General features: G+C 36.7%; 1 protein-coding gene across 1 annotated transcript; it reads right to left on the minus strand.

The window, feature by feature from the left end:
* Positions 1 to 23,647: 23,647 nt before the first annotated feature.
* LOC138905069 (zinc finger BED domain-containing protein RICESLEEPER 2-like) lies at positions 23,648 to 50,352 on the minus strand. The gene is made up of 3 exons (XM_070193570.1): positions 49,780 to 50,352; positions 48,670 to 49,602; positions 23,648 to 23,848 (listed from the first exon to the last, which is right to left on the minus strand). Exons 1-3 carry the CDS (start codon positions 50,350 to 50,352, stop codon positions 23,648 to 23,650), a joined length of 1,707 nt encoding a protein of 568 aa, XP_070049671.1.
* Between the last annotated feature and the right edge of the window lie 21,737 nt (positions 50,353 to 72,089).

Raw genomic sequence — 72,089 nt, forward strand, 5'->3', positions numbered from 1 at the left:
ATTCTTTTCTTGAGGTCGGAACGGGTCCTTATTCACATCAAGTGATCGAATAACCATCGGAGTACTTAATGGATGTGCTCCATCCATGTAAAACCGTTTCAATACCTTTTCTATGTAGGCAGATTGATGAACAAAAATCATGTTTACCAAATGTTCAATTTGTAAACCGAGATATAATTTTGTCTTTCCGAGATCTTTCATCTTGAATTCCTTTTTTAAATAATCAATTGCCTTTTGGAGTTCTGTAGGAGTTCTAATAAGGTTTATGTCATCAACATATACGGCAAGTACAACAAACTCCGATGTTGTTTTCTTTATAAAAACACATGGACAAATGGCATCATTTATATAACCTTCCTTTAATAAATATTCACTAAGGTGGTTATACCACATTCTTCCTGATTGCTTTAGACCATATAAAGCTCTTTGCAATTTGATTGAAAATATTTCCCTGGACTTTGAATTATGTGCGTCAGGCATTTTAAATCCATCAGGATTTTTCATGTATATCTCATTATCAAGTGAGCCGTAAAGGTAGGCTGTAACCACATCCATTAAATGCATGTCAAGCTTTTCATGGACAGCAAGACTAATGAGATAACGGAACGTTATAGCATCCACAACAGGAGAATACGTCTCTTCATAATCGACACCATGCCTTTGTGAAAATTCTTGTGCAACAAGACGTGCCTTATATCTTTGTACCTCATTTTTCTCATTCCTTTTACGTACAAAGACCCATTTATAGCCAACGAGTTTAACATAATTAGGTGTTTCGACTACAGACCCAAAAACTTCACGTTTCGCAAGTGAATCCAACTCAGATTGGATTGCTTCTTACCATTTTGGCCAATCACGTCTTTGTCGACATTCTCCAACGGATTGAGGTTCAAGATCCTCATTATCTTGCATAATGCTAGATGCAACATTATATGCAAATACATAATCCACAACTATATTCAATCGATTTAAATTTGTCTCAATATCGATTGGGTTTATTGATAGTTCCTTATTTTCTTGAGTCTCAGGCTCATCGATATCCTCATGAATTTAAGGATTGGTTAAATCATAGGTTTCTTTATGAGGCTCTTTCGTAGTGTCATCTTGATCATTTATTTTCCTTTTTCTAGGATTTCGATCCTTAGAACCCAATGGTCTGCCACGCTTTAGGCGTTCTTTTGACTCATTAGCTATGACACTAGAAGATTTTCCAACAGGGACATCAATACGGATTGGAACATTCTCTGCAGGGATATGTGATTTCGTTATCCTTTTCAGATCCGTAAATGCATCTGGCATTTGATTTGCTATTTTCTATAAATGGATAATCTTTTGCACATCTTTTTCACAAATAGAGGCACGTGGATCAAGATGAGATAATGATGGATTTTTTCATGAAATTTCCCGTTTGATTTCACCAATTTCTCTCCCTAATTTTGGGAAATATGCCTCATCGAATCGACAATCTGTAAATCGAGCAGTGAACAAATCTCCCATTAATGTTTCAAGGTAGCGAATAATAGAGGGCAATTCAAATCCAACATATATTCCTAACCTTTTTTGGGGACCCATCTTGGTGCGATATGGCGGTGCTACAGGCACATATATAGCTCATCCAAAAATTCTTAGATGGGATATATTAGGTTCATGACCCAAAACTAATTGCAACAGGGAATATTTATGATAATTTGTCGGTCTGAGACGAATAAGCATTGCTGCATGCAAAATGGCATGACCCCAAACAGAAGTGGGTAATTTCATTTTCATGAGTAACGGTCTTGCTATCAATTGTAGACGTTTAATCAAAGACTCTGCAAGGCCATTTTGAGTGTGAACATGAGCTACAGGATGTTCCACTTTTATCCTAATTGATAAGCAATAATCATTAAATGCTTGGGATAAAAACTCAGCAGCATTATCAAGTCGAATAGACTTAATTGGATTATCAGGAAACTGTGCTCGTAATCGAATTATTTGTGCCATTAATTTTGCAAACGCCAGGTTGCGAGATGACAATAGGCACACATGAGACCATCTAGAAGATGCATCTATTAAGACCATAAAATATCTAAACGACCCACTAGGTAGGTGAATAGGTCCATAAATATCCTCTTGTATACGTTCCAAAAAAGTAGAGGACTCAATCCCAACCTTTGTTGGTGATGGTCTAATAATCAACTTGCCTTGATAACAAGAAGTGCAAGAAAACTCATTATTTAAAAGAATCTTTAAATTCTTTAATGGATGCCCATTTGAGTTCTCTATAATTCGTCTCATCATAATTGATCCAGGATGTCCCAATCGATCATGCCAAAGTACAAAAGTATTGGAATTAGAAACCTTTTGGTTTACGATGGAATGTGCCTCAATTGAACTAATTCTTGTCCAATACAAGCCACAAGATAAAGATGTGAACTTCTCAATAACCTTTTTCTGGTCAGAGACATTCTTGGTAACGATGAGATATTCGAGATTATTCTCATCTATTGTCTCAATATGAAATCCATTTCGACGGATATCTTTAAAACTCAACAAGTTCCTCTTGGACTTGGAGGAAAATATTGCATTCTCTATGATAAGTATTGTTCCCTTAGACAGAGTTATATTAGCTCTTCCAGATCCTTCAATTAGATTATTACTACCAAAAATTGTAGTAACATCTGCCTTACACATACTTAAATGAGAGAAATATTTCTTCTCTTTGAATATTGTATGTGTTGTACATGAATCAATTAAGCAAATATTTTTACAATTGAACTTTGATCCAAGTTTGCTTTGAAAGATATCCATATTTGCTTAGTCTTCTCAAAGAGCTTCTTGAGATGGTAGAGTCTCGTGCTGATAACGTGTTATGAAATATAACTTAAAATAACAATATAGAATAAGAAAAAACAAGCTAAGAGATAAAGAGAGAAAGAGAGGAGAGATTATTATTTCTTCTTCAATTGTATGTATTTTTCTATCTATTACAAGGCCTTTATATATGCATGAAAAGTGAAGAAAATGTGTCATTGAATATATCATTAAACATAGAAAATATATCATTGAATATGTCATTAAGCATTTGAGATGAAGATCATGGAGGAACAGTAGACATCCACCATAATTTGATATTTCTTATAACAGTTTATTGAATTAAGAACGAATATTGACCAAACCTAACTTATTAGTCTCTTAAGTGCTTAAGAGTAAATACTTTCCTAATAAGTCATTGTTACAAGCCCAAGTTAGTAATTCTGGCTCTTGGATATGAAAAAGTATAGTATGGGGTCGTGATCTTTTGTGCAAAGGAGTTAGGTGGTGTGTTTCAGATGGAACAGATGTAAATGTGTGGCGAGACCCATGGTTGGCTAAAGAAAGTTCTTTTTATCCTTCTAGGTTGATAGAGGGAGTGTCTTGTGAGATGAAAGTTTTTGAACTAATAGATAGAGATCTAAATTGCTGGAATATTTAGACTCTAAATTCACTCTTCAATCAAGATGATGTGCTTGCTATTTTATCAATTCCTCCTTCAGTTGTTGGGGGAAAGAATAAACTCATTTGGCATTATACTAGTTCAGGCAACTATGAAGTGAAACCTGGGTACCATCTTGCTAAGTTGATATTAATGAATGATAGGCCTTCTAAAAGTACTCCAGTGTTGGCCCAAGAAAGAGAATAGTTTTGAAAATTGACAAAGGAACTCCGATATGAACTAGGTCTATCACTGGCAGACATAGACACCGGCAGAGTCAAGGCACGTGAGGTGCACATGCAGGAGATAAGCGTATTCTGGTAGAATGAGATATCTCCTGATCAAAAAGATTGTAAAAACGATAAGGAGAAGGACTCCTTATTCAGTAAGAACAGTATCTAAGATAAGGAAGGATTTAGGAGTTGAGTTTAACTAGAACTCTTCCACCAAGGAAGAGTAGCATTAGGATTCTAGTTAATTCTCTATCTACTAACTCCTATATATTGCAGAATGTTCTTATTGTACAGTGACGCACAAAAGCAGAAGTTAAGCAAGAATTGAGAGCAAAATAGCGAGGCAATTTTGCAAGCAGTTCGAGTAATATTTGAGTGTGCGAATCTGACGCTACTTGAACCAGCTAGAAGAACCAGTTCCAACTGTTGTCTTTTAGTCTAGTTATTTGTAGTAGGTGGTTTTAACTTGTACCTTTTTAGCTTTATTTAGAAGCGTCTGTAATAGGTATGTTGTGTTTCAAGTTAGAGTTAACTTGAAGTTTATCGCAAATAGCTAGAGGTTAGTTTGCTACAAAGGGTTAGAGGTAATCCTAGGTTTACAAAAGAGTTTTTGTAAATGCTGTTTTTGGCTCACTGATTTAGTAAAGAGTTTTGAAAAAATCCTACTAGGAAGTAGATCGTATTTTTTTCACCTTTTGAGCCAGGTATTTTCCACGTAAAAATCTCTATGCTCTTTATTTTCTGTACTTATTATTCCGCAACAGTAGTAGTTGGAACACATAGAAGAACCAGGTCCTTCTATAATCTGTGCACGTAAAAAATTGGACACCACACAAATCACCCTCCCCCATGTGTGGTATTGACGTATAAAACATTAATTGGTATCAGAGTAGGTTATCCTTGAAGAGGCTAACACCTTAGGAAAACATCAAGATGAGTGCACCACCTAGAAACTGGAAAGGGCAATCCACTGCTAGGCCACCACTCTTCAATGGCCAGTACTACTCCTGGTGGAAAACCAGAATGAGAGACCACATCATAGGAGAAGACTATGAACTATGGGACATTGTCACAGATGGTCCATTGGCTACCATAAAGATAAATGACGAAGGAGAAGAGGTGCCAAAAATAAGAGTTGACTGCACTGCTGACGACTTGAGGAAATGGGAGAAGAATGCTAAGGCCAAGAAATGGTTTGTGTGTGGACTTGGTCCTGACGAGTACAACAGAATTCAAAGTTGTACTACTGCTAAGGAAATTTGGGACACCTTGCAAGTGGCTCATAAAGGAACTGCTCAGGTGAAGAGGTCCAGAGGTACTTTACTATATTCTCAATATGAGAATTTCTCTATGAAGGAAGGAGAGACTATCCAAGAGATGTATACAAAGTTCACCACACTGACTAATAAACTGAAGTCTCTTAGAAGGACTCTTCTTGAAGAAGACAAAGTTGAGAAGATTCTGACTAGGGTTCTACCAGTTTCTTTGGAAAGCAAAATCACTGCAATTCAGGAATCTAAGAACATTGCAACTCTTAGGTTGGATGAGCTAATTGGAAATCTCACTGCTTATGAACTTAGAAGGCAGACCATGAAGATGGATGTGCCCAAGAAGGAAAAGAGCCTGGCACTCAGAATCACTGAAGGTGCTGATCTGGAGAAAGATGAAATGCATATGATCACCAAAGACTTCAAGAAATACCTCATGAGAGGAAAAGGTTCTTCAAGAGGTGGAAATTACAACAAAGCAAGGGTTCCTGAAAAAACGACCAATGAGGGCTGCTACAAATGTGGGAAGACTTATCATCACATCAAGAACTGCCCTCAATGGAAAGTTGAATGGAAGAAGGAAAGCTCTGAACGAAGGAACAAGAAGAAGGAACATGTTCATCCCAAGAAGAACACAGGATCAACAAAGGCTATGGTTGCAGCTTGGGGATGGAGATGAACAAGCCCTTATGGCAATTGGAGAATCAGATGAGGAATCTGAGGTAAGTATAATTCATCTCAAAGACAAGATTAAGTTTTTTTCTAAAGAAAAACTCTCTGAATTATTGCTAGATTTCATTGATGAATCTGAGGGTAATAAATAAAGAAAAAGAATAGTTATCTAAGGATTGTGTGATTTTAAAAGCAAAGTGTAAGAACCTGGAGCTCAGAGTTAGTGAGACTGTGAGTGAAAATACTGCTCTGAAGAACCAGGTTCATATATTTGAAGCAAATGTTCTTGAGTTAAAATCTGAAAATCTAAAACTTAAACTAAGAACCAGTAAGAAGACAGCTGATTGCACACAACTCACTTTAGAAGAAAATGTAGGCAAACTGAAAGATGAGTTGTATAGGAAGGATGATCAGGTAAGAGTGCTAAAGGAGTATCTAGGCAATGTCAAGCATGAACGAGACAGAACTAGTAAATAGAACAGGTCCTCCGATGCTTTGTCATGGCTACAGGAACATCACAGTAGCAATAGAAGAGGACTTGACTTTGAGAATCAACTACCTAAGTGGGATCCTAAAAACAAGTACCTCACTCTTCCTGAGAACAAGATTTGTACTCACTGTGGTAAGACTGGTCACTATAAAAGTGAAGGTAACGCAAAAGAAAGGGCCAGTCAAAAGAACAAAAATTTTGTTCAAGGGAAAAATTGGTTACCAAGTTGGGCTAAAAAGAATTTAATTCATCCGTTTGTTTATAGAAAGGGACCCAAACTAGTTTGGGTTCCTAAGACTAACCCTTGATTTCCTTTTGTAGGTTCAAGTAAAGGGGAGTAACCAAATATGGTACATGGGCAGTGGCTGCTTAAAGCATATGACAGGAAGCAAGGACCGGTTCCTTTCACTTGAGGACCTCAAAGGAGAAAATGTCTCCTTTGGAAATGGAAAAAAATGTGAAATCATTGGGGTTGGTAAGGTAGGTAAGGATGACTCTCATTCTATTGAGAATGTCTACTTGATAGATGACTTGAAGTATAGCCTAATCAGTATGTCACAATTGTATGATAGAGGTAACTTGGTAGCATTCACCTCTACTAAATATTTTGTGATAAATTTTATCACTGGCAAGATTGTTTTGCAGGGTAAAAGAGTGAATAATATATATATATTATAGATCTGTCCACACTCTCAGAGAATGAACTAACTTGCTTAAGTGTGCTGGATAGTGATCCCCTCCTTTGGCATAAGAGGCTTGGACATGCAAGTCTAAGTCAACTCAATAAATTAGTCTCCAAGGACTTGGTGATAGGACTGCCTAACATTAAGTTCAAGGAAGACAAAGTTTGTGAGGCTTGTGCAGGGGGGAAGCAGGTAAGATCCTCTTTTAAATGCAAGAAAGTGGTAAGTACCACCAGAACGATAGAACTGGTTCATATGGATCTCTATGGTCCAATGAGAACATTAAGAAGAGGTGGTAAGAGATATGTGATGGTGCTTGTTGATGATTATTCTAGGTTTACCTGGACACTGTTTTTAACATCTAAAGATGAAACATTTGACATATTCACTTCCTTTGTTAGAAAAACTCAGAAACAATTAGGAAATCAACTTGCATCAATTAGGTCTGATCATGGTACTGAATTTAAAAATGCTAAATTTGCTGAATTTTGTGATGTGCATGGCATAGATCATAATTTTTCTGCCCCTAGAACTCCACAACAAAATGGAGTAGCTGAAAGAAAGAATAGGACTCTTGAAGATATGGCTAGGACTATGCTTCTTTCTAGTAAGCTGCCCCATAGCTTCTGGGCAGAAGCTGTAAATACTGCATGCTATATCATAAATAGGTGCATGACAAGACCTCTAGTAGAGAATACTCCATATGAGTTACTTAAAGGGAGAAAACCAAATATATCTCATCTTAGGGCATTTGGATGCAAGTGCTTTGTGCACAACAATGGTAAAGACTCCCTAAGGAAGTTTGATCCCAGAAGTGATGAGGGAGTATTCTTGGGATATTCTTCACATAGTAAAGCATATAAGGTATATAACAAAAGAACTATGTGTGTTGAAGAAAGTGTTCATGTGGTTTTTGATGAAACTAACATTCTTCCTGAGAGACAGGAACATGATGATGAAGCAATTGGGCTGGTAAGAAACTTAAATGAAACCACAGCCCAGATTGAAGCTGCACTGGAAGAAGGAACATGTGATGGAACAGGTCCTTCTACCCAGGGCAACCTGATATGGGGAATAGAATAAAGAGGAAATGATTCTCAAACCTCGAGGGAACCTGTCCATGAACCTGTTCCACAGCAACAAAAGCATTGAAAGAACATCAAGGGGAAACCAGTTGGTTGTGAAACCTTACAAGTATCAAAGTTCTCATCCCATTGAGAACATAATTACTGATCCAACCTCTGGAATCAAAACCAGATCTTCATTAAAGAATCTTTGTGCTTTTGATGCTTTCTTATCTCTTATTAAACCTAAAAATGTTGCTGAGGTTTTGCAGGATGCATGCTGGGTAAATACAATGCAAGATGAACTCAACCAATTTGAAATGAGTCAAGTTTGGCATATGGTGTCAAGACCCTTGGACAGATTAGTAATTGGCACAAAATGGGTCTTCAGAAACAAACTTGATGAAGATGGAACTGTTACAAGGAACAAGGCAAGATTGGTGGTTCAAGGATATAGCCAAGAGGAGGGCATATACTATGATGAAACCTTTGCTCTAGTTGCAAGGTTGGAAGCAATAAGACTCCTCATAGCCTTTACTGCTTATATGGAATTCACCCTCCACCAGATAGATGTCAAGAGTTCCTTCCTCAATGGCTATTTAAAGGAAGAAGTGTTTGTCAAGCAACCTTCGGGGTTTGAAAGCAAGGAGAGTCCTGATCATGCGTACAAGCTTGACAAAGCACTTTATGGGCTCAAGCAGGCACCAAGAGCATGGTATGAAATATTATCAAAGTTTTTGCTTGAGCATGACTACAAGAGAGGTAAAATTGACAATACTTTGTTCTTGAAAGAAAAAGGTAAAGATCTCTTGGTAGTTCATATATATGTTGATGATATAATCTTTGGAGCAACTACTGATAAGTTAAGTAAAGATTTTGCTAAACTAATGAGGAGTGAATTTGAAATGAGTATGATGGGTGAGCTTAATTTTTTTTAGGCTTACAAATTAAATAAAATTCAAATGGAACTATGATCCATCACCATAAGTATGTAAAAGAGTTGCTTAAAAGGTTTAAAATAGAAGATTCCAAAGAAATTGACACTCCTATTGCAACAACTACAAAGTTGGATATGGATGAACCTGGTTCATCTGTCGATCAGAAGTTGTATAGGGGAATGATTGGCTCATTGTTGTATCTCACTGCTAGTAGACCTGACATTGTTTTCAGTGTAGGCCTTTGTGCAAGATTTCAGGCAAATCCGAAGGAGTCTCACTTGACTGTTGTCAAAAGAATTTTGAAATATCTAAAAGGCACTACTGATCTTTGTCTTTGGTATCCAAAAGGTAGTAATTTCAATCTTGTGGGATATGCTGATATTGATTATGCAGGTTTTCTTGTGGATAGAAAGAGCACCTCAGGTATGGCACACTTTCTTGGCTCATGTCTTGTGTCTTGGGCCACCAAAAAGCAAAATTTAGTGGCCCTATCTATTGCTGAGGCTGAGTATGTGGCTGCAGCCTCATGTTGTGCTCAACTATTGTGGATTAAACAACAATTGAGGGATTTTGTAATCGATGTTGGAGGTATCCCTATCTTTTGTGATAACACTAGTGCTATTAGTATGACAAAGAACCCCGTTCATCATAAAAGAACAAAGCACATAGATGTTAGACATCACTTTTTAAGGGACAATTATGAGAAGGGATTGATCACTATAGAGTTTTGTGCTACTGATAAACAGATTGCTGACATCTTTACAAAAGCACTAAGTAGAGAGCACTTTGAAAGGAACATGTTAGAATTAAGGATGAATAAGATCACCTAAGTGAACCAGTTCAGATTGTACATAAAAAAAGGAATTTTTTTTTTGGTTAGAAAATCTGGAATTTGTGTAAATAACCAGATTAATTGTTTCTCAGTCTCATACTATAAATAGTATACTCCTATGCCATGTTTTAATATGAATCACTGGTCTCTAATGAAATTTTCTCTATTTTTGCAAATTGAGACATGGATGAGAGGTTTCTTCATGAAGAACCTGGTTCATCAGTGCTGGTTCATCTGAAAAATGAGGTATGTGTTCTACACTCTGCATATTTTGAAATACTAATATTTAAATCATGAGCAGAACTCTACCCCAGTCTAAAATCTTCCAAAGCCTATCCAATAATTATTTGAACTAGTTCCGTTTCAACTAAAGAATCCTCACCGAATTAAAACACCTAGATTCTAGGGGAGCTGTAACAGTCACTCCAAACTGAAAATTGTAGAGTGATTAGACTTCTAATTGACCATAAAAAGCTGCCGTTGTGTATTAATTACACTTCTCCTTTAAATCCCTCATCATCAACTCTGCAAATTCTTCATTATTTCTGGAAAAAAAACCGTCGAAACCCTTTCTTCTCTCCTTGCCTTCGAATTCAATACAATTCTTTTCCTTTATCACAAAACCATAACCAAAATGTCTAACCCCTGGAATAACCCTGGTACTCCTCCACCCCTACTCCTTCCTCTTCCTATACAAACCCTCAACCTAGTTCTACCCCCCAACCTAGAAAAAAGAGAGTCAAAATGCTTGCTAGAAAAACAGTGGCCAGCGGTGCTTTATCTCGAAAATTAAATGCCCAGCTTCAAGCAAGCCAAGCCCAAAACTTACAAAATTCGAGTGATTCATTTAAATCAGCGACTGAGGGGGAAGAAACTGAGTCTTTTGATTCTGAACAGGTATCTTCTGTCCTCAAAACTTTCATCTGAGGTTATTTATGAGATTGCTAAAAATTTAGAAACTAGGTTCATCCTGGTTGGGTCTGTGATAGATATGGAAATGCCTGAGACAAGAAGGAGAGGTGGTAAAAACAAAATTTAAAAAGAAAAAGAGAGAGAGGGAGTACAGAGTGAAGAGAAGGGAAAAGGGAAAGAAGTGGTTGATTCTTCACCCACCTCTGAATCTATTAGAACAATTATTTGTAGAGCTGAGCCAGAGAAAGAGGAAGAAGGTGGCAGGCACACAGGGGGAAGTGGATCAGGAGAAGTCGTTGAAGGGCTAGTAAATCTTGGAAAGCAAGCAGACGAACCTGGTTCATCTGTAGAGGAAACCCTGACTGATCTCTTGAAAAAGTTAAGTGACAGTTACCAACCCAAGAAGAAAGGAACTCCTAAAGCTACAACCTCTGGGACAGCAAGAGCCAACAAGAAACGAAAAGCTGCTCCTTCTGAGACCTCTGATATTCCTCTTCCAAGAGGAAGAACTACAAGGAGCAAGCTAAAGCAGAGTGAGGAGGAGTTCCAGAGAGCTTTAGAGGAGAGTAAGAAGAAAAGAGTGGATAAAGGGAAAGAAAAGGTGGTTGAGCCTGTTGAGGTTGTTGAGGTAGATGAGATGGACCTGGTCCATCAAAGTGAAAAAGTGGCAGAGGTAGAGGTTCAAACCCCTAAGCTAAAGAAAGCCAAGACTTTCTCAAAGAAGTCTTCATTTGTTTCTAAGTCTGCTGAACCATCTATCTTGGCTAAGCGAACCAGGTCTGCAGTGAAAGCCAAGCAAGTGAAAATTACTGAAGAAGATGATTGGAGTGGTGAAGAGGAGGATGGTTCTGATGGTGAGAAGGACAAGCTGACAAAGTTTGGTAAAAGAACAATTCTGAAGGGGAGATTGTTGAAGGACTTGGTAGAAGAAGGAATAATTTTGCTGCTGGAGAAGCTTGAGATACAGGGGTGGAAGGACATGGTCCTTCAGTTGGATGGGAGACTGGCTAGGTATGAGATTGTGGAATTCATGGTCAATACTGAGGTCAAGGAAAGCAGAGTCACCAGCCTAGTAAAAGGAGTCCAAATCTCTTTTGATGCTAAAGAACTGGGTGAAATCCTTGGCATACCCTCTGAAGGATATGATAACTATACTAGGCAGAAATGGCCTAGCCTGGATTCTCTTCCAACTGCTCTGGCTATCACAAGGAATTTTTGTGATAATGAAGAAGAGAGTGAGCCCAGGGCAGTCTATAAGAGTGAAATGAAGCCACCCCACAAGGTGATCTTTGAATTTATCAACAAGTGCGTGTTGCCAAGGCAGGAAAAGAGGCATATTGCAAATTACATGGACTTGGTATTGATGGAGTGTATGGACAACGGGAGGCAGATAAACTGTCCTGGGTTCATCATTCAGCTTTTGGACATAGTTGTCAATGGCTCCAAAGCCCATGCCATTCCTTATGGTTTCATCCTCACTTCTGTTCTTACTCATTATAAGGTGCCATTGAAGAAGGCGGAAATGGCCACAAGCAAAGACCATTTTGGGATCAATACTCTTCTTGCTTGTGATTATGAGATCCATGTCGTCCCCAATGAACCTGGTTCATCAAAAAGGACACCTGTAAACAGCAAGGTAAGAGCCCTAGTGCAGGAGAGCGGGGCAAAGGATGCTGAGATAGCAAGGCTGAAGACTCATTTGGCTGAGGTTGAATCTGAGAGGGATGTTCTCAAAGTTGAGCTTACAAAGGAAAGGGAGAAGAATGGGGGAATTCTTCACGATATGTTGAATCTTCTCCAAGCCAAAACCCAAGCCCCTAGTTCTTCCAAGCCTTAGTTGCCTAGCCTGCCTAAATATTCAGTGACCCAGATTCGGGACTTTTTCTTTTTTGTTGCTCATGCTTTAAATGTTTTTGTTTCATTTTGTGGATTGTGGAAGAACCGTACTTTCTATCAATGAAATTTGCTGCTCTTGTTCTTATGCACTGTCTCTATTTCTTTGATAGCTTGAATTCTTAGTTGATTACTGATGATTGATCCATGAATGCATTTGCAGTTATCCCAGTGGCCATGAGTAATTTTTATAAAATCTGGGACTCACACATCTTTTTGCAACTTTTCGATGATGCCAAAAAGGGGAAGATGTACTCTGAACAAGTGATATTTATAACCTAAATAACCCTGGTTCTTTATGATAAATGCCTAATACTCTAATATGTGTCAATGTTGGATTAAGTTGAAACAGGCCTAAGCTTATGGACGTACAAAGTTTGTCATCATCAAAAAGGGGGAATTTGTTGGCCCAAGAAAGAGAATAGTTTTGAAGATTGACAAAGGAACTCTGATATGAACAGCGTATTCTGGTAGAATGAGATAGCTACTGATCAAAAAGATTGCAAAAACGATAAGGAGAAGGACTCCTTATTCAGTAAGAACAGTATCTAAGATAAGGAAGGATTTAGGAATTGAGTTTAACTAGAACTCTTCCACCAAGGAAGAGTAGCATTAGGATTCTAGTTAATTCTCTATCTACTAACTCCTATATATTGCAGAATGTTCTTATTGTACAGTGACGCACAAAATCAGAAGTTAAGCAAGAATTGAGAGCAAAATAGCGAGGTAATTTTGTAAGCAGTTTGAGTAATATTTGAGTGTGCGAATCTGACGCTACTTGAGCCAGCTAGAAGAACCAGTTCCAACTGTTATCTTTTAGTCTAGTTATTTGTAGTAGGTGGTTTTAACTTGTACCTTTTTAACTTTATCTAGAAGCGTCTGTAATAGGTACGTTGTGTTTCAAGTTAGAATTAACTTGAAGTTTGTCGCAAATAGCTAGAGGCTAGTTTGCTACAAAGGGTTAGAGGTAATCCTAGGTTTACAAAAGAGTTCTTGTAAATGCTGTTTTGGCTCACTAATTTAGTAAAGAGTTTTGGAAAAATCCTATTGAGAAGTAAGTCGTGGTTTTTTCACTTTTTGAGCCAGGTGTTTTCCACGTAAAAATCTATGTGTTCTTTATTTTCTGTACTTATTATTCCGCAAAAGTAGTAGTTGCAACACATAGAAGAATCAGGTCCTTCTATAATCTGTGCACGTAAAAAATTGGACACCACACAAATCACCCCCTCTTGTGTGGTATTGACACATAAAACATCATCCAGATTGTAGCTCTCATGTTTTTCCTAAATCATTTTGGAATCATTTGTGGTCCTTAAAGATTAAAAATAAGCTGAAACACTTTTTAAGAAAGTGTATCTTGAATACTTTGCCTGTTAAAAGTGTTATTGCTAAAAGAATTCATTCCATGGATCCAATCTGTCCAGTTTCGTGGTATAGAGCATGGAACCTTGGAACACATGTTTTTTCGATATTTAAGATCCGTTAATGTATGGAAAATGAGTCCAGTTCTTTGGCCTAATGTTCAGTTTATTACTGATTTTTCAAAATGGTGGTTTGGCTTGTACTTGAATACTAATGAATACCCAGAATCTAACAGATTACTAGAATTTTCTGTATCCATTTTCTAGATGATTTGGAAGGCTAGAAATGACTGGACTTTCAACTCTATGCTATGGAATTAAACTGAGCTCTTGTCAAGAGCAATGTATGATTTTAATGAATTCTCTGATGTAGTTCAATGTTCTAAGACACCTCCACCTAGCGAATCGAACTCAATGGCTCTAACTCGGTCGCGGAAAAATATACTGCTTTTTGTTGATGCAGGGTTGGATCAAAAGACTCGGAAAGCAAGCATTGGGATGGTAGCCTTGAAGGCTGACGGTGCTGTGCTTCATGCCCATGGTAGTCCCGCTCAGTTTGTTGGGAAGGCTGTGATAGCTGAAGCGTTGACAATATATTAGAAAAGCTTTGCAGATTGCTATCAACTGTGGATGGAGGAAAATTACTATTTTATCGGACTCTCAAAGGTTGGTTCATATACTTAATAGAAGGATAGGTTACCTCATGGAATGTAAATATAGTTTGTGAAGATGTGTGGCACCTTAGACATCACCTAGATGATGTCATTTTTGTGTATATAAGTAGGAAGTACAATACTTGTAGTCACAAGTTAGCTAAATTTAGTATGACTTTAGGTAACGAGGTCTCATGGTATGTAAACTTCCTTGTTTGGGTTGTCAATGAAGCCCCTACTTCTTATGTAATGTTGACTGATATTGTGGGTTAATAGAAGCTACCCAGTTCTGTTGAAAAAAAAAAAATTAAGAATGAGATATATTGTGTATAATACAAAATTTTATAATTTTACAATTGTTATTAACCTAAATAAAAATTCAAAGATGAAATCAAAGTTATACTGATCTTTTAGGTACTTTATACTCCTCGAGTTTATCCACATATAAGGTATTCTATGTTGGATTTGGACGATCGTCGGATAATATTGAAATTGTAATATAAAATTATATTTGTACTGCTTATATCGATTACAAAATGCCAACTAAATTTAGCATAAAATAATATACTAAATATTGTATCGGAGTATTTTTCTTGTCTTGATAATCAAACGATCTCTTAGAATAGTAGAGAAAAATTTATCTCTTTTTGAGCCATGAATCAGTAACAAGGTAGATTTGGAAAATTTTAAGTAACATGATTAAGGTGATTTGGATTGCAAAAAACGGTCAACTTAATCTTTAGGAAAAATTGTCTAGGAAGCTATTTTGGTCTGAGGATGGTGTAGTAGTAGCCCAATTGGATCAAAATGAGGGAGAAAGTTTGGAGTTAACCTTTTTTTTTTTTTTTTTTGGAGAATTGTGTTATCTAGCTTTCTCATTTTTGTTCAATTTATTTGGTTTGCCAATAACACCTTTCAATTTGTAATTTGAAGACGGATGACCTATTCAAGTTGGTTGATTACTTGATTTTAAGTTGATAGTGATAAATTAATAGTTGAAGGGAAGTATAGCTTGTCAATATAAGTATTCAGGGTGAAATTCAAAAATAATCAGATTTACAAGTTGTAATTGAAAAATAGCCACAATTTTAAAAGTAATCGAATTTTAATCGATTTTTATGTAAAGATAAATCTGAACGAAAACACTGTTCAAAATCCGAAAAATATTCCAGCATAATATAATGGTCCAACATAACATGCTGGAAATTCATACACAGGTGCTCCAATCTCCTGCATATTATGCTGGAAGTTTCCGTGTGTTGGAGTTCCAGCATAATATGATGGAAGTACATACACAGGTGCACCAATCTCCGGTATATTATACTGGAACTTTCCGTGCTGTAGCAAAATAGTGCTATTTTTCATTGACTTTGCAAATACCGACTATTTTTTAATTGCCAGTCCGAAAATTGGCTAGAAAGTACTATTTTCACAGTATCCAAAGACCTCCCTGCCATGTATATACGGGGCCTTTTTTGCTTTATTGGGCTGCACATTTATGGGCCTTTATTAATTTCTCAGTCCTCCCCAAAACGAGATAGCTTTAGGTAGAGGGAAGGCAGAATAGGATACTTTTGTGCACTATTCATTTTTGGGAAACTACCGGCTATGTTCATTTATATGTAGCTCATTATAAAAATTGGTCAATTCATAAAATATTACTAATATTAGCTAAATATTATTAATATTAGCCAAATATTACTAATATTAGTCGATTAGCTATTTGTAACAAAAACAAAGGTCAAATTTTTGCTTTCTTTTTTATTAGAATAGATTGGGTACATCTTAAGAAGCTTGAATCTTAGTTGTGGGATGATTTGGTGAAGTTTTGAGGTGGTTTGAATAAAAAATTCGAAGTAAAAACTAAACATGAAAAAAATGATATGTGTATCACACTGTGTATCATTTGTGTATCACATATGTATCATATTTATATCAATTGTGTATCACGTGTATATTCATGTATACATGTGTGTGAGATACATGCGTGATACATGTTTGATACATGTGTCGCAGAAGAATTTTTTGAATTCGATTTAATTACGAATTTTGATACAAAACCAGTCCAAATCACCTTCAATCTTCCTCAATTTTTGTATATTGACACATCTATATGTTTTCAATGAATTTCAACTATACCCATTAAAAAAGTTCATTTTTTGCTTAGATTTTTGGAATATTGTATATATATATATACTATTTTTTTATTTTTTTTTGTATTTCATCACCTTATTTTCTACCTCATCCATGAAATTTCCTTTCCGTCTTGTATCTAATGTTGCTAATCACACTTTAAAATATAGAAGAAGATTTTTGCATGTGATTCTTTGAAAGAAAGAACCTTATTTATTTAATTTTTTAATTTTTATATGTGTTTGACTAGCTTTGGTAAGTCTATGACTAATGGCTAGAGGTTGGTAAGTTGAGACTTATTTGGGACATTTGTGTAAGTTTTCCTTCATTTTTTGCCCTCGTTAAGAGTAGTAAGGTAAAATAACATTCATCAAAAATTTGGGAAGCGCTCCTGATAAAGTGATAATCGCCAGAAATTTTTGAAATAGTGATTCTCAGGATTTGTAACAAAAATATAGCAAAAGCCAAAAAAATTCATATGCTGATCGCCAGAATTTGCCAAAAAATATGATAATCACCAAAACTGTTTATATGGTAATTATCATGATTTAAAAAATGTGACAATTGACAGAAGATTTTTATAACGATCCGGCCGGTCGTTTTAAATATTACAACCCCGTTCTTCCATTTACTGCTTATTCCGTATTCAATTATAATTATATCACTTGTCAGGGAGGTTTCAGGATGAATGGAATACTTAGTTCTAATATTTAAAGTTTAAGTTGAAATAATTGACCGGATGATGAATTATGTGTAAACGACCACGAAATAGAATTTTGATGATTCCAATAACTCCGTACGGTGATTTCGGACTTAGCAGTGTATCCGGATATTTATTTTGAGGTCCGTAGTTAAATTAGGCTTGAAATGACAAAAATAAGAAATTTAAGTTTGGAAGTTTGACCAGGGAGTTGACTTTTTGATATCGGGGTCAAAATCCGAATCTGAAAATTGAAATAGTTCTGTTATGTGCATTTATGACTTATCTGCAAAATTTGAGGTCAATCAGACTTGATTTGATAGATTTCGACATCGAATGCAGAAGTTGGAATTTCTTAGTTTCATTAAGCTTGAATTGAGGTGTGATTCGTGATTTTAGCATTGTTTGATGTAATTTGAAATCTCGAGTAGGTCTGTGTTATGTTACGAGACTTGTTGGTATATTCGGGCGGAGTCCTAAGTATCCCGAGCGTGATTCAGATCGAAATTGGATCAATTTTTGGACTTAGGCAAATTCTGAAATTTGCAGTTTCTGTTGTCATCGCACCTACGGAGGGACTGTTCGCAGGTGCGGACTCGCACAAGCGAGTTGTGGTTCACAGAAGCGAAATGGGTAGGGCTAGGCAGTGGTCACAAGTGCGAAGAATTTCCCACACCTGCGCGATCGCAAAAGCGGACAACGAAGGCGTAAAAGCGGAGGACTTCGCAGGTGCGCTGCCTGAGTCGCAGAAGCGACACCGCAGGTGCGGGTGTTCTTCTCGCAGGTGCGAAACCTGGTCTGTTGAGTGGTCACCATAGGTACGGAATTTTTCTTGCAGAAGCGAGCTCGCAGGCGCGCCAAACTGTCCACAAGTGCGAAAGCACTGGGGCAGAAAAAGGGTCTATTCGTGGGTTCAATGTTCATTCTTCAATTTTTCGATTTTGGGAGCTCGAGTGAAGCGATTTTTAGGAGATTTTCAAGGAAAACATTGGGGTAAGAATTTCTAACTCAATTTTGGTTAAAGTACCGAAATCTTTGGTTTTTTTTAACATTTAATTGGTATTTTAACTTGAAAAATTATGAAAATCCTATTGGTTAGATTTGAGGATTTGGAGGCCGAGTTGTTATCAAAATTTAGTAATTTTGGTATGGTTAGACTCGTCGTTGAATAAGAGTTCATATTCCGTAACTTTTGTCGGGATCCGAGACATGAGCCCCATTATTAATTTTTGAGTTAAATTTCGGATTTTATTTGAATTTTTTGTATTTTCATATGAAATTGATTCCTATAATTTGTGTTGATTGTATCAAATTATTTTGACTAGATTCGAGCCATTTGGAGTTAGATAATCGAGAAAAGGACCTACTAGTGGATTGAATTAACGCAAGTCGAGGTAAGTATTGTCTAACCTTATGTGGGAGAAATTTCCCTAGGATTTGGTACTGTTATGATTACTGCAATATGTGAAGGCCGTGTACGCGAGGTGACGAGTACATACACGAGATATATGTTGGAAAAATCCAGTTTTTGCTAAATAGTTTTCCTTTGATTGCTTTAATTGAGTTTCTATAGCATGTATAATCATCATGTTTAGCCTAATTTCACATGTTTACGTGCCTTATCTCTTAATTGTGCCTTATCTCTTAATTGCAACTTGTACAACATGCTTAATTGAATTACCTGTTTACTTGATTTTGTACTCATTATTTAACCGTAGGACTATTTGCTTGAAATTGCTATCCTTGAAGTATCATTGTTCAATCGTCCTGTTTTAATTTTCGCGACATATTTACTTTCGGGACTATGAGGCGGTACCTCGGGAACTCCCCCTGTCTTGCATATTTACTTTTGGGACTACAAGACAGTACTTCGGGAGCCTCCCCTGTCTTGCATATTTACTTTTGGGACTACGAGGCGATACCTCAGGAGCTCCCCCTGTCTTGCATATTTACTTTTGGGACTACGAGGCGGTACCTCGGGAGCTCCCTTGTCTTGCATTTATTTTTGGGACTATGAGGCGGTACCTCGGGAGTGCCCCTGTTGTTTACTCCTATGTGTTGTGTTGTTACCTTCCTGAAATTTCTCATTGTTAAATTTTCAGTCTTTTTATTATGTTATTACATCTTCTGTCTTGTTTCTTATTATTTCAGTAGGGCCCTGACCTGACCTCGTCACTACTCTACCAAGGTTAGGCTTGACACTTACTGGGTACCGCTGTGGTGTACTCTTGCTACGCTTCTGCACATCTTTTTGTGCAGATCCAGGTACTCCCTACCAACTCAGGTATCAATGAGCTAGATCGTACGTGGAGACTTCAAGGTATATCTGCCAGCGTCCGCAGACCTCGGAGTCCCCCTCTATCTTATCATGTCGTCTTTCCTATTCACATTAAACTCTGATGTATAGAGATATTTGGTATTTCTTCTTTAGAGCTTGTGACTTGTAATTTACTGGGTTTTGAAAATTTCTATATGTACTGGGTTGTTGAGTTTTAAGAGTATTTATTATTATCTTAATTATTTCGCATGTTGATAAGTTTATCTAATCTTAGAGACTAGGTACCGTCACGATATCCTACGGAGGGACATTTAGGTCGTGACAGTTTCAAACGAGTGATCATCGCAATTTGCAAAAATATAATAATCCCCATAAATATTCAAATGGTGATCACCAAGATTTACCACAAAACATGGCAATCGTCACACTTTTTTTCATATGGAAAAATTCTGCCTGCATGCTTTATGATTCTGGCATCAATTCTTGTGGTCAAAATATAAATGGTGATTCTAAAAAAGTAAGTATTTTTCTGCCTTGGATATGCTGGGGGATTTGCATAAACGGTATCATTTATCGCCATTGTTTATATTTCCCATCGTTTTAAGGAAGAAGTGTAAAAATACCATCGATGTTACTTATTTTACCTATTTTGTCGGGTGCGGGTACAATCTTTATTTTACCTATTTTATTAAATTATTCATAAACCTTCCCAAAATGACAATTCTTGCCTTGTTCACAAGTTTGGTTGCGTGAGGTACAACTTTGATACAATTTTCATTTCATCTATTTTGTTAAATTGTTCACAATTTATCGAATTGGCAAATCTTACATCTTGTTCGTCGGTTATGCCAATGAGGCATAAACTTGGTACTACAATCTTTATTAATCCTACTTTATATTATATTGTTAAGCGCGTTGAGGGCAATAATGAAGTCCAAAAAAGTTCTCTTTATTTTTGTTCACGCCAAGTAGACGATAAAAATTTACCCGCATCGAATATTTTTACACAAGACAAATAAATAAATGACACTTGTCACTATATTTAACTACAATTGTTAGTACTTAACTATGGTTAGCTACCTTTTATTTTTTTACATGATCTTAAATAATAATATAAAATTATACTTGATCACCTTGCTATTCCTTTGTGCTCTTAACGGCAAGTTGAATAAAAATAGTAAATCATTTTATCAATTCTTGTGGCCAAAATATTCCAATAATTCTTATGAAGTGATAAGAAGTCGAGAATTATTTCTTTATTGCCATTTACAAATTCCCCTTTCCATAATACAATCATTTATTTCTCGTGGCCAAGATTTTTCAATAATTATCTGCTCAAACTAAGTGCCGGCCAACCATTGTAATGGAATACATATTTAAAATAAAAGTTAGAAGAAGCAAAGCTCTATTCCACCAAAAGGACTCTTGGTACCAATCTCAAGAAATTAGATCCCTCTCACACTATTTTTCTAGCTTTAGATGTCACAGGTTTTGGAGGTTTAATTACTTTACGAAGAAGGGTGAACAAATTTCTTTTGGTTGTAGATGATTGAGGTAGTAATATACCTTACATTTGATAAACTAAATCTTTCAATAAGATTGACAGAACTATAACAAAGATATAAACGGAGCCCTAAAACTTTTTTATTATGGCTCTATTATCATTTTAAAAAAAATTATTTATTGATAAAAGACAACTAATAAACTTTAGTTTTCCTTCTTTGATTAACTTAACTAAAATTAGTGTAAACACCAGATAAATAAGTTTTTACCCAAGTGGACCTCATATCTTTATACAAGCTAGATTACTTGCTATCAAGGACTTAAACCACGTGAGACTCCAAAAGTGAACACCGTGACATTATTGTCCCGCACGACAATATACCGTAAAGCTAGCAGCAGACAGCAAGAACATTTATATTATTATGTATCAAAAGCCAACAAAGATGCTAAATATCATTCTGCAAAAAAAGATTGGATTAGACATCACTTAGCAAAGGCAATTATGTACAAAGAGGAATGTGTGGAAGAGAAGAGAAGAGATTATCAAAAGGAGGATCTTACAAGCCACAATGCCCATTTTAGGACCACAAATATTTCTCGGTAAGTGGTTATATATAGCTTTTCATTTTCAAAAGAACCCAGACAATTCTTTTCCCTACTGGCTACTGCAGCCTGGGAATTAAATGAATGATGTCTCATTACGCGACAGAATTATGACAAGATAAAAGTTAATTAATCCTTATCCTAACGACTAATTAGTATTCCAGTTTAGATTATACATTTCCAGAATTAATTTGTGGGTGAAAATGTTTGTTAGCTAGTATCAGTAAGTGATTTGAGAATCGTCCACATTGTTTTGGAACGTAAAAAGATGGAAGTGCTTGACATTTACTTCATAACATGCCCTTCTTCTTTCTTTTACAGTAGGATTATGGAACCTAATATATATGACTCGGTAGACACTTAAACATTAGTGAATTGAGACTATAATATTTGAGTTAATTCCTAAATACAAGAATTGATCTGAATCACTACTAACTATTTTAATCTAATAAATAAAATTACTTAAGAGCCCACTTTTGATTGGATTAAAACGTCGATTTGAGTTTCACGTAATAAGTCCATACTCTATTATTTTCAACATCCGTCCTTCTATAGCAAAGGTATAACCCTATTTATTATAAACCAAAACCATTTAAAAATATTGTGAGTACCTAATTTTTACCACACTCGAGTTTTCTATATTTTTGTATTTAATATTTTCTAGGTTTAATTTTGATATTTTAACAATTATGTTATTTTTATTAGTAGGCTTTATTAGAGAATAATAATATTTTTAACAAAGTCTATTACATAGAGGAACGAATGATTTATTTTAATCACGGACCAAATTTAATAAAATTACTTCCTACCTTCCCTACACTATTTCTTTGTCTCATTACTTACCTACTACACTATTCACTTATCACATCACATCCCCTTCACTATTTCCTTGTCCCATCACTATCTTCCTACACTCTTCCTCTCTTCTTTTTTTATTACATATACACCCAAAAACCTCGTTAAGAGCCCGTTTGGATTAGCTTAAAAAAAGTGAGTTTTAAGCAAAAGTGCTTAAAAGCACATTTTTAGTGCTGGAGCTTATTTTCTAAATAAGTTGTTATGCGTTTGGATAAAAGTGCTGAAGTTGAAAAAAGGTTGTTGAAGTTTTTGGTAAACAAGTACAAATAAGTATTTTTTCTGTTAAAATGACCGAAATATCCTTAAAGCTGTTAATACTGAAAATAAACTTATTACTACAATATCCTTAATGTAAAATTAACTCAAATACAGACTAATTTATGTCTTAATTAATTCTAAATTAAATTAATTAGATAAGATTATTTTTAATAAATATAATCTGAATGCCAATAGAATTGTAACATGCTTTTGCTCTGAATATTCAACTACTAAATAAAATTATTTGTTTCTAGAGTGAAATGAAAAGAATATAATAGAAGTATAAATTAATGTCAATAAAACTAATACCTCGGTCTTTGCATCGTTTCTTTTCTCCTCTGCTAGTTCTCACATTTATCTAATGTCAGGTAATTAAGGGTCTTATTAATTACTTATCACAGAAAAAATAAAACTACTTATTTATTATAATAATGTGAAGAAAGATACCTGCAACGTCAAAATGGAAGATGGGAAAAAAAATGATGTTATGACTTTACTAAGGGTATTTTGTAATTTATAAAAAAAAGAGGGATAATAAGGTCAATTACTTGGTCAAACATAAAAAGCTTTTAAGCCAACAAGCAATAAGTTGGTCATCAGCTTGTGGCTTTTGGCTTAATTCAGCTTAAAAGTACTTAGCTTAAAAGATCTTTTAAGATTTGCCAAACACTCAAATAAGGTAAAATGTACTTTTAAGCTGGTTTGACCAGCTTTTAAGCCAATTCAAACACCTTCTAAAAAGGCAAGCCAGAAAACACCTTCTTCCTTCTCCAAAACACCATTGTTTTCAGCCCCAAAATGCAGCCAAACCCAGTTGCGAAACAGTTCCAAAACGACCTCCGAGACAACCTTAAACTACCCTTAAATTCCAGCACCAAACCCAGCTGAAGACAACCCCCAAAATACCACCCAAACACCATGTAGAGCATCATCTTTAGCAAAACAGTTGCAAAACCTACCTTCATTAACGCCAATTTTCAGCTCCAAAGCTGCTGCAAAAACACAACGATTCTCCCTCCACAAACCAGCTTGCAAACACCACAAAACAGCCACCTCTATTCCCTAAAAATCAGCAACGAAAAAACCCAACAAAAATACTTTAAAACAGTCCCTTTTTATACTCCGAACAGTGGAGTCAATAGTCGAGATCGAGGATTCCGTTAGAGCTCCGTTCGCTAGCTTTGTTGTTCTTCTTCGCTTATGCTTGTTCGAGATTCATCTAAGTTATTGTATCTGTTCTTGGAGACTCATTTAATTGAAAATTTTGCGTTAAAGATTTATTCTTTCCTTTGTTCTTTTTATCTTATTTCATGTGAGTCCGTGTGATTATTTATTTGCATTTCATGTTTTAAAATAATATTTTTGTGAATGGTTTGCAAATTCATTTTTATGTCTATTTGAGTTAGGTTGGATAAGAAGGCAGTTAAGGTTAATTTTGATTATATTTATTTGTCTTTAAACTTTATAAATAATAATATAAATTAGTCCTTAAATGTTATATACTTAATCATATTTCTTGAAATATGGTATTCAAACTTGATTTAAAGTTATGAAGATTTGGACCCTAATAAGTTTGAGCTTCAGTTGTTGGGTTGTAGGGTGTTGGTATATGATGACTTATTTATTCAAATATCTAAAATCATACACTTTTTTCACAAGTAATTTCATAAAATCACGGCCTCACAACAATCCCAAATGTAGCAAAGAAATAACTCACAAATCGCTAGTGTGCTTTAGGTGCATACTAATCAAACTATCGTGATTATGTATACGTTCGCGTGACATAATTATAATTCCAAAATAAATCAAGGTACGCGTTTACGCGACTTTGGCCAAACAATCTTAATAAATAATGAAGTGTTATTAATCTGTACGTACACGTGACATGATTTTACAACACTAAATAAAACGGATTACACACACGTGGTTCGTTTCAAGATAGTTTTCATAAATCTAATCAAGCAATAAAATAGAACATAGGTAAAACATGAGAACCAATAAATAATAATTTGTCCAAAATTAATTCAAGTCAAGTTGTAGTCAATAAAACGATCGTACTAGAATCACGGGACTCGGGGAATGCCTTACACCTTCTCCCCAGTCAACAGAATTTCTTACTCGAACTTTGTTTTCACATACCAATAATAATATAGTCAAACCTTCCTTTGATTAGGGATTCAAATAAAAGGTGACCTGCAACACCCAAAAATCAATTTCAAGTAGCGACTAAGTAAATAAAATAATCCCTACTCAAGTTTGTCATTTTAATTGAAAAAAATCTTTAACCCACAATCTACAATCCATAATATATATATCTTTTAGGGTAAAAAAGGGTATGACAGCTCTGGCGACTCTGCTGGGGAATTCAAGAATTCGAACTTGTACATTGACTTTATTTGGCTTTATTAATTTTTGTATATGCTGTGATTTATTTGGGCCTAATGTGCTACTTGTCCACTGTTTACTACTTTGATATTGTTTAACTGTACATATAAACTGTCTTCTCATGAACCCCCTCAGAGTCTTCTGAATATAACCTCGGGAATCGCGGATATGTGCCCCATTATTTTTTGAGATAAAGCCGATGGGCCTAGACTCCCGGTTAAGGATTATTAGTCACTCATGTTTAAGAACGGGCAACATAGTGGGTCGCCACCAGAAGCGACGACCAACCATGTAGACTTTTGATTGCCACAAATACTATTCTTTTTGAGCTAAATTACCTTATTTTATTTTAATTCAAGACATATCTATTTGCTTTAGATTTTCATTACATCAAAAATCAAACTCAATGAATATTTATTTTTGAGTTCCTTGAAATCATAGATCGCATATGTATTATCTATAAATCACTTTTATATATATTATTTGTGACTACCTCCTGGTTGACTGCTTATTAGTTATTACGATGATTATTTTTTCTAAAGGTGGAGATGCTGGTGAAATCATAGATTGTCTATGGTGTTATCTACAAATCACTCATGTATTATTTATGATTGCTTAGGTAATCTCCAGTTGATTGATTATTAGTTATTAGTAAAATTATTTTCTTATAAAAAGATATTGGTGAAATCATAGATCGCCTATGTATTATCTAGAAATTACCTATGTATTACTCATGGTTGCCTAAATTATCTCCAGTTGATCGTATATTAGTTATTACCAAGATTGATTTTATAAAGTGGGATATCCTGGTGAAATCATAGATCGCCTATAGTGTTGCTTAAAAATTGCCTATATAATATTTATAATCACCTAATTGATCTCCGGTTGATTGATTAATAGTTATTATAAGAATCATATTTTTATAAAGTGGGAGATATTGATGAAATCATTAATCGTCTATGTGTTATCTAAAAATCATGCATGTATTATTTACTATCGCCTCAGTGATCTCCGGTTGATCGCTTGTTACTTTTTCAATGAACGCTTTTATAAAATAGGAGACCTTGGTGAAATTATAGATCGCATATGTGTTATCTTTAAATTATTCCGTGAACTATTTATGATCACCTAAATGTTCTCCAATTGATCACTTATTAGTTATTATGTGATTTTTATGAAGTGTGAGATCCTCATGAAATCATAGATCGCCCATGCATCATTTATGATCGCCTAAGCGATCTCCGGTTGATCGCTTATTAGTTATTATCAAGATTATTTTTATAAAGCGGGAGATACTGATAAAATCATAGATCGCCTATGTGATATCTAGAAATCATCCATATATTATTTATGATTGACTAAGCGATCTCCGGTTGAGTTATTACGAGGATTATTGTTTATAAAGTGCGAGATATAATTAGTGAAATCATAGATCGACTATGTATTATCTAGAAATCGCCCATTTATTATTTATGATCGCCTAAGTGATCTCCTTTTGATCGCTTATTTTCAGGATTATTTTTTTTATAAAGTATCAGATCTCGGTGAACTAATAGATTACCTATGTGTTATCTAGAAATGGCCCATATTATTTATGATCGCCTATATAATCTTCGGTTGGTCTCTTTTTAGTTATTACCATAATCTTTTTTTTTATAAAGTGGGAGATCCTAATGAAATCATATATCGTTTATGTGTTATTTCGAAATGGCTCATGTATTATTGATGACTGCCTAAGTCATCTCCGGTTGATTACTTATTAGTTATTACTAGGATTATTTTTAAAAAAAATAAAATGGGAGATTCTGGTGAAATCATAGATCACATATATGTTACCAATAAATCGTCCACGTATATAGTCACCTAAGTGAGATGTGGTTGAATACTTATTAGTTATTATAAGGATTTTTTTTAAGTGGATCGCATATGTGTTACCTAGAAATCGCCTATATATTATTTATGATTGCCTAAGTGATATTTGGTTAAAAGCTTATTAGTTATTATCAGGATTATTTTTTATTAAGTGAGAGATCTTGGTGAGATCATAATCAAAATTAAGTGACGACTAGAGTTGCTAAAAACACAAAAAATTACGCGTAAAAAAAATTTATTTTTGATAGATCGCCAAAAAATAATTACATTAATAGCGACCTATTCGACTTTTGTGGCGACTATAATTGCTATAAAATGGCAGGACTAATGCGACTAAAGTCGACATAAAGTTAAGGCTACTATGACGAAAAGAGTTGCATTTTAAAAAAGGACAAATTCTTTTTGTGGACATAAGTCGCCACCGAGAGTCATAAAAGGTCGCCACTAATATGGGTCGCCAGGGCGACCAACCATATGGACTTTTGGTGCTCCTGTTTACTTTTAGTGGCGAATGCAGTCGTCGCCAAAACACTTTATCCTTTTAAAAATCAAGTCCCTTGGCCGCAATTACCTTGACATTATGCCGACTTTAATTGTCATAAATACTATTCTTTTTTAGATAAATTACCTTATTTTATTTTAGTACAAGTCATATTTTATTTGCTTTAGATTTTCATTACATTAAAAATCAAATTCAATGAAAATTTATTTTTGAGTTCCTCGAAAAGATTAATCTTGCGCGCCTATCTATTTAATATAAGATGTTTGTTTAATATTGTTTTGCTCCTAAAAGTGTATAGTAGATTGTCCTTTCCGGATCTGTGAATGAATCATTAATTTGAAGAAAACTAAACTAACGAATCTTTCGTTTTGTGAGCATGCATGCCATTTTGTGATGAACTTTGATGCATTGTTAGTTGATTTGAAGTATTGGGTGTGATTCAAAAAATTGAAGAACTTGCTCGACGTTTGCTTTCAAGTTAATGTTAGCTTCCTCTTCAAAATAAACTATTGAGCTAATATCGGTCATTCTAAAAATAATTGATAATGTTAATGGATATAGATGATATAAATGAGCGAGAAATAATGGGTAAAGTTTGAGGGTGTTACGTACACTCCTCTTATGGACTCAGCGTCCTCGCTGAGGTTTTTCCCACCAATAGGATTCGCCTAGACTCAGCACTGAGGTTTGCCCCGCCTAATCGAAATTTGCCTAAACTCAATTGAACTCTGACCCACCATCGACAAGGCTCACACAAGTGTGACTCTGATATCATCACATTACTATTGATTAGATCAAATGATGTTTATATTTATTACATACCATCACGTGAAAGTATATTTTACGTTGGTGGTCAAATGAATAATGACTTTACTTGAGACCTATTCGACTATTAGTGGCGACATAGTCAACATTGAGTGGCGATTAAAAGTTTCTAAAAAATACTAACAATTACGCGTAAAATTTTTTTAGATTCTAGGTAGATTGCCAAAGAATAATTATATTAATAGCGACCTATTCGATTTTTGTGGTGACTATAGTTGCTATAAAATATCAGGACGTATGCGACTAAAGTCCTCATAAAATTAAGGCTATTATCGCGAAGAGAGTTGCCTTTTAAAAGGATAGATTCTTTTTGTAGCGACAAATGTCACTTAACGTCAAATAGTCGCCACTAAAGGTCATCATAGTGGGCCACCACCATAATGGGCGATAAGAATGCAGACTTTTGGTGGCGACCCTTTTACTTCCAGAAATGTGCAAGCGAGACCCAGCAAAAGATGGTCGCCACCAAAGCTATTTATCCTTTGTAAAATCAACTCTCTTGGCGCAATTGCCTTAAATTTATGCTGACTTTAATTGCCATAAATATTATTCTTATGTTTGTTTAATATTTTTTTTCCTCCTAAAAGTATATAGTAGATTGTCCTTTCGGGATCTGCGAATGAATCACTAATCTGAAAACTAAACTAATCGAGGCTTTCGTTTTGTGAGCAAGCATGCCATTTTGTGAGGAATTTTGGCGCATTGTTAATTGATTTGAAGTATTGGGCGCGATTCAAAAAATTAAAGAACTTGCTCGACGTTTGCTTTCAAGTTAGTGTTAGCTTCCTCTTCAAAATAAACTATTGAGCTAATATCGATCATGTTAAAAATAAGGTTCAATTGATAATGTTAAAGGATATAGATGATATAAATGAACAAGAAATAATGGGTGGGTGTGTCGATATTCAGTCGAAATTCAATTGCATCATTATGGGAAGACCTAAGGCTAATTCCGAATCATAGTCGTTGAATTGATCAAGTTAAGAAGTCAGTGACATTAGCTATGCTATCTATTGTGTAGATTAAGTATAATTGGGATGTCATTAGGCACGTGCCTATGACCCCACGTTTTAAATATTTTTAAGTGCATAAATAACTAAATGATATTTTGTGTGCACAAGCACGCGGGAATGAGCTTGTGTGAGAGTGTTAGAACATAATTATGAACTACATGACTATTGATTGGATGAAATGATGTTTATATTTGTTACTTACCATCACGTGAAAATATATTTTATGTTGTTGGCCAAATGAATAATGACTTTACTGCCTACCTATAACGACTCGATTTGTCATTTTGAGAATTAACATTTCGTTCGGTGGCTTAGGGTCTCGAACAACTTTGAAATGTGTATTATGACTTGCGAGGGTGGTCAAGTTTGGTTTTCGAATGATTCGGGATTTAATTGAAAGAACAATTCTTGTTTTGGAAGTTTAAGTTGAAATAATTGTTCAGATGGTGAATTATGTGTAAACAACCCCGGAATAAAATTTTGATGGTTTTAATAACTCCGTATGGTGATTTCAGACTTAGGAGTGTGTCCGGATATTTATTTTGAGGTCCATAGCTAAATTAGACTTGAAATAGCGAAAATAGAAAATTTAAGTTTGGAAGTTTGACCGGGGAGTTGACTTTTTGATATCAGGATCGAAATCCGATTCTGAAAATTTGAATAACTCCTTTATGTCATTTATGACTTGTGTGCACAATTTGAGATCGATCAGAATTGATTTGATAGGTTTCAACATCGAGTGTAGAATTTGGAATTTGTTAGTTTTGAATAAGCTTGAATTGGGGTGCGATTCGTGTTTTAGTGTTGTTCAATGTAATTTGAGGCATCGACTAAGTTTGTGTCATATTATGGGACTTGTTAGTATACTTGGTTGGGGTCCCATGGGGCTCAGATGAGTTTTGGAAGAGTTTGATGTTTTCAGCATAAACATGTAATGATCCAAATGTCCATTTTTAGTTCTAGAGATCGAAATTTGATTTCGAGACTTTCGGGAGTTTGATAATGAATTATAGGAATGATCTGAAAAGTTTGGTCTAATTTCATCAAGCCGCGATTGTGTTTTTAGCGCGAAACATGAGTTAATTGTTTAACGAGCGAAATTAGTATCATATTTAGCAAATGAGCTCCAAATTGAGTTTTGATTGAATAACTAGGTTCGTATTATTATTTGTGACTCATAGGAACAAGAATTGTCGAATTTCGAGTTTGTATGAGGGAGTTAGAGCCTTCTTAGTGAAAATAAATATTGCTGGTGCAACAGGTTCTGGTGCGCACTTTTAGCGACCAGATTTGACACTTTTAGCGACGAGAATTGGGCTTTTAGGACTAGAATAGTGTTTTTATTGAGCAGTTTTATTTTTTTAGCTCATTTCAACGTTTTTGGACGAAAGAACATGGCTTGGGGCAATTTTTTTTAGAGAAATTTCACAGGAAATCTTGAGGTAAGTCACTTGTGATCATTGTTAGTCAATAATATTAAATTTTCATCGAATATTCTGACTAGATTACATGTTTTTGAGGTGTAATTCGAGAATTTGGGCCTAGAGATTTGAAAATAAGATTTGAGGATTTGGAGGTCGAGTTGATGTCGGAATTTGGTAAATTTGGTATGGTTGGACTCGTAGTTGAATGTGCAGGCGTTAGGAGGCCGAATCGCGAGGCAAGACCATAGCAGAATAAAGAATTACGCAGTTTGAGGTAAGTAACAGTTCTAAATTTGATTTTGAGGGTATGTGTCACGACCCCAAATTCCCTCCGTAGGATGTCGTGATGGCACCTAGTCTGTAAGACTAGGTAAGCCTATCAATGCGAAATAATAATAAATATCTGAAATAAATAAACTACAATTCAAACAATTTTAACTTTCAAAACCCGGTAGAAATAAGTCACAAGCTTCTAAGAATTTATTCTCTATGTCTCTATACATTAGAGTCTAAAGCAAATAAGGAAGAAAATATAGTAAGATAGAAGGGGACTCCGCAGTCTGCGGACGCTGGCAGATATACCTTGAAGTCTCCTCGTACAGCTAGTTTACTGATGCGTGGTCTGATATGATGTACCTAGATCTGCACAAAAAGATGTGCAGAAGCGTAGTATGAGTACACCACAGCGGTACCCAGTAAGTGCCAAGCCTAACCTCGGTAGAGTAGTGACGAGGTTAGGTCAGGCCCTATTGGAGAATAAATAATGGCATGGTAAAATGTTTAAATAATATTATAAGATAAAATGACAATGGAAATGAATCAAGTAGTATGTCACATTTAATTAAATTAAATAATAGCAAATAAATACCTCGTGAAAACAAAACAGAATTTTTTTCAACTTGAAGAAAATCACAACAATAATCAAAGGCAACTGCGGCCATAAATCAATATCAACAAGGGCACTCCCGAGGTACCGCCTCGTAGTCCCAAATCATAAACAAATTCACAATATCTCATTTCCTTATCTCACCGCGGGAGCCTTCACAATTTATTTTAAAGAAAACATTTTTTCTAAAATAGCATCCCGCGTTTTAGCCATCCTTATCACACCGCATGACTTCTAGTAGTTCCCCCTACTAGCCACGCGTATCAAGCCACCCTTATCTCACCGCATGCGTTTCAATACCCAGACCTTATACCACCGCATGCGTATCAATATCACAATATATCACAATTTGCATCTCAGGTGCTCAAATAATTTAACTTGCCAAAATAATTCAACAACAATATTTTTCCACAATAAAGAGCTCACGGCTCATGTCAAAATAATTTAATAATAATATTTTTTCACAAATAAAGAGCTCACAGCTCATGTCAAAATAATTCAACAATAATATTTTTTCACAAATAAAGAGCTCACGGCTCATGTCAAAATAATTCAACAATAATATTTTTCCACAATAAAGACCTCACTGCTCCATCACAATGAGTACGAAAATCTTACAAAAATATTAAGGAGTAAATAATTCAGGAAAAATAATATTTCAAAATCTTTAATACGTTGCTTCAATATCAAGTTTAAAAATGTCAAATACTTCATATTAATAATATTTAATTTAAATAAAATCAACCTTCAAATAATGCACAAAATAAAAAAAATCAAGTTTCAACTAACAAGTAAAACAATTAGCAGGAGAAGGTCAAACAAATTTAAAATATAAACATTTAATCAATGATGAAAAATATAACAAGATAGAATATTTTAATAAATGCGCAACAATAATCTACACAATTTAAAAATATAATCCTTCACATTTAGCCCGTGTACACACTCTTCACCTCGTGCACATGACTTTCAATACATTTCAATAATCACATCAATACCAATCCTAGGGAAAATTTCCCCCACACAAGGTTAGACAAGTCACTTACCTCTACTTGCTCCAATTTAACCAAGTATTATGCTTTTTCCTCGATTTTTTCTACTCCGATCGACTTGTATCTAGTCATAATTAATTCGATACAGTCAACAAAATTTATAGGAATCAATTTCATAAGAAAATATTACACTTTTCAATAAAATCCGAAATTAGCTCAAAAATTACCCGCGGGGCCCACGTCTCGGAATTTGGCGAAACTTATAAAATATGATAACCCATTCAATTACGAGTCCAACCATACCAGTTTCACTCAAATCGGACTCCGGATCGACACCGAAATCTCAAAAATTCGTTTCTATGAGATTTCTAAATTGTTTCCAAATTTTTATCTCAAAACACTAATTAAATGGTGAAAACAATGATGTATTCGTATATATTGACCAAATCCGAGTTAGAATCACTTACCCAAATATTTTTCCTTGAAAGTATATCAAAATCGCCTCTTCTCAAGCTCCAATTCGTCAAAAAGGCAAATGAGACTAAGTCCCATGTTTTTATAACTTAGAGATTTGTCGGGGACCTCGATTTTATCAGAGAGCTCGATTTTGTCAAGGAGCTCGATTTTGCGAGGGAGCTCGATTTGTGAGGGACCTCGATTTTGACAGGGACCTCGATTTTGTCAGTGAGCTCGATTTTGTCAGGGAGCTCGATTTGTCAGGGAACTCGATTTTGTCAGGGACCTCGATTTGTCAGGGACCTCGATTTTGTCAGGGACCTCGATTTTGACAGGGAGCTCGATTTTGGCAGGCAACTCGATTTTGGAAGGCAGCCCGATTTTGGCAGGCAGCCCGATTTTGACAGTATTTTCAGCAGAAAAATTGCAGCAGCTAAGTCCCATTTTTGATCCGTTAACTATCCGAAACTCACCCGAGGTCCTCAGGACCTCAACCCAATACACCAACAAGTCCTAAAATATTATACGAACTTATTTGAAATCTCTAATCACATCAAACAATGCTAAAATCACGAATCACATATAGATTCAAGCCTAATGAACTTTAAAACTTTTAATTTCTACAAACAACACCGGAACCTATCAAATCAAGTCCGATTGACCTCAAATTTTGTACGCAAGTCATAAGTGACATAACGGAGCTATAAAAATTTTCAGAATCATATTTCGACCCGATATCAAAAAGTCAACTCCCCGATCAAACTTCCAAACTTTAAATTCCTATTTTAGCCATTTCAAGTCTAATTTCACTACGGACTTCCAAATAAAATTCCGATCACGCTCCTAAGTCCAAAATCACCATACGGAGCTGTTGGAATCATCAAAATTCTATTCCGGGGTCGTTTGCATAAAATTCGACATCCGGTCAGTATTTGAATTTAAACTTTTAATTTTTCATCAAAATTCTATATCTCGGGCTAGGGACCTCAGAATTTGATTCCGAACATATGCCCAAGTCCTAATTCATAATATGGACCTACCGGAACTGTCAAAACACTGATCCGAGTCCGTTTGCTCAAAATATTGACCAAAGTCAACTCAATTGAGTTTTAAACCTCTAATTCATATTTTAATCCATTTTTTACCTGAAAACTTTCCGAAAAATTTTACGGACTGCGCACGCAAGTCGAGGAATAATAAATAGTGTTTTTCCAGGTCTTAGAACACAAAATTAATTATTAAATTTAAAAATAACATTTTGGGTCATCACATTCTCCACCTCTAAAACAAACGTTCGTCCTCGAACGGAGTTAGAAAAAGTACTTGAGCTGGTGAATAAGTGTGGATAACGGCTGCGTATATCAAGCTTGGTCTCCCAAGTCGCCTCCTCGACCGGATGACCTCTCCACTGAACCTTCATGGAAGCAATGTTCCTTGACCTCAGCTTTCGAACCTGCCTATCTAAAATAGCCACCGGTTCCTCAACATAAGATAGATCCTTGTCCACATGACCCGAATTGAAGTCTAACACATGAGATGGATCGCCGTGATATTTTTGAAGCATGGAGTCTTGGAATACCGGATGAACTGCAGAGAGACTAGGTGGTAGTGAAGTCTGTAAGCCACATCTCCAACTCTTTCAAGAATCTCAAAAGGCCCAATATAGCTAGAGCTCAACTTGCCCTTCTTCCCGAACCTCATCACACCCTTCATAGGCGAAACCCGAAGAAATACCCGCTCACCAACCATGAATGCAACATTATGAACCTTCCAATCCGCATAACTCTTCTGTCTAGATTGGGATGTACGAAGCCGATCCTGAATCAACTTAACCTTTTCCAAGGCATCCTGAACCAAGTCTGTACCCAATAGTCTAGCCTCGCCCGGTTTGAACTAACCCACTAGGGACCGGCACTGCCTACCATATACCTCATACATAGCCATCTAAATGCTTGACTGACAACTGTTGTTGTAAGCAAACTCCGCAAGTGGTAAGAACTGATCCCAAGCACCCCCAAAATCTATCACACACGCACGAAGCATATCCTCCAGTATCTGAATAGTGCGTTCAGACTGTCCGTCCGTCTTAGGGTGAAATACTGTACTCAACTCTACCCGAGTACCCAACTCACGATGTACTGCCCTCCAGAACCGTGATGTAAACTACGTACCCCTATTATAGATGATAGATACCGGTACGCCGTGAAGTCTGACAATATCGCGAATATATACCCGAGCCAGCTGCTCTGAAGAGTAAGTAGTAATCATAGGAATGAAATGAGCTGACTTGGTCAATCTATCCACAATCACCCAAACTGCATCGAACTTCCTCCGAGTCCGTGGGAGCCCAACAACGAAATCCATAGTGATCTGCTCCCATTTCCATTATGGAATCTCTAACTTCTGAAACAATCCACCCGGTCGCTGATGCTCATATTTCACTTGTTGACAATTTAGACACCGAGCTACATACTCCACTATGTCTTTCTTCATCCGCCTCCATCAATAGTGCTGTCTCAAATCCTGATACACTTTTGCAGCACCCAGATGAATGGAGTATTGCGAACTGTAAGCCTCTTGGAAAATCAAGTCGCGCAAACCATCTACATTTGGCACACATAGCCTGCCCTGCATCCGTAATACATCTTCATCTCCAATAGTAACTTCCTTGGCATCGCCGTGCTGAACTGTGTCCTTAAGGACAAACAGATGGGGGCTATCATACTGATGTTCTCTGATACGGTCATAAAGAGAAGACTGAGAAACCACACAAGCCAAAACTCGACTTGGCTCGGAAACATCCAATCTGACAAACTGGTTGGCCAAGGCCTGAACATCCAAGGCTAAAGGCCTCTCTGCTATCGGTAAATATGCTAAGCTGCCCAAACTTTCTGCCTTACGACTCAAGGCATCGGCCACTACATTGGCCTTCCCAGGATGATATAGAATGGTGATATCATGATCCTTAAGCAACTCCAACCACCTCTGCTGCCACAAATTAAGATCATTCTATTTAAATAGATGCTATAGACTTCGGTGATCAGTGTAGATCTCATAATGGACACCGTACTAATAATGCCGCCAAATCTTTAAGGCATGAACAATAGCTGCTAACTCAAGGTCATGGACCAGATAATTCTTCTCATGTACCTTTAACTGTCGGGATGCGTAAGCAATCACCCTACCGTCTTACATCAACACTGCACCGAGACCAATACGCGACACATCACAATACACAGTATAAGACCCTGAACCTATAGGTAATACCAACATTGGGGCTGTAGTCAAAGCTGTCTTGAGCTTTTGGAAGCTCTCCTCACATTCCTCGGTCCATCTGAACGGAGCACCCTTCTGGGTCAATCTGGTCTTAATAGTTGTTCATAATCAATTACAGAATCGTCAATTAACTTCATGTTAACAAAAATGTCATTTCAAACTTTCACAATACTGATAACGAGACACGAGGCATGAAGACCTCAAAATTATTTACCTGAATTAATGAGTCACATTTAACGTCACCTGGGCGGGAACCTATCTCGTAGGTTAAAACTCAATAATTACAACATAAATTTGGCAAGTATGCATAGAGGATTTCATATAAGTATTTTCAAATAAGCCTAACAGGTATGACTCCCTATTAGTACTATAGTACAAATTGGATCTCACAACGGAGAACTTAAACACAAGATTTTTCCTCATAAGGATCTCGTCCTTATATAACTTCCATCGCAACTCGTAGCCTGGTTTAAACATATCAGTTTATTTTAAAAATGCGAGGATCTCGTCCTCAGTTCTGAATCACAAGTAATATACACATCATGTAAATCGAAACATTCCATTTGCTCCTTCTAAATAATTTCCGTTAAACAAAATCACAACACATAATGAACCCCACACCGGTAGGGCATACAATTCACAATTTGCAATTAATTATTCAGAATTACATCAAAACTTACCGAAATGAGTAACATAAAGCCACCTTTATCCTCACAGCTCTTATTAGTGACCAACATGGAATGATAGGCGTAGTTATCTCCATAGAATCTCCCAACAGGAGTAAACACATAAGTAGATTATAGAATTACGAAGCTCACCCATAAGTGGAGCACCATATAAGGACTCGTTCCGATACTAAGAACCGAATCAAGTTAAGGAAATTATTCCTTTATATTATATCAAGTTCGTATCTGTAACGACACCAAATGATGTAGCGACCTCCACCATACCATAAAAATATATCAACGACTGGGTCTCCACCTCTAGGACGCCTTCTACCCGCCTGTCCTCTACCCCTAACTGGTCGTGTGGATGGTGTAGTAACTGCAATGGGGCACGTAGCCTAAGTGCTTTGATGAAATAAGTCTCTCCCAAGTTTGGGACAATTTTCTCATGATGTGCCTAGTATCACCGTATTCATAACAACCCCTTTGCAGGTTAGGCTTCTCATATTGAGTCTGTGCCAGATAAATGGAATAACCATTGTAGGAACTCATATCGGTGGTGCATTAAAAGAACTTACTAGAGCACCCCGAGTAATCCAATAGGCGAACTTGGCTGGCCGACTGCCTAAGCCCCCGTCATAATGATTTATACTTGCAGAGTAGAATCCACTGAATCCCCTAGAACCTCCAGATGTCTTGGTCTCCTTAGTTTCCTTTTTCCTCACCCCTAACACGTTCTATTATCTTGGCAATTTGTACAACTAGCATAAATGAAGTATCAACTTATAGCTCCCGAGTCTTACAAAATTTTACGATCATAATTGAGTCCTTTAATGAGTCTGTGAACTCGCCCTCTGGCTGTAGGAAGCAAAGTAGGAGTATGACGGGCCAACTTATTAAACTTAATGGCATACTCTGACACCGTCAATGGTGACCGGACGCAACCATTCAAACCCTATGTGCCACGCATTACGGAGAGTCCGGGAAATAAACTCTTTCAAAAGCGTTTCTAACAACTGAGCCAAGTGGGCGGTGTTGCATTGGCTGGTCTGCCCTCTTCATAGGCTTGACACGAACACCGGTGGAGAATTATCTCTCCCAAGGCAAATTTCTTCTTTTGTTATGCTGACTCAACACTGTTAAGCTGACCCATTTCTTAACATACTCTTCGATTCTTCTTTGGGGTAACCCTTACCCCTATTTATACACAACGATCAAAAAAGTAGAGCTCCATACAGACAAATCTTAGCACGAACCACATAGTCCAGAATCTCATCAACAACTGTACTTCCTCCAAAGCACCCCAAAATCCGCAACCGTGACGTCTACGCTAAGTAGACCTTCTGTAAATTTAGAGTTATTTCTATAACGCCTTTGGTACTGAAGTATAAGATTATTAAGGAGGTGGACATACCGCAAGTCCCAACCTTATCCTCTATAAAATATCAGGCCTTAAACATGTGTAAATTTTAGGGAACCTTTCAGTACCACATATATACATTTAAGGCCAAAACTGATATAATACATGACCCCGCAATCCACCCATTGGTAGTGGACTCCCCCCACTCGATGAGAAGTCCTAGGTCACAATGTCCGATGATCCATAATAATAACCTTCACAGCTCGTATAAATCAACCATACGCCAACGTACGTTGCACCCCCACATGATTCACTAGGTGATCTCTCAATACGCCCACATCTTCAATCGGAACAACACGTTGAGGCAATGTTTGAGCATCTCTGGCTCCCTCATAGTCCATCTTCGGCATCACGAACAGTCGACGCACAACTGATACCAAGTGTGCAATGTCATACATGAGTGGATGCAAAGGAATATAAGATATATGTTTCAAGCTAAATCAATGCCGCACGATAAGGAATCAAAGAAGTGAATATTTTCTAACAGTTCCATAGCCTCTCGAAGATAAGTACAGACGTCTCGGTACCAATCTGCAAGACTCTACTAAACATGCTTGTGACTCATGACACCTATGAACCTAGAGTTCTGATACCAACTTGTCACGACCCCAAATTCCCTCTGTAGGATATCGTGATGGAACCTAGTTTCTAAGACTAGGTAAGCCTATCAATGCGGAATAATAATAAATATCTAAAATAAATAAACTATAATTCAAACAATTTCAACTCCCAAAACCCGGTAGAAATAAGTCACAAGCTTCTAAGAATTTATTCTCTATGTCCTTATACATTAGAGTCTAAAGCAAATAAGGAAGACAACATAGTAAGATAGAAGGGGACTCCGGAGTCTGCGGACACTAGCAGATATACCTCGAAGTCTCCTCGTACGGCTAGTTTACTGATGCGTGATTTGATAAGATGTACCTGGATCTGCACAAAAAGATGTGCAGAAGCGTAGTATAAATACACCACAACGGTACCCAGTAAGTGCCAAGCCTAACCTCGATAGACTAGTGACGAGGTCAGGTCAGGCCCTACTAGAGAATAAATAATGGCATGGTAAAATGTTTAAACACTATTATAAGATAAAATGACAATGGAAATGAATCAAGCAGTATGTCACATTTAATTACATAAAATAATGGCAAATAAATACCTCGTGGAAACAAAACAGAATTCTTTTCAACTTGAAGAAAATCACAACAATAATCAAAGGCAACTGCTGCCATAAATCAATATCAACAAGGGCATTCCCGAGGTACCGCTTCGTAGTCCCAAATCATAAATAAATTCAAAATATCTCATTTCCTTATCTCACCGCGGGAGCCTTCACAATTTATTTTAAAGAAAACATTTTTCCCAAAATAGCATCCCGCGTTTTAGCCATCCTTATCACACCGCATGACTTCTAGTAGTTCCCCCTACTAGCCACGCGTATCAAGCCACTCTTATCTCACCGTATGCGTTTCAATACCCAGACCTTATACCACCGCATGCATATCAATATCACAATATATCACAATTTGCATCTCAGGTGCTCAAATAATTTCTTGCCAGAATAATTCAACAACAATATTTTTCCATAATAAAGAGCTCACGGCCGTGTCAAAATAATTCAACAATAATATTTATCCATAATAAAGAGCTCACGGCTCATGTCAAAATAGTTCACCAATAAGATTTTTTTCACAATAAAGACCTCACTGCTCCATCACAATAAGTACGAAAATCTTACAAAAATATTCAGGAAAAATAATATTTCAAAATCTTTAATACGTTGCTTCAATATCAAGTTTAAAAATGTCAAATACTTTATATTAATAATATTTAATTTAAAGAAAATCAACCTTCAAATAATGCACAAAATAAAAAAAATTAAGTTTCAACTAACAGGTAAAACAATTAGCAGGAGAAGGTCAAACAAATTTAAAATATAAACATTTAATCAACGATGAAGAATATAACAAGATAAAATATTTTAATAACTGCGCAACAATAAACTACACAATTTAAAAATATAATCCTTAACATTTAGCCCGTGTACACACTCGTCACCTCATACACACGACTTTCAACATATTTCAATAATCACATCAATACCAATCCTAGGGGAAATTTCCCCCACACAAGGTTAGACAAGTCACTTACCTCGACTTGCTCAAATTTAACCAAGTATTATGCTTTTTCCTCGATTTTTCCAACTTCGATCGACTCGTATCTAGTCATAATTAATTTGATACAGTCAACAAAATTTATAGGAATCAATTTCATAAGAAAATATTACACTTTTCAAAAAAATCCGAAATTAGCTCAAAAATTGCCCGTGGAGCCCACGTCTCGGAATCTGGCGAAATTACAAAATCCGATAACCCATTCAATTACGAGTCCAACCATACCAGTTTCACTCAAATCGGACTCCGGATCGACATCGAAATCTCAAAAATTCGTTTCTATGAGATTTCTAAATTGTTTCCAAATTTTTATCTCAAAACACTAATTAAATGGTGAAAATAATGATATATTCGTGTATATTGACCAATCGCCTCTCCTGAAGCTCCAATTCGTCAAAAAGGCAAATAGGACGAAGTCCCCTGTTTTTATAACTTACAGATTTGTCAGAGAGCTCGATTTTGTGAGGGAGCTCGATTTGTCAGGGAGCTTGATTTTGTCAGGGAGCTCGATTTTGTCAGGGAGCTCGATTTGTGAGGGACCTTGATTTTGTCAGAGACCTCAATTTGTCAGGGAGCTCGATTTTGTCAGGGACCTCGATTTGTCAGGGAGCTCGATTTTGTCAGGGAGCTCGATTTTGTCAGAGACCTCAATTTGTCAAGGACCTCGATTTGTCAGGGAAGTCGATTTTGTAAGGGACCTCGATTTGTGAGGGACCTCGATTTGTCAAGGACCTCGATTTTGTCAGGGACCTCGATTTTGACAGGGAGCTCGATTTTGGCAGGCAACCTGATTTTGGCAGGCAGCCCGATTTTGGCAGGCAGCCCGATTTTGACAGCATTTCCAGCAGAAGAATTGCAGCAGCTAAGTCCCACTTTTGATCCGTTAACCATCCGAAACTCACCCGAGGTCCTCAGGACCTCAACCCAATACACCAACAAGTCCTAAAATATCATACGAACTTATTTGAAGCCTCAAATCACATCAAACAATGCTAAAATCACGAATCACACATAGATTCAAGCCTAATGAACTTTGAAACTTTTAATTTCTACAAACAACATCGGAACCTATCAAATCAAGTCCGATTGACCTCAAATTTTGTACGCAAGTCATAAATGACATAACGGAGCTATGAAAATTTTCAGAATTGGATTTCGACCCCGATAACAAAAAGTCAACTCCCCGGTTAAACTTCCAAACTTTAAATTTCTATTTTAGCCATTTCAAGCCTAATTTCACTACGGACTTCCAAATAAAATTCTAATCACGCTCCTAAGTCCAAAATTACCATACGGAGCTGTTGGAATCATTAAAATTCTATTCCGGGGTCATTTGCATAAAATTCGACATCCGGTCACTATATGAACTTAAACTTTTAATTATTTTTATCAAAATTCCATATCTCGGGCTAGGGATCTCGGAATTTGATTCCGGGCATACGCCCAAGTCCCAATTCACGATACGGACCTACCAAAACTGTTAAAATGCTGATCTGAATCCATTTGCTCAAAATGTTGACCAAAGTCAACTCAGTTGAGTTTTAAACCTCTAATTTATATTTTAATCTATTTTCCACCTAAAAATTTTACGAAAAATTTTACGGACTGTGCACGCAAGTCGAAAAATGATAAATAGTACTTTTTGAGGTTTTAGAACACAAAATTAATTATTAAATTTAAAGATGACATATTGGGTCATCACAGTATTAAACCCCAGATTTTGTGTTATGTGATTGATTTTGAGGTGACGCACATGCTAGGTGACGGGCGTATGGGCGTATACCGTAGTAATGGTGACTTGGTCAAATTTCATGGAACTATATAGTAAAAAAATCTTGACATTGTCAATGTACTTTTATGTATTAAAGAAATTGAGATGAGAATCATGTTAAAAATTATGCTGAGACTATATGTTAGTATTATTGAGACCCACAGAGGTCATATTGATGTTAAATTAATTGTTTAAATTGTAATTTCACACTCAGTGATGTTCGTTCATTTTATATCATATCTCAGTCTCTGTTGCTATTTATTTATACATCATATCATCATTTTTGGGCCGATTTTCATGTTTCTGAGAGTCCGAGAGACTGGAGAGATTTATGACTGAGTGAGGCCGAGGGTCTGATTGTGAGATATTGATACTATAGCACGTGAATTGTCCGTGCACACGTGAGTTATCCGTGCGGATCCAAATATTGCTACTATAGCACGTGAGTTGTCCATGCAACACGTGAGTTGTCCGTGCAGATCCAGATATTGATACTATAGCACGTGAGTTGTACGTGCATTATGTGAGTTGTCCATGCGGATTCATATATTGATACTGTAGCACGTGAGTTGTCCGTACAACACGTGAGTTGTCCGTACGGATTCAGATATTGATACTATAACACGTGAGTGATCCGTGCAACACATGAGTTGTCTGTGCAGATCTAGATATTTATATTATAGCAAGTGAGTTGTCCGTGCATCACATGATTTGTCCGTGCAGATTATAACGCTTTGGCTGAAGGAGCCCCTCCAGAGTCTGTACACCCCAGTGAGCACATGTACCTACTGAGTGCGAGTGCCGAGTGCTGAGAGGGTGGAAGGACTGAGTGACTGTTATTCTGAGAGAATGCATTGATTTCATTATTGTCGCATTTTAGCTGTCATATATTACTATTTTGGAAATTTCTAAAAGATATTATCTTCTGTTCAGTCGAACTTGATATGAAATTACTGTTTGGGCCTTAATTGTTGAATCTGCAAGCATGCCTACTGTGAACACCTAATTTTTGACCGCACCCAAATTCGAGAGCATTAAGTTTCAGTCTAATGTCAATGGGGGAAGCAAGTCAAGAATCAAGACAAGTCTCCAGATGGCATTTAGATAGAAATTTTGTAACTCTTACATTTCAAGAGTATGTAATTTTCTTTTCATTTTGATGTAATAATGGGAACTGCGGATCGGAACCTCGACGGAACTTCACTCGACTCTACCTCTAAGAATACTACATCACTCTTCTTCCACTTGAACTACACACGACTTGATTCCCTTATAACCCGAGATATGTAGGCTGTCTAAAGCCAAGGCTCGGTCGCAACCTCTTCTTTTCTCTTCTTTTCCTTTTTTAAATAATAGTGAGGTAAAAAATCAGTCACCTTGTTCATTTTCTTTGCCTGAAAACTCTTCATGTTTCCAAGCAAAGAGGGGCATGCTGTGAACACCTAATTTTTGACCGCACCCAAATTCGATACTATTTTAGTGTAAATATTTCTTTTAGGTCTAATCTTAATATTTTAAACTTTTATCTTACTCTTAATAGGTTTTATTTGAAAAAAGAATAATATTAAAAACTATAACAAAAAAATATTCACATTCTTAGGGTATAAGTTTATTTCTATTTACAAGAGAAAAGAAAATTTACAAAAAAATACTTGGTTTCTTTTAATTTGAATTCAAATAAGTAAGTTATGGTATCTTTTCTTAGTATTATTTAAATTATATACAAATATTTAATTTCCTTATATTTTTCTTAGTCTAAAAGAAGTAGGTTTATATTTTTATTTATATATTTTACCTTACCTTTTCTTTAAATTAAAGAAGTAAATAAAATAACATATTTTTAATTTAAAAAAAAGAGATCTTAGCTAACTCCTATCTGATCTAACAATCCCAACTTCCCCCACCCCTCACGTCACTCTACACTAATGCACACACTCACGTCCCAATCCCCATGTCCCCACTCTTTCTGCACACACACACATTATACATAATGCAGAATCCTCTAACTTCCTCACGCCCTTTTCCCCTCACTTGCATAACACACACGGCATAATGCAGACACAATGCACTACTCATACACATTGCACTATATAAGACATTCACTTTTAGCATTTAGAAAAGGGGGAGGGGACCGGAAAAAAACAATATCTGGAATGAAGAGTTTAGAAAATATTTGACTTCTTGATCTTCTTTGAAGAAGCTTAAAAATATAGAGTTCAAACAGTGAGAGATACGAGTGGGTGTTTGGTTACTACTTGGTTCCGGTTGTGCTTGGTGACTTTGGTTCTCGTCACATACATCCCATTTCCTTTCTTTGCTTGTCATTTTCACTTGGAATTTTCGGAGCTAAAGTTTGTACTAGTTTTTATTCTTATTAAAGAAGCCTCACTCTACAGGTTTTCTTCTAATCTCTTGCTTAATATATTTTAATGTGTTTGTTGGAATATAAATCGTAAATATCTATTTAAGAAGAATTAAGATCTATTATGAAGTTGTTGTGTTTCATTCATTTATATTTCATTTATTATTTGAGTTTCTATTTTTCTCTTAATCCCTGTTGTGTGTTTACAAATATTATTTTTCTAAATGTTTAGCATGTCCTATTCACTATTTCGAGGCTACCATATTCTTTCCTAATTTTTGTTTTTTTGTGTTAAAATGACGTTATTGCTAAATAAGTAAGAATAATTTAATCCATAAAGTTATACATGATGTTGTGTTATTCATTAAAAAGTAGTTTATGTAACTTAAAATCAAGTTGACCATGAGTTCTTTAATGGCTATTAATTTACGACAGTTTCATCTTTCAAAAGAAAGTTTTACTTTCCTTCAAACATTTATGTAAGATCCTTGTATCATGTTTTGGATTTAGATTTTATTTTAATCTTGTTTTTATGTGTTGTTTGGAATATATTTTTTTTAGTGTTATAAAACTCACGAGAGAAGTGGGTGATATTTCCATTGATTAGTTTTTTTTCTTAGTTTTATGTTGATCTTTCATTTATTGTGATTAATAGTGAATATCTATATTTGGTTCTATTTGTGATTTGATTTATTATTTTAAATATTCTTTTATTTTAGCATGTTCGGATTCTGATTTGGAGTTTCTAGACATGCATTCTTTTAGTTTGTTGATAATGATGCTGATAGAGTGGGTTTGCGAAAGAATACAATTCATTGAGCCTAAACACATTTCAAGACTTTAAAAAATATATAATTATAAATGAGAGATAAGGGTTGCGAATTAATTCAAAGCTCATTATAAGAAATAAAATAATTGGGAGGGATTAAAATGAGCCATGAACTAATTCAAGATTTGTTCCAATAAGTAAAAGAAAACAAAATATAAATATATATCTCAAATCTAAAAGAGACAAAATAATTGAAATACTCTAAAACGCTAGAAAACTTTATATGTACTTTAAATATTAGCCTATATGTTCATATCCGAACCTTGGATTGATATGCTTAAGTAATAAAAGGGTCATGTGCGCATTCCTGCGTCTCGATACCATTTAATTTAAAAATAATTATGTCTTAACCATGTGTACATTCCGTACTTTGGTTTAACATCTAACTTCAAAGAAATATCTTATGTGCGTATCGCATCTGGGTCCAAATAATTAATAAAATATAATAATTAATTAAGTGGTAATAGGCAAACCATAACTAGTACAATACAAGAATAGCCAAAATTTAATTTAAGCCGGACATAAGTCAATAAAAGCGACCGTGCTAGAACCACGGGACTCGAGGGGTGCCTCACACCTTCCCCTCGGTCAACAGAATTCCTTACACAGTCTTCTATTTTCGTAGACCATAAATAAGGAGTCAAATTTTCCGTTTGATGAGGGATTCAAATAAGGTGACTTGGAACACCAAAACTCAATTCCAAGTGGCGACTCCAAATAATAAATAATCCCTTTTCAAATCGTCACTTTAATTGAAAAAACTCTTCTAATTCAACCTCGTAAAAGGGTTGTGTGGGAAAAAAGAGGTGTGATACCTACTTTCTTATGTTGGAAACTACTGTAATTGGACTTAGTTGTGAAGCTCGTCACTACTTTCAGTTATTTATTTAGTATTGTTACTTGCTGAGTTGGTTGTGCTCATACTATATCCTGCACCTCGTATGCAGATCCAGGTGCTTTCGGATACGATAATTGTTAGATCTCAGAGTATTATCAGTTGGAGACTATCAAGGTAGCTGCTTGGCGTTCGCTGACCTTGACTCTTTTCCTTTCAGTTATTGTACTATTCTATATTTTCAGACATTATTTTTATCAGTTAGACTTTTTTATCATTTAGATGCTCATGTACTCAGTGGCACCGGATTTTGGGAGTATATTTGTATTAGTATTTATGGGATTTTCTATTAAATCAGAATATTATATTTTTAAACTTAAAAGAAATTGTAGGTTATTGAGGTTATCAGCTTGCCTAGATTGAGATAGGTACCTTCACGACATGTTAGAATTTTGGGTCGTGACAAGTTGGTATCAGAGCACTAGGTTACATAGGTCTCACGAGTCATGAGAAAGTGTCTAGTAGAGTCTTGCGTATCGGTATGATGACGTCCATACTTATCTTCGAGAGGCTACAGGTAGGGCTGCTTATCGGGCGGATCGGGCGGTTATTTACTTTTAACGGTTCGACTTATCGGTTATCGGTTTTAAATGTATTAATTCGCTAGCCACCCGATAAGATATCAGGCGGATTGGTATCGGTTTAGCTATTATCGGACGGTTTATCGGATTAATTCAATCTGTATTACAGACGACTACTTTGGTTCTTCATGTTACAACCTATTAGTTGTTACACCAAAATTGACACCTCTAAACACTAAAGAAATCTGCTAGTTCCCACTGATGCTGCTTTCAGTTCACTACAAATATTGGATTTGGAGCAATTGATGCAATTGCACATGACGCACATACCATTTTCATAAAGATCACATCAATACTAATTTAATATGTAAAGATCTAGATAAAAAAATATCTAAAGGCAAAGTTGTAAAGATATTTAATTTACACATGCTTAAATCACTATTTGCTAGTACGTGATTAATCCATATACAGAAATAACAAAGACTACAAAATTTTATACACATATTTACACATGGTTATTAATCACTAATTTACTATCCATATATAGTAACCACTTGAAATCTTAACCATTTTATAATAATGATGAATGAAGATTCTATTAACACTTAACACTTCCTAACATGGCAATTAGCCACCTGTCAAAATGAGTCCAGAATACAACTAGAGATAAAATGGAAATTTAGACATAAAATAATACAACTGCTGCAACTAACACCTTACAGTGCTTCAATTTCTATAGCTTCAAAGTTCAAACAACAACCTAAGAGTCTTTAGAATCACTCTGCAATGGTAGAACCATTTAAATTATTAATAGCATTCAAAAAATAACAAACTGCTAACATCCAACAACCTAGCACTATATAACTCAAATAGTAGTAGGCTTGAAATATGACAGCTTGAGGGCACAAGACTTTACAAAATGAGATCAATGAGTTTGCAGATACACCTTAAAATTTGAGCTAATTAGTAGAATTATATAAATTGTTGATCTAAAAATTCATGTTTGTTGTTAATATATTAACATATTAATTAACATTGCATTACAATTTGAATTCTTACCAGATATATTAATACTACACGTCAATTTCGGAAGGGTCTTTTCCATCGTTAGCTAAATCTGAAGAAAACAAATTAAAATAATGAGTCATGTAATAAATATAAGCATATCCACAACACTTATATACAAGAAATATAGTAACAATATTATTACCTTGTTCAAGCTGCTCGATTTTATCAATATCTTCCTCAACACTAACATATTATTTTAATTTTTCATTTCGAAGCCAATCTTGAAGACACACTAGAGCTTGCACCAATTTAGGAGTTAATGAACTCCTAAATAAATCAAGAAGACGCCCTCCCGTACTAAACGCACATTCGGATGCCACGCTTGAAACCGGAACCGCTAATACATCACGAGCCATCTCCGCAAGAACAGGAAATCTAGCTGAGTTCAATTTCCACCAGAGAAGAACATCAAATTCTTTAGAGTCATCCTCAGTTTCTTCACCAAAATATTTATCTAACTCTGTTTTAGTATCCACACCTCCACTCCCACTTTTATATTTTTTATATCTTGCATTAGTGATTCTAAAAGTCCTGTATTTTGGGTGCTTACTTGATTGTCAGAAAGCCCGGAAGTAGAAGTGTCCAATGAAGAACAATCTGAAGATGAAGAAAGCACGACACCTTTTGAGCTGGACTTTACATACTCACAAAATAATGAAGTCATGTACTTCTTCACTTCTGCTTGTATAGTTGTCCCCGGATCTTCACCAAACATCTTTACAAGTGCATAACCAACTGATTCGAGCTTGTAACGTGGATCCAAAATACACGAGATGAAAATTATATTGTTCATTTTCCCTGGATCACCCCAATACTTATTAAACTTTTCCTTCATCTTCTTTGCCATTTCACTTAAAACTGTATCTTCATTTGCTATCAATTGCTTCAAATAAACAGCAACCGCACAAATTTCAAGAAAATGAATATTCGATGTAACATAACGTGATCCAGATATTTTCAAAGTAAGAAGATAGAAGATTTCAAGAAACTTTGTAATTCTTTTTACATTCTCCCAATCACTACTCAAAAGTTCACCTGTAGGAATTCCAACTTCAATATAAGAATGCTCAAGATAATGTCTTAGGCCAATTTCACTAGATGCATAGTGTGAAAATATACTTTCAAATTCAACAGCCCTACGCAACATCAAGTAGGTGGAATTCCACCTAGTTGGAACATCCAAGCACAAAGTTTTTTTACAATTGAGTTGTTCATCATCAAAACATTCTTGAAACCTCTTCAACCTCGCATGAGATTGCCTAACATATCTCACTGCATGCCTAACACGTTCAATAGATACTGAAGATTCTTTTAAACCATCTTGGACCACAAGATTCATGATGTGAGCCATACATCTCACGTGAAGGTGATTCCCGTTCATCAAATTAGTTCCCATTTTTGTTAATTGCTTAGACAATTCTTTTACTGTCACATTATTGGAGCTTGCATTATCAACTGTGACAGTGAAGATCTTATTTATCCCCTACTCACGTAAGCACCTACCAATACCATTTGCCATATCTTCTCCTTTATGACTAATAATAGGACAAAAATTAATTATTCTTTTATGCATATTCCATTCACTATCAATCCAATGGGCAGTGATACACATATTATTAATTCTTTGTATAGAAGTCCAGGTATCAGTGGTAATACATACTCTTTGTTTCGTTTCTATAAAAGACCTCTTCAACTTTTGCTTTTCTTCATTAAAAAGATCAAAACAATCCCTAGTTACAGTACTACGGGAAGGGATCCGAAAATAAGGTTGCGCAACTTTCATAAAGTCTCTAAAACCTTCTTTCTCAACAAAGATGAAAGGAAGCTCATCAACTATTACCATACGACATAATACCTTCCTACACTCTTCTTGATCAAATTTCCAAGTAACAACAACTATGTCACCCTGACTACCTCCCGGAACAGATTGAAAACCTAAATTTGATTGTTTTTTATCAACAATAGGAGGACGTTTAGGACATTTAAATATATGAGAAAGAAGTGTCGACGTAGCGTCTTTGGTCTTAAAACAATACTCAATAAAGCAATAGTCATATTTTGCTTTTGTACTCCTTTCAGAAGTAATAATTTCTGTAAAATGATCCCACACAATAGACCTTTTTTTCCTTTTTTTGGTTATATTTGACTCCGTTGTTTCAGATTGGCTTATTGCATTTGAATTAGAAGCCCCATTTTCACCCATCATCTTATCACTTTGTATATTTTCAGCCATGCTATGAGTCACTACAACAAGAAAAGAAAAGGAATGAAAATAACTATTTTCTTAACAGATATTTAAACAGAAACTGTCAAAATCGATCTCAAAATAGCACAAGGCAGAGAAGGCAATAGTTGGAATTTCAACAAGAAAAGAAACTTACCATCTGCTGCTCTGGGCTCTAGCTATGGCGAGAGGGAGAGGCGAGACGACAAGTTGGCGAGAGGGAGAGGCGAGATAGAGAGTCGAGTTAGCGAGAGGGAGACAGTGAGTATGCTGCTCTGGCTGCTGGGGCCTGGGTGTAATACTGAAATTAGCACTTTTAGATGTTAGGGTTTCTTTTTCTAATGTCTCAAATCTGAATGGCTAATAGAGTATTGATAAAGAAGGGTATTGGACAAGTGGACAACTGTAAAGAAACACTTTTAAGTTTTAAAACTTTTGCAGTATTGATAAAGAAGGGTACTGGACAAGTGGACAGCTGTAAAGAAACACTTTTAAGTTTTAACACTTTTGCTTGTATAATGCCACGGCCAACGATAAGAAAGAGATTTTTATTACTTATTTTATATACATATTACATATATATTCTTAACGGGTTAACGGATTATCCGTTAAGAAAATTGAATAATCCGTCCCCAAACCGATAAGCCGTTAATAAAAATATTTCAATCCGTTCCCCATCCGTTAAACCGTTAACCTGATACCAATAAGCCATTAAGCCATTTTTGCGGTTCGATTTTCGGTTTCGGTTCGGTTTTGAACACCTCTAGCTACAGGGCATTTAGGATAAACTTTCCATCTTTCTTTCTTTTATCGTGCGACATTGATTTAGCTTGAAGCGTACCTCTTTGAATTTGTTTCACTCACTCGTATGCGTATGTGAGCGCTCGATATCAGCTGCGCATCAATGACTTGTGATTCTATGAATGAGGTACAAGATGAATTTTCTGTGTTTTGGTGATGAGCCAGTTTGGAGGACTTGAGGCCAGGATTAGACCGCAACTTAGGCTCAGTAGTTTCAGTTGTGTGAACTTGTACAATTTGACTCATATGTCCGGTAGTGTCTCTATGAGTAGAATTTGTGGCTCGATGAACGGCTGGATGACCATATGATGATTATATTGTGACTGCGGGATGTATTCAGATGGTTTGGAAGTGACAGTTTTTTTTTGTGTCTTCTGTTTTGATTTGACGTAGATTCTCGAGTTATGAACGTGTTGAAGGATCTTTCACGTGGTGTAATTGTGGAACAAATTAAATTTTTGTGTCTTGTTGATGAGTTCAAACTCCGGAAGGTTAAGTGATTATGTAGTAGTTGTGGTAGTAAAAAAGGTATAGAAAGATGCCAGTTTGAAACTAAACATGCGGGTTATCACTTGCGGAATAAACTACAGAGGTGTGATCTTTATAATGCTGTGTGGAGAATCTTCTTTTCTATCAGTAGGGTAGATGTATCGAGATTTGAATTTGAATTAGTCAAGAAAGTTGACCTGATCATCACGGGAATGAAGGCGAGCTTAGTAGACGATTTGATGTACCATATAGGTTGTGTTACATGAGCTTGGGAAGAATTTAGTTAAATCTCACTACGGTGTTATGGCAGTTATTGAATATGGGTATTATGAATTATTTAATGTTTTAATCTATGGCTTTGAGCCAAGTGAGGGAGCTTGCTATTGATAATTCAATTTCATGGTTATAGGTTAAATTTAGGTTTTGGTCTGAGACATACTTGAGGAGTAGTTATGACTATATAGGCTGAGATCGAGGATGACTTGAGTAAGGAAATTTCCTGAATACGGGATATAATGCACTTATGAAAATATACAAAATCATGGAATGATTAAGTTGTTAATTGCAAAGAATGTAGCTCGCATGGAATATGAATTCGACCAGTGATGTTAAAGCAGAGTTACTTCTTTGATTGTTGTTGTACTAATGGGGCATGTGTCTTTTGGCCCATTTGGGCAGTGCAATTCAGGTTTGAGCAGAGTGGGTGACTGCGGAGAAGGTTCTAATGGATCCGAAGAAGATTGAGGCAGTTCAGAGTTGGCCCAGGCCATCTTCAGCTACTGAGATTTGGAATTTTCTCGGCCTGGTCGAATATTATCGACGCTTTGTGGAGGGTTTCTCGTCCATTACAGCGCCTATGACTAAATTGACCCAGAAAAGTGCTCCATTCAGGTGGTCAGATAAGTGTGAAGAGAGCTTTCAGAAGCTCAAGACTGCCTTGACCACAACTCCAGTTCTAGTTTTACCTTCAGCTTCAGGCTCTTTTACGGTCTATTGTGATGCTTCTTGAATTGGTATTGGTGGTGTCTTAATGCAGGAGAATAGAGTAATTGCTTATGCTTCACGCCAGTTGAAGCCACATGAAAAGAATTACCCTGTACATGATTTAGAATTGGCAGCCATCATTCACGCATTGAAGATTTGGAGGAACTATCTCTATGGAGTGTCTTGTGAAGTATTTACAGATCATCGGAGTCTTCAACATTTATTTAAGCAGAAGGATCTAAATTTGAGACAACGCAGATGGTTATAGCTGCTAAAGGATTATGATATTACTATTTGTATCATCCCGGGAAAACCAATGTGGTGGCCGACGCTTTGAGTAGAAAGACAGTAAGTATAGGTAGCCTTGCATTCATTCCTGTTAGTGAAAGGCCTCTTGTAGTTGATATTCAGACCCTGGACAATCAATTCATGAGATTAGATATTTCGGAGCCCAGTCGGGTTCTAGCTTATGTGGTTTCTCGGTCTTCCTTATATGACCACATCAGAGAACGCCAGTATGATGACCCTCATTTGCTTCTCCTTAAGGATACATTTCAGCACGGTGATGCCAAAGATATTACTATTGGAGATAATGGGGTGTTGAGGATGTAGGGTCGAATTTGGGTACCAAATGTAGATAGACTACTGATATTCAAATTATTTTTATGTGGCACTAAAGAATCATAGAAGTATTCCTCGTGGGATGATCATGTATAAGAGATGTGTTAGACATTCAAGCGGTGGAGTTGGGATCAAATATGATAATTCGTGTGTTCTATGGATTTGGAGACTGGGAATTCTCAGAAACAGGTTGTTTCGTGGTTGTGGACTGTGAAGATGTGGCCAAATCTAGTCAGATGATAGTATGTGTTATGGTTAGGTTGTTGTGGAGTTTTGGAGGGTTATTTTTCCATTCGGGGATGACCGGGGTTGATTTGGGGCCTCATTTATAGGCCCAATGAGGATGTATATTCTACATCGGGTCAGATTTATTGACTACGAACTGCTATTATTGAGGGATGTGCCATTTGGTTAGAATTGATTTTTATTCATATCGGATATGTTCTATGTGTTACTCTTCCATGCTACGAAAGGTTGTGATTCGTTGGTTATATGCACACATGGTGCGGTTATGTTTGGTCATTATAGCAGAATTCGAGTGAGATAGTGAATGGGGTGTGGAATGGTTGATTGCGCCTTAGTTATGGTCTTTCCGAAATGTGGTATATTATGTTATTTTCTTCTCCATGGTTATGGTCATGCACTTCGTGTACTTGATGTCAAATTGCGTATGGTTGTTGATTTTGAGCATTGTGGCTTGAGGTATTTCATATGGACCGGTGCTTGGATGGGGTCACGCATTGCAGCTAGTTTATGCCAGGAGATGATCCTTTGTGTTAGATTCGTGTGTCTTAGTTCTACTAAGTATGATGGGTTCGTAGCATTTCGGTTGTGGTGGTACTTGTTGACCTTGTGGGATGGTTCTCTCGTTTGAGTCATTTTCCATGATTGAGTATATTTGGAATGTTGCGTATTGGTGCACGGATTGTGGCTTTAGAATTTATTGATGTGGCATGTCACTAGAGTGGTTGTGTTGGATGAGATGAGGTCATTGAACCTAGAATGGATACTATCAGATTTGATTACAGCGTGCTGGAAGAATAATTTAGAATTCGGCTTAAATAATTGGCTATGGTACTTGTTGAACGAGGGAAAGCTCTGTGACTTGTTGATCTGGTAAGTGGTCATGAATTTTTGCGTGTTTCTTTCATTATCGGCATTGTGCGAAGGTTTTCAAAAGGGGTGTTGTTTGATGTAGGGTTTAATACCAGTATCAGATTTGTTTTTTTAAGCAGCTACAGTGATTAGAAACTATTACGAGTATGCAGGTTGTGTGGTATATCATGTGATTATATCTAGAGTTATGGCTAAGGCTTAATACAACTTGTTAAGACTCAAACAGAGTGTAGATGTAAGATTCGGGTCTTCAAAAGAAATTTTTTGATGTTGGAAATTGGATTCCAAGGTTTATGAGCTAATGCTAAATTAGTAATTTTCAGTTATGTGGTGTCATCAGGCCTATATGGAATAGGGTGACGTGGGATCACCCCTAGGTATATGCTTGATAAGGTGAAATAGTGATTTGAAGGTTTAAGAACAACTCTTGGCACATTCGAAGACGAACGTATGTTTAAGTGGGGGAGAATGTAACGAACCAACTTGTCATTTTGAGAATTATCATTTCGTTCGGTGGTTTAAGGTCTCGAGAAGCTTTGAAATGTGTATTATGACTTGCGAGGGTGGTCAAGTTTGGTTTTCGAATGATTCGGGATTTAATTGAAAGAACAATTCTTGTTTTGGAAGCTTAAGTTGAAATAATTGACCTGATGGTGAATTATATGTAAATGACCCCGGAATGGAATTCTGATGGTCCCAATAGCTCCGTGTGGTGATTCCGGACTTGGGAGTGTGTCCGGATATTTATTTTGAGGTCCGTAGCTAAATTATGCTTGAAATGGCAAAAATAGGAAATTTAAGTTTGGAATTTTGACGAGGGAGTTGACTTTGTGATATCGGGATTGAAATTCAATTCTGAAAATTGGAACAGCTCCGTTATATTATTTATGACTTGTGTGCAAAATTTGAGGTCAATCGAAATTGATTTGTTAGGTTTTGGCATCAAATGTAGATTTTGGAATTTCTTAGTTTTGAATAGGCTTGAATTGGGGTGCGATTCGTGTTTTAGTATTGTTCAATGTAATTTGAGGCATCGACTAAGTTCGTGTCATATTATGGGACTTGTTAATATACTTGGTTGGTGTCCAATGGGTCTCAGATGAGTTTCAGATGGGTTTTGGAAGAGTTTGATATTTTTAGCATAAGCATGTAATGATCCAAAGGTCCATTTTTAGTTCTAGAGATCGAAATTCGATTTCGATACTTCCAGGAGTTTGATAATGAATTATAGGAATGATCTGAAAAGTTTGGTCTAATTTCATCAAGTCACGGTCGGGTTTTTAGCGCGAAACATGAGTTAATTGTTTAACGAGCAAAATTAGTATCGCATTGAGAAAATGAGCTCCGAATTGAGTTTCGATTGAACGACTAGGTTTGTATTATTATTTGTGACACATAGGAAAAGGAATCGTCAAATTTCGAGTTTGTATGAAGGAGTTAGAGCCTTCTTAGTGAAAATAAATACTGCTAGTGCAACAGGTTCTGGTGCGCACCTTTAGCGACCAGATTTGGCACATTTAGCGACGCAAATTGGGCTTTTAGGACCATAATAGTGTTTTGATTGAGCAGTTTTATTTTTTTAGCTCATTTCAATATTTTTGGACGAAAGAACACGGCTTGGGGCGATTTTTCAGAGAAATTTCACGGGAAATCTTGAGGTAAGTCACTTGTGATCATTGTTAGTCAATAATATTAAATTATCATCGAATATTCCGACTAGATTATATGTTTTTGAGATGTAATTCGAGAATTTAGGCCTAGGGATTTGAAAATAAGATTTGAGGATTTGATGGTCGAGTTGATGTCGGAATTCGGTAAATTTGGTATGGTTGGACTCGTGGTTGAATGGGCATTCATATTTTATAACTTTTGTCGGATTCCGAGAAATGGGTCCCCTTGTAGACTTTTTTGGATTTATTGTGAAATTTAGCATTTTCATATGGAATTGATTCCTACATCTCGTGTTGATTGTATCGAATTATTTGTGACTAGATTTGAGGCATTAGAAGGCCGAATCGCGAGGCAAGAGCATAGCAGAATAAAGAATTACGCGGTTTGAGGTAAGTAACAGTTCTAAATTTGATTTGGAGGGTATGAAACCCTGAATTTTGTGTTATGTGATTGGTTTTGAGGTGACACATATGCTAGGTGACGGGCGTATGGGCGTACACCGTAGTAATGGTGACTTGTTCAAATTCCATGGAACTGTATAGTCAAAAAATCTTGACATTGTCAATGTACTTTTATGTGTTAAAGAAATTGAGCTGAGAATCATGTTAAAAATTATGCTGAGGCTATATGCCAGTATTATTGAGACCCACAGAGTTCATATTGCAGTTAAATTAATTGTTTAAATTGTAATTTCACACTCTGTGATGTTCGTTAATCTCATATCATATCTCACTCTCTATTGCTATTTATTGATACATCATATCATCATTTTTGGGCCGATTTGCATGCTTTCTGAGAGCCCGAGATACTGGAGAGATTTATGACTGAGTGAGGCCGAGGGCCTTATTGTGAGGTATTGATACTATAGCACATGAGTTATTTGTGCGGATCCAGATATTGATACTATAGCACGTGAGTTATCCGTGCAGCACGTGAGTTGTCCGTGGGAATCCAGATATTGATTCTATAGCACGTGAGTTGTCCGTGCAGCACGTGAGTTGTCTATGTAGATCCAGATATTGATACTATAGCATGTGAGTTGTTCGTGCGGATCCTGATATTGCTACTATAGCATGTGAGTTGTCTGTGCGGATCCAGATATTTACATTATAGCATGTGAGTTGTCTGTGCAACACATGAGTTGTCCGTGCAAATTATAGCGCTCGGGCTGAAGGAGCCCCTCCGGAGTCTGTACACCCCAGTGAGCATAGGTACCTACTGAGTGCGAGTGCCGAGTGCTGAGAGAGAGAAAGGACTGAGTGAATGTTATTCTGAGAGAATGTATTGATTTTTATATTATTACATTTCAGCTGTCATATATCACTATTTTGGAAATTTCTGAAAGATATTATCTTATGTTCAGTCGAACTTGATATGAAATTACTGTTTGGGCCTTAATTGTTGAATTTGCAAGCATGCCTACTTTCTTATGTTGGAAACTACTATAATTGGACTTAGCTGTGAAGCTCGTCACTACTTTCAGTTATTTATTTAGTATTATTACTTGTTGAGTTGGTTGTACTCATACTACACCCTGTACCTCATGTGCAGATCCAGGTGCTTCCGGATACGACAATTGTTAGATCTCAGAGTATTATCAGTTAGAGACTATCAAGGTAGATGCTTGGCATCTGACCTTGACTCTCTTACTTTCAGTTATTGTATTGTTCTATATTTTCAGACAGTTTTTTTATCAGTCAAACTTTGTTATCATTTAGATACTTATGTACTCAGTGACACTGGGTTTTGGGAGTGTATTTGTATCAGTATTTGTGGGATTTTCTATTAAATCAGAATATTATGTTTTCAAACTTAAATAAAATTGTGGGTTATTGAGGTTGTCGGTTTGCCTAGAATTGATATAGGCGCCATCACGACTGGTTAAGATTTTGGGTCGTGACACTACCTATTCTACTTTCAGTGGCAACATAGTCAACATTGAGTTGCGACTAAAAGTTGCTACAAAACACAAACAATTACGCGTAAAAAAGATAGGCTTTAGGTAGACCGCCAAAGAATAATTACATTAATAGCGACCTATTCATCTTTTGTGGTGACTGTAGTTGCTATAAAATGTCAGGACTTATGCGACTAAAGTCGGCATAAAGTTAAGGCTATTGTGGAGAAGAGAGTTGCATTTTAAGAGGATAAATTCTTTTTGTGGCAACAGTAGTCGCCCTTGAAAGTCAAAAGGTCGCCACTGAAGCTCAGCATAGTGCTTCGCCACCAGAATGGGCGGCCAACATGCGGACCTTTGGTGGCGATAATTTTACCTTTAGTAGCGACCTCAGTCGCCGCTAAAAGTGTTGATACTTTTCAAAAGCAACTTTCTTGGCCGCAATTGCCTTAACTTTATGGCGACGTTGATTGCTATAACTACTATTCTTTTTGAGTTAAATTACCTCATTTTTTTATTTGGCAAATTCACCAGACAAAGTGCCTAGGAGTAGTTTTTATATATATAAATCATAAAACAAAATAAAATATCAAGAGGTCTTGCACGATGAAAGAAATATACTTTGACGAGTACATAATTCCTATTATCAATGTTGGGTATGGTACTCAACACTGATATTACAATTTGTACACTAATAAAATTGAACTGAGTTATAAGAACTAGCCATGCCACGACTTCGCAAATGAGTCCCATATGTAATATTTATTTGTTGCAATTTCGGCCATCTTTCCTTTGGTGTAACAAGACTAAATATAGTGAATCCAGTTGTGTAGTCCCAATTGTCCTTTCCCAGCGTGCATCTGCATCTTCCTTGTATGTGCTGCTCCTATGATCATCAATTAATCGAGTAGCATTTTCTATCGCAAAGTGTACTGTCTTGCCATGCCTTTGATTTTTCTGTTTCATGTCTTGTATATCCTTGTATCTGCCAGTCCAATCCCATGTCATTATTTCTTCCTCATAATATGTAGGATCAAAAAAATCACCTACCGCATAATAAAAAACAGCATTGCCACATGCATCGTTACTAGATTCTACTATGCACTGAACATAGTTGACCCAGTATAGTTTGATGGGGTATGCGTGTGTTTTCCAGTGTTGATATGCTACAAGATTTGTATGGCTCCCTTCATTTGAATTTGAGGTACTGATATGCATTTGGTTATCATTCCATAGCACCTCCTTCGATCTCATTTTGGACTGCCAATAATGCCTGTCTCTCTTGAAAAATCTAGGCAGCCTTGTATAGTGTTTCCATTCTTGTGTGTCCCTTTTGTGTATCTCTAAGTGCAAGCTACTGGTATTGAACATAGGAAACAGGGCACCAGAGCGTATGGTGTTAAAAACAGTCCACACTGTAATGTTAATCCTTGGTTCCCTCACTATCATCCTCGCTTCTATGCTTATGCCTATCTTCAATTCCCTTTCAGTTGAATGAGTAAAATGTACTAATACCACCAGCTGCAAGTTCGTCAAAGGATGGTGCATCGATACATTAGCTTCTCCTACAAAAAGGAACACCATGTTAGTATAAAACAACATCCCCATACTATCCTCCATAAGGATTTGAGGATGTTGATCACGTATATGTCCTCCAGTGATCTCCTTCTCCTTTGACATTTTTTCTCCTCCCCCTCCTAATTGTTTTCCACTCTTACTCGTAAATATGGGCATTGTATCTTATCATTATTCACCAACCTTCTATCTTGTGTAACAGTGGCACTATATAGACCCAACAACTAAGGCACAGTTTGCAAGATGATCTGCAACACTGTTGCCTTCTCTAAGAGTGTGTGCCACTGTCACATTACACCTGGTCATCAGCTCCTTGATCTCCTCCACATCGACAAAAATAGACCATGGAACACTCCACTCTCCAGCTATTACCTTCTTAAGCAATATTGAATCAGTGTGCAGATTAATGAGCACATATTCATGCTCCACACAGAACCTCAATGCTTCGAGGATTGCCTTTGCTTCAGCTACTGTATTTGTCCCTTCCTGAATCTCTTTACCACATGCATATACTATATCTCCTTCTTCACTTCTCAATACAAAACCAATAGAACTTCTACCTGGATTACCCGTAGAAGCCCCATCTGTATTGACATTTATCCAACCTTGGTTTGGATATTCCCACAGTATCTTTGTACACTTCAAAGTAGGTGTATATTTTTCCATCATGTTGAATAAATCTGGCCACTTATGAGAGATGTGTTGAATACCCGATTTCCTGAATTTGATGAGAGACTGAAGAGTAAAGGAAATCTGATAAATGACCCTGCTTACAGTGACTGCATCTCCATACTTGTAGCTGTTCCTTCTCTTCCACAATTCCCACACTATTACTGATGGAAAAGATTGCATTATAGGTTTTAATCTAGGTAGAACATCAGCAGTCCAGCATTTAACTACAGCCCGGTGAAATGTGATCTCATCCATGACAATTCCTGCATGACCAAGAAAATACCTCTGCATTCTATTAGCAGTATCTGATGTGAAAAACAGATGTTGCATTGTCTCTTCCTTTGGCTCAGCACAACACCAGTATTTAGATGCCATTAGGTACCCCAGTCTTCTAAAGAAATCATCCAGTGACAACTTATTTCTCCAAACTTTTCACATAAAGAAAGCAATCTTGAAAGGCAATCCTCTCTCCCAGATTTTCCTATAAGCATTGTATGGTTACTGTCTCCTTTTTAAGTATTCCCATGCTGATTTGACATTAAAATCTTCCCTCGTTTCTAGCATCCAACAATGCTTATCAAGGACATCACTCAGTACTGATTGCTTCATGTTTTCCAAAATTTGTTAAGCAAGTTCATCTGGAAGTATCTCTATGATCTTCTGCTAATCCCAAATCCCATCTTACACTACATCATATATGTTTTGTATAGTTTCATCACACACAAACTTTGGGGGTGTGACAAAATATAAAGCACCCAATCCTGTCCAGTTTTCAAACCAGAACAAAGAAGATCCCATCTTAGGTTGCCATAGTATTTGATGTTCTATGATATTTCTACATTCTAGCATGTTTCTCCATACCTGTGATCCATTCCTCCAAGGCACCGCCATAGGGTTAAGTTTTTTTGCAGTATTTCTGACACATAAATGAGCTCCACAAACTAGATTTTGTTCTAAAATTCTACCATAATTTACAAAACAATGATGTGGAGATATCATATAAAGGATCTAAAACCTACTCCACATTCTTCACATGGCAAGTATAGAGTGTTCCAATGTGCCAGTGTCTGCTTGTACCTCCTATATAATTGCACCAGAAGAACTGTGCAAATATCTTGTGTAGCTTGTTAATCACATTCAGGGGAGGCTTTATTGAAGACAGAAGGTGTATATGCATACTTTGAAGCACATGAGATATTAGAACAGCCCTTCCCCTATAGATAATAACTTTCCTTTCCAAGTCTACAACTTATCCCATACCTTACTAATAAGACCTTTATAGTAATCTATTCTTATTCTAGAGTAAAATATTGGGCATCCAAGGTATGTGAAAGGAAAATCCTGTTTAGGAATGCCTGTGATCCTTTTTACCTTGCTAACTACCTATTCACAGGTAGAATGATGCATGTATATAGTAGATTTGCTCTTGTTGATTAGCTGGCCAGATGCAGCTTCATACGTTGCCAAGACTTCCATGATCAACTGCAATGAAGTAGCATCTGAGGAAGAGAAGATGATGGTATCATCAACATATGCTAGATGATTAATCTTGGGACTCCATTTGGGCAATCCAAATCCACAAAAATATAAATTCATATGTAATGCATTCAGCCCTCTTGACATTGCCTCTGCTGCTAGAATAAATAGAGTGGGTGACAATGGGTCACCCTGCTTCACACCCCTTGTTGATCTGAAAAATCCATGAGATTGACCATTAAGCAAAATAGAATACCAATTGTTAGAAACAATCTCATACACCAGGCCTATAAATCTTTCTCCAAATCTCATCTTCCTCAAAACCTTTGTCAAAAAAACCATGATAATCTGTCATATGCTTTCATCATGTCCAATTTGATCAAAATATTTGGACCTGCCTTGGTTCTTAATATGATATCTGTGATTATCTCTTGTGTTAAGAGAACATTTCCACTATGCTCCTCTCTTTTACAAAACCAACTTGTTCATCCGATATTAGATTAGGAATCATGCCTACTAGTTTTTCATGAATGACTCTTGAAAATACTTTATTATTAAAATTGCTGAGACTAATAGGTCTCATGTCTAAAAAGGTAACAACTTCCTTCTTCTTTGGTAGCAAAACCAGATTTGTATGAGTTACAAACCTAGGTAGTTCATGGCCATTGAAAAATGCCTTCACCATATCGACTATGTCATCCCCAATTATATCCCAGCATGATTGAAAGAATCATCCCATAAATCCATTAGGACCTCCAACACTTTCCCTATTTAAATAAAAAACTGCAAATTTGGCCTCCTCTTTGGTAAGCTACTGTACCAGATTTAGATTTTGTGTACTGTCCACCATTGTAGGAACGTGATCTAGGATTCCAAATGTTGTATGGACTGTATCTTTATGGAATTGTTCTTGAAAAATATTACTGCTTCCTCAACCATTTCTGTATTATCTTCTAACCGATTGCCAACACTGTTCTGCACTCTTTTTAGTTGTAATCTTTTCCTTCTACCATTTACTTGTGCATGGAAAAATTTCATATTTCTGTCTCCATCTTGGAACCAAGACATGCCAGATTTTTGCTTTCAAAATTCTTCCTCTAGAGCTGAATACCTGATCAGTTCAGCTTGTACCTTCTGTAGCCTTTCTCTATTTTGATATGTAGGATGCATCTCAAATTGAGTTTCATGTACTAGTACCACCTCCTATAGACTTGCTATCTTTTGAAAGATATCACCATAAGTTACCTTGCTCCATATTGATAAAGCCTTCTTTACTCTGTTTAACTTGTGATTGAAAATGATAAAAGGATCTCCAACAAAGTCAGCTTTCCAATTTTCCTTTACCATGTCTTTGAAGGTATGATGTTTTGTACAGAAATTGAGAAATCTGAAGGCCTTCTTAACTGGCGCATCATCAGTATTACATGTCAACCACATAGGGCTATGATCACACCCTATTTTGATAGGTGAGCGACCTCTATACCAGGTAGCATCTGCTGAAATTCCATGTTCGCCAAGCAACAATCCAATCTTTTAAAAATACAGTCCTCTCCAGCTCTTTCATTCCACCAAGTATATATACTTCCTTTGAAACCTAAATCAGAAAGGTTACATGTGTTGATGCGATGTCGGAAGTCATTAACTTCATTCAATGATACAAGAAGTTCACCAAACTTCTCCTCATCCCAAATAATATTGAAATCACCTCCTACAAGTCAAGGCAATGACATATCTTTAGTAAGGTTATACAAACTGTTCCATACTTTAATCCATTCGATAGCATCACATTTTGCATAAACAAATGTGACAATGAACGAGATTTGAGTATCCATATTTGTCAGCTTTAAAGTCATTTGTTGCTCCATATTAATCAGTACATCTACCCCATGATCCTCATCTACAAACACCCATATATTATTAGAAATATTGATAAAAGCTTGTAGTAATCCAATATTCTATATCTTTCTAATTTCCTTGCCTTCTGCATTGGTTCCATGATCCCTATGAAATAAAAATGATGTTGTCTCTGCATATTGATAAGCCTCTCAAAGGCTTTCTTCATATTAACGGACCTCACAATCCAAATGATAACATTCATACTTAGTTGTGAGGTTTAGATAGGGTCCTTCTTGTTTGGACCCCAGGAACTAAACTTTAATTATCTTTTGCTTGCTTCTTCTTTCCCCTTCCAGCTTATTTCCCTCTGTCCATTTGCCTAGGTGAAAGATCACCTTGTGTTGCCACATTCCTGAAATTTTGTGTAGTAGACTCTTCATTAAGATCTCTCCCTTTGCCTCCAAGATTTTCCTCATCTTCAATATCTTCCATTTGAGCTGTCAGTTGATCATTTCTCGTAGGATTAGGGATCAAATGTGTACTCCTTTTCTCTTGACTTGGTTGTCCTTTGACTGCATTAGGATTAGTGATTTTGGCTAATCCTGCTTCACCATTTGGAGTAGATTGCATAACACCTGCTGATCCTATATTGGCCTTCACAATCCCTTCCTCTTTATATATGTTTGTTGCTTGAACTCCAACAGATTCGAGAAGGATATCAGTACCTCAAGAAATTTTTACTGCATCTATATTAGGCTTAGCTGGGGGTAAAACCTTGTAAGGATTAGGGCTCATTATTTTCTTGACTCCACCATCTTCTGAAGTTTGGGGATTCCTTTCACCTTGAGCATTTTCCTCCTTATTGATCTTGACAGAATTATCACCTATTGTCTCTTGATCTTTGTTCATATTGCCATTAAAACTTTGTTCTTCCTCATCATTCTCTTCATCTGTTGAATCTTCCTCACCACTAGCACCATCTGGTAGTTCACCTCCCTCTAAATCTTCTTCAATTCGGTCACTCCATAGCTTACCTCCAATGAGTTGTAATATTTCACCATCCTTAGAAATCCCAGCTGCTACCTTCATCTCAATTGATTGCGAAAGGATCTCCTAGCATGACTGGTTGGTTGCAACATTATCAATAAAAGTTCTACTTACCCATTGGACTGTTGAGTCCTTACGTTCACCTTCAACAACTACATTCCCAGTCTCAGCACGAATAACACAATTTCCTTTATTTGAAGATGAAATCCCAGTTGAATTAGGAGTAAAAACTGTAGCCGCTGGATTCAATATCCCAGCTTGTTTAAGATTATGTATAGGACTTTTCAGAACAACACTTTCCTCCACTAAAGCCAAATGATTGGTTTCATTGATCTCACCATCTTCCACCTCCAAAACAACAAATTTATTAGCTGTCTGAACCCGTTGAGCTGCATCTTTATCAACAATAGTAATCTCATTTCCAGTTGTAACATGTTCATTAGATTGCTTGCCTTTATTCTGCATACGATTGTCCTTTATTTCTTTCCATTACGCACCTATATTCGCAACTACTTTTCCACTTGTAAGCACCATCAAAGGGCCAAATTCTTTGCATGTGTTCACTACATTATCTTTATCAACCTGTTTCCTATTACCCTTCTGTTCCATCAACTCTGGATGCAACCTCCAAAACTCGATCATATCATGGCCTTGTAATCTACATTCTTTGCAATATTTAGGCATGAAGTCATACTGAATCTTAACCCATTCAGTCCTTACCTCGCCTGTAGCCTCACACGAACACCTTCTTTGGCCAGTCTACTAATAGATCAATTAGCACCTTCACACGAACACAACTGGGCCTTATTTTGTTGATTGTTTCCATGTCAAGATGTAATGGTTTTCCCGCTGCTGATGCCAACAAAAATAAACACACCTTGAAAAAATATATAGGCTGTAAATTTGGGAACGAAATCCATGCCATTACTATTGGTGTCTCTTCCCCAACTTTGAATTTAGTATCATATATAAGTTGTCTCATCTGATACTCGTAGCCATCCTTCGCTTTAAAATAATATGTACCTTTGGACGTAAGTCTAAGGTAATCTTCCCATATGTCAATCGTATCAACACATGCCTGTCCCTCAGAAATCCAATATTGCATTTTCCTTTGATTCCAACTTGCCCAGGGATAATCCGATGTAATTCTTGCAAATTTGGCCAGCCATAAGAGAACTTTCCTACTACTGCATATTTCAGTCCTTCGATCACGGTCATCCTCTCCACTTCTGTTTTAGTGAATCGTCACGACCTAAAATCCTAACCTGCCGTGATAGCGCCTATCTCATTACTAGCCAAGCCGACAACCTCAATAAACCACAATTTCTTTTAAGTTTGAAAACATAATATTTAAATTTCATAGAAAATCTCACAATTTACTGACATAAAATACATTCCCAAAACCCGGTGTCACTGAGTACATGAGCATCTAAATGATAACCAAGTCTGACTGATAAAAACACTATCTAAAAATATAGAATAGTACGATAACCGAAAGGAAGAGAGTCAAGGCCAGCGGACGCCAAGAAACTACCTTGATAGTCTCCAACTGATAACACTCTGAGATCTAACAATCACCATATCCGGAAGCACCTGGATCTGCACACGAGGTGCAGGGTGTAGTATGAGTACAACCAATTCAGCAAGTAACAATACTAAATAAAGAACTGAAGATAGTGACGAGCTTCACAGCTAAGTCCAATTACAGTAATTTCCGACATAAGAAGGCAGTCATGCTTTCAAGTTCAAAAACTCAAATTATAATTTCATATCAAGTTCGACTGAAACAGAAGATAACATCTTTTAGAAGTTTCCAAAGCAAGGATATATGACAGCTGTAGTACACTATAATGAAATCAATGCATCCTCTTAGAGCAACAATCACTCAGTCCTTTCACTCACTCAACACTCGACACTCGCACTCAGTAGGTACCTGCGCTCACTGGGGGTGTACAGACTCCGGAGGGGCTCCTTCAGCCCAAGCGCTATAATCCGCACGGACAGCTCACCTGCTATAATATCAATATTTGGATCCTCATAGACAACTCACGCGCTACACAGACAACTCACGTGCTATAGTATCAATATCTAGATCTGCACGGACAACTCACGTGCTGCACGGACAACTCACATGCTGCATGGACAACTCATGTGCTATAGTATTAATATCTCACAATCAGGCCCTCAGCCTCACTCAGTCATAAATCTCTCCAGTCTCTCGGACTCTCAGTAATCATGAAAATAAGCCAAGAAATGATGATATAATGTATTAATAAATAGCAATAGAAACTGAGATATGAAATGAATGAACATGACTGAGTGTGAAATTACAATTTAAATAATTAATTTAACAATATTATGACCTCTGTGGGTCTCAATAATACTGGCATATAGCCTCAGCATAATTTTTAACATGATTCTCAGCTCAATTTCTTTAACACATAAAAGTACATTGACAATGTCAAGATTTTTTGACTATACAGTTCCATGGAATTTGAACAAGTCACCATTACTACGGTGTACGCCTATACGCCCGTCACCTATTGTGTGCGTCACCTCAAAACTAATCACATAATACAAAATCCAGTGTTTCATACCCTCAAAATTAAATTTAGAACTGTTACTTACCTCAAACAGCGTAATTCTTTATTCTGCTATGCTCTTGCCTCGCGATTAGGCCTCCTAACGCCTCAAATCTAGTCACAAATAATTCGATACAATCAACACGAGGTGTAGGAATCAATTCCATATGAAAATGCTAAATTTCACAATAAATCCGAAAACGTTTACAAGGGGATCCATTTCTCGGAACCTGACAAAAGTTACAAAATATGAACGCCCATTCAACCACGAGTGCAACTATACAAATTTTACTAAATTGCGACATCAATTCGAACTTCAAATCCTCGAATCTTACTTTCAAATCCCTAGGTCCAAAATCCCGGTTTACACCTCAAAAAACACGTAATCTAGTCGGATTATTCGATGATAATTCAATATTAAGGAGTAGAAAAGATAACAAGTGACTTACCTCAAGTTTTCCCATGAATTCTCGCTCAAATATCACCTCAACCCGTGTTGGAAATGTCCAAAACGACATAAATCTCGGACCCTTATGTTTTTGCACTATACATGGGTTTCCACTTCTGCGCAACCTCTTCCGCGGAATTTCTTCCGCTTTTATGACTACCTTCTCACCTGCAGTGAGCCAAGCGCAGATGCGACTCCGTATCTGCGGAATTATTTCCGCACCCGTGCTGCCCAACCCCTTCTCCATTTTCCGCTTCTGCGCATTCCATTTCGCACCTGCAAGGTTGCAGGTGCGGAAAAGTTCTCGCACAGTCCCTTCCCATTTCTGCGCTTTCCAAGCTCGCTTCTGCGGGCTCGCACTTGCGAGCCAAACTCCGCAGGTGCGATTTCATTAGTAGGCAGCAACTTCCAGCTTTGTTCTAAGTCCAACTTTGATCCGTTTAAACATCCAAAACTTATCCGAGGCCCCGGGACCTCAACCAAATATACCAACAAGTCCTAAAACATGATACGAACTTATTCACGGCTTCAAATCACATCAAACAATGCTAAAAATACGAATCACACCCCAATTCAGGCTTAATGAAAACTAACGAATTCCAACTTCTACATTCTATCAAATTAATTCCGATTGACTTCAAATTTTGCACACAAGTTATAAATGAAATAATGAAGCTATGAAAATTTTTAGAACTGGATTCCGATCCAGATGTCATAAAGCCAACTCCCCGGTCAAACTTCCAAACCTAAATTTCTATTTTAGCCATTTCAAGCCTAATTTAACTACGGACTTCCCAAAATATTTTCGGACACGCTCTTAAGTCCAACATCACCATACAAAGCTATTGGAATTGTCAAAATTCTATCCCGGGGTCATTTATGCATAAGTCAATATCCGGTCAACCTTTTCAACTTAAGTTTTCATCTTGTAGATTAAGTGTCCCAATTTATTTCAAAATCTCACCGGACCCGAAACAATTACCCCGGCAAGTCACATAACAACTGTAAAGAATAAATTGAGCAGTAAATGGGGGGAAACGGGGTCATACTATTCAAAATGACCGGCCTAGACATTACATTCTCCCCCTCTTAAATAAACATTCATCCTTGAACGGGTTCAGAATCATACGTGGAGCTTCAAATAGGTGTGGGTATTTTCTCCGCATTTTCCGCTCAGTCTTCCAAGTATCTTCTTTGACTGGCTGGCCTCTCCACTGCACTTTCACTGAAGCTATGTTCTTTCATCTCAACTTTTGAAGCTGCCAGTCTAAAATGGCCACCGACGCCATATCATAAGTCAAATTACCATCCAACTGAACTGTACTGAAATCTAAAACATGAGATAGATCTCCAATATACTTCCGGAGCATGGATACATGGAACAATGGGTGAACACCCGATAAGCTAGGCGGCAATGCAAGTTCATAAGCCACATCTTCAATCCTCTTAAGTATTTCAAAAGGCCCAATATACCGAGGACTCAACTTGCCCTTCTTCCCGAACCTCATAACACCCTTCATAGGTAAAATTCTGAGTAGTACCTTCTTTCCTACCATGTAAGAAACATCACGAACCTTCCGGTCAGCATAACTCTTCTGTCTAGATTGCGCCGTGCGAATTTGATCTTGAATCAATTTAACTTTTTCCAAAGCATCTTGAACTAAGTCAGTACCCAACAATATAGCCTCACCCAGCTCAAACCAACCTACCAGAGACCGACACCGTCTCCCATATAAGTCCTCGTACGGAGCCATCTGAATGCTTGATTGGTAGCTGTTATTGTATGCAAACTCCGCGAGTGGCAGGAATTGATCCCAAGAACCCCTGAAATCAATAACACAAGCGCATAACATATCTTCCAATATCTGAATAGTGCGCACGGACTGTCCGTCCGTCTGAGGGTGAAATGCTGTACTCAACTGGACCTGTGTGCCTAACTCCCGCTGCACTGCTTTCCAAAACTATGATGTAAACTGTGTGCCCCTTTCTGAAATAATGGACACTGGTACACCGTAAAGGCGAACAATTTCGTGGATATAAATATCAGCTAACCGCTCTGAAGAATAAGTAGTACCAGCTAGAATGAAATACGCATATTGGTCAATCTATCCACAATCACCCAAATGGAATCAAACTTCCTCTAAGTCCATGGGATCCCAACTACGAAGTCCATGGTGATACACTCCCACTTCCACTCCAGAATTTCAATTCTTTGAAGCAATCTGCCCGATCTCTGATGCTCGTACTTTACCTGCTGACAATTTAAACACCAAGCTTCGAACCCAACTATATCTTTCTTCATTTTTCTCCACCAATAATGCTACCTCAAGTCCTGGTACATCTTTGCAGCACCCGGATGAATAGAATACCACGAACTGTGGGCTCCTCAAGAATTAACTCACACAGTCCATCTAAGTTTGGTACACAAATCTGACCATGTATCCTCAACACCCCATCATCTCCAATAGTAATATTTTTGGCATCGCCGTGTTGGACTGTGTCCTTAAGGACAAGAAAATGGGGGTCATCATACTAACGCTCTCTGATGCAGTCATATAGGGAAGACCGAGAAACCACACAATCTAGAACCTGACTGGGCTCCGAAACATCTAATTTAACAAACTGATTGGCTAAGATTTGAACATCAATTGCAAGAGGCCTTTCACCAACATGTATGAATGCAAGGATACCCATACTCACCGCCTTTCTACTCAAAGCACCGACCACCACATTGGCCTTCCCGAGATGATACAGAATAGTAATATCATAATCCTTTAGCAACTCCAACCATATGCGCTGTCTCAAATTTAGATCCTTTTGTTTAAATAAATGCTGAAGACTCCGATGATCTGTAAATACTTCACAAGACACACCATAGAGATAGTGCCTCCAAATCTTCAATGCGTGAACGATGGCTGCCAAATATTTATGAGCATGATAGTTTTTTTCATATAGCTTCAACTGGCGCAAAGCAAAAGCAATTACTCTACTCTCCTGCATTAAGACACACCCAATACCAATCCGAGAAGCATCACAACATACAGTATAAGAGCCTGAAGCTGAAGGTAAAACTAGAACTGGAGTTGTGGTCAAGACAGTCTTGAGCTTATGAAAGCTCTCTTCACACTCATCCGACCACCTGAATGGAGCATCTTTCTAGGTCAATTTAGTCAAAGGAGATGCAATAGATGAGAAATCCTCCACAAAGCGTCGATAATATCCGGCCAAGCCGAGAAAACTCCGAATCTCTGTAGCTGAAGATGGCCTAGGACAACTCTGAACTGCCTCTATCTTCTTCGGATCCACCTTAATCCCCTCATTGGACACTATGTGTCCCAAGAATGCCACCGAATTAAGCCAAAACTCACACTTAGAGAATTTGGCATAAAGTCTCTCCTCTCTCAGCCTCTGTAATACAATACCCAAGTGTTGTGCATGCTCCTCCTGGCTACGTGAGTACACCAAGATATCATCAATAAATACTACGACAAATGAATCAAGATACGACTGGAATACGCTATTCATCAAGTGCATAAATACTGCAGGGAAGTTGGTCAGTCCAAAAGACATCACGAGAAATTCATAGTGACCATAACGAGTCCTGAATGCCATCTTTAGAATATCCGAATCCCGACTTTTTAACTGGTGATATCCCGACTCAAATCAATTTTAGAGAACACTCTCGCTCCCTGAAGCTGGTCAAATGAATCATTAATGCGCGACAGAGGATACTTGTTTTTAATTGTCACTTTGTTCAACTGCTTATAATCAATGCACATGCGCATAGTACCATCTTTCTTCTTCACAGACAGAACCGGTGCACCCCAAGGTGACACACTAGGCCTAATAAATCCCTTATCAAGAAGTTCCTGAAGTTATTCTTTTAATATTTTCAATTCAGCTAGTGCCATACGATATAGGGGAATAGAAATGGGCTGAGTTCCCGGTACCAAGTCAATACCAAAATCAATATCCATGTCGAGTGGCATACACGACAGGTTTTTAGGAAATACATTCGAAAAGTTGTGCACGACCGGTACTGAATCAATAGTAGAAGTATCTGCATCCACATCTCTTACAAAGGACAAATATGACAAACACCCCTTCCCAATCATACGTTGGTCTTTCAAATAAGGAATTACCCTACTGGGAACATAATCTAGAAAACTTTCCACTCGACCTTTGGAAATCCCAGCATCGTCAATGTCACGATTTTTGCGTGGCAATCCAAATAGCATGACATGGAGACAACCAATCCATATCTAAGATCACATCGAAATAAACCATACTGAGCAATAAGAGATTAACTCTAGTCTCCAGTTCCCCAATAATTACCACACACGACCGATACACACGGTCCACAATAATAGTATCGCCCACCGGCGTAGATACACGAACAGGTAAAACTAAGGACTCACGGGGCATATCCAGAATACTAAGACAATACATGTGATCACTGCATTTGAAGCAACAACATCTGTCCTGGCAGGAATAACATAGAATCGGGCCTGACCGCCACCTAATCGGCCTC

This window comes from Nicotiana tomentosiformis, chromosome 2 (genome assembly GCF_000390325.3).
Source record: "Nicotiana tomentosiformis chromosome 2, ASM39032v3, whole genome shotgun sequence".
NCBI classification, from domain to species: domain Eukaryota; kingdom Viridiplantae; phylum Streptophyta; class Magnoliopsida; order Solanales; family Solanaceae; genus Nicotiana; species Nicotiana tomentosiformis.

Excerpts from the sequence above, each read along its gene's own strand:
- LOC138905069 (XM_070193570.1), bottom strand. The coding sequence starts at position 50,352 with ATGGCTGAAAATATACAAAGTGATAAGATGATGGGTGAAAATGGGGCT. Across the intron at positions 49,603-49,779 it reads TTATAGAAACGAAACAAAGA|GGGATAAATAAGATCTTCAC; the intron begins GTATGTATTACC and ends TTACGTGAGTAG. Across the intron at positions 23,849-48,669 it reads CCGGGCTTTCTGACAATCAA|GGAATAGAGGTGGCTGTTTT; the intron begins GTAAGCACCCAA and ends GCTGATTTTTAG.